This window comes from Heterocephalus glaber, unplaced genomic scaffold (assembly GCF_053883595.1).
Source record: "Heterocephalus glaber isolate CG9 unplaced genomic scaffold, H.glaber_assembly_v1.0 deba00001457, whole genome shotgun sequence".
NCBI lineage: Eukaryota > Metazoa > Chordata > Mammalia > Rodentia > Bathyergidae > Heterocephalus > Heterocephalus glaber.
The window spans coordinates 45,726,934-45,799,022 of NW_028258305.1; the positions used below are offsets into that span (position 1 = coordinate 45,726,934).

General features: G+C 39.0%; 1 long non-coding RNA gene across 3 annotated transcripts; it reads right to left on the reverse strand.

Moving 5' to 3' along the window:
• Positions 1 to 30,906: 30,906 nt before the first annotated feature.
• Positions 30,907 to 45,905, reverse strand: LOC147827079 (uncharacterized). Of its 3 annotated transcripts, none has more exons than XR_015453243.1 (4): positions 45,588 to 45,905; positions 40,333 to 41,565; positions 37,928 to 40,160; positions 30,907 to 32,346 (listed from the first exon to the last, which is right to left on the reverse strand). It is a non-coding gene; the product is annotated as an uncharacterized LOC147827079 (long non-coding RNA). The 3 variants fall into 3 exon arrangements; XR_015453244.1 differs by having other exon boundaries at positions 30,907 to 38,515; positions 40,081 to 40,160; positions 45,588 to 45,902; XR_015453242.1 differs by having other exon boundaries at positions 30,907 to 40,160; positions 45,588 to 45,901.
• Between the last annotated feature and the right edge of the window lie 26,184 nt (positions 45,906 to 72,089).

Consider the following 72,089-nt stretch of genomic DNA (forward strand, 5'->3'; position numbering starts at 1 on the left):
ACATCCTCCAAGTGGAAATGAACTGTATCAGTGAGACTCTGAACTTCAATATCCCAAACTCTCCATCTCAGACATCTATCCAGCCACTAGGTGCTCTTCTCTCTCATTCCAAGCTCACTTTTCTTTTCTCTCTTCAAAAGAGACCATTATTTATCTATTTCTCATGTCTCTACAAGAGAAGCATTCCTCCTAGGAGTAGTTTTTAATGTCCCTTTTAGGTTTGGGCTTTTTTCCTCTACCATTTGTTCCTGTACCATGATATTCATTTATTTATTCAAAGATTCTTTTTCCTTCCATTTGGCAAATACTTATGGAAACACACTATGTTCCTGGGCCTGAACTACTTCCAGAGCTATGGAGAGAAGAGCTTCATTCATGAGATAATAGAGCCTAAAGAAGACAAATAATTTAAAAAATACTTATGCAAAGACACATTTAATTTCATGTCCATGATGAAAAAGCAAAATAGAAGAAGAGAATCTGATAGAAGGAACAAAATCCTACAGTCATAACTGGTGGCCAACAGACATCTATTCTAGGCCACCTGGGTGTTGGGCTGACTGAGGCTGCCTTGGTGTCTCCTGTCCTCAGCAGCACCCTTTTCATGGCCCGGAGAGTAGGAGGAAGCGGAGAGCTCTTGTCTTTTCTGGTACTTCCCAGTCTCCCCCCTTCTCTTCTGCTCAGACACCACCACAGGCTCCTAGCTGATCTCGGAAAGACCCCTTCCTTCCCAGCCCTCAAACCTCTGAAAGTGGGAAGACTGGAATGACATAAGCTCCCCGTGGTCCTCCAGGCTCTGACATTTCGTGCGTCTCGTGGCAGATGCCTTACCTTACAGTGAGCAGCAGGCATGCGTGACTGTGCTGCTATTTAGGCCTAAAGTCGCTTAATTAGGCAAAGAACACTACGTACATTTTACTTACACTGAACTTTAGAGAGCTCTTGCTGTACAGTTTACTGTTTCCTCTGTACAATTTCCTTATCTATTTTAAAACTGATTCACAAATGGTGGCAAGAATTTGGGGACTTACATTGGCTGTTTTGCAATTCAGGCAAGTGATTAGAATATTCCCAGCACATACACTTAATCAAAACAAGCCCAATTAAGCTCACTACTCCAGATTCCACCTCATTAGCTTTCTGTTCCTAAAATATAACAGATGTCATTGCTGCAGGCCCGGAGGTACAGACACATTTTTCAGCTAAGCACTTACAATGCAACCTAAGTTAGAGGAAGATTTAATTATTACTTTCATTGTCATGGCTTCCTGTGGAAGCTCATTTTTCACTTAATAGCAATCTCTTTCTACCTAGTTGCCCACTGCCACCAATGTGTCTTTCTCCTAAAGTACTGAGTTCATAAAAAGTATCATTCCTATCCTCTCCTTTTTCACCTGGTAAATTGATTTTGGTTGCTCCTGGACTTAATCCAACCCACACCTCTTATTAAGTGAGCAAAGAGGAAGAAATGGAATGTAATGATTTTCACACCTCTTTTAGTAATAGTTGGGCTTCTTTACTGAATACCCAAGGAAAGGCTGAAGTCTCCATTGTCTCCTCACTTTGGACAATATTGTGTTCTAGCCTTGGGTTAGTCTGCATTTCCTCTTGTGTTATCTTTCCCTTAAAATCATCTTTCCTAAGCTTGGCCCCTAATATTTTTCTTCATTTTCCCAGCTCCAATCACAGACTGGCACACACTGAGCAATTTTTTTTTTTTTTTTTTGGCTTTGGAAGATGAAAGGAACATAAGTAAAAGAAAGAATTGAAATCAAATTCTGCTGTACGTAGCAAAATAAACAAAAATGCTTTGTGTAAATAGGAGAGTTGGTAAGTGATTATTCTACGTGGAAGTGTTTTAGCCACTTTCCTGTGGCTCGGACAAAAATACCCTATATCTCCAACCTAAAGGAAGAGCAGTTTATTTTGGTTCACGGCTTCAGTCTGTGGTTGGCTGGCTCTGAGGCAGAAGCAGGAGGGCAGACGGCTCGGTAGAGGAAGTCAGGATGCAGAGGGAGAGGAGAGGAGCTGGGAACTAGAATAAGCCATCCCAGTCACTCCCGGAGGGCCTCTACCCAGCCCACCTCCCAAGAGCACATTCAGCTACTAAACCCGTCGGTGGGTGAGTCCACAGCCTGGCACCCCAAGACCCCACTGCCTTTCAAAACCCCCCTCTGATCACCTGAGCCTTTTGGAGGACATTCTAGATCCAATTTATAACACACAGTAAATGCCTATTTGTGTAAAGAGCAAACAACTATAAATCCCAGCTTTACAGGACTCCATAAATTTTTTTGGTCAGATTCACATTAGTTCACGAAGACTTAGCTGATTTTTCTTATCACACATGTTCTTAATTATTGCAAGAATGTCATATTTTGGAATTCTAACACTCAGAGAAGTAGTAAATATTCTAGATTGTCATACACACAAGAAGTCCCTGTGTCTTCTCCTGAAACTCAAGGACAAGCTGTCAGACAGAGTCTGCTATTCGAGGTAAATCTCATTGCTCAGGTGGTTCAGAATGGAATTGCACTCACAAATATCTCTCTTTCTACTTTTTTCACTTTGTATTTCAGATTAGCGGTCATTTCTAAAGAGATTTTAGATAGTTTTCTTCTTGACCCTTTAAATAGTAAAAAGGCTCTAATATAGCTGCAACCCATAAATGTATCCTTCACTCTTCTTTAGTTTCATGAATGGCTATAGACTTAGAATTTACAATCAGTGCGGAGTAAAGTCAGACGCGTACCATATGCACTCACAGAGGTTCACACAATGAAGTCACCAAAAACCATTTATAATTTTAAACACTAACAATAACTCATACATGCATATATGCGCTTTCCTCTTTGTTGTGGCTTGGTTCTAGACATCTGATAAAGCCGCATGCAGTCATAGGTGGGGCTTTTTGGAGGTGGCTGAATCTCCAGTTTGTGATGCTGGGATTGAGGGTGTGTGACTACTAAAGCAGTCCACTGATTGGCTTGGCACTGCCTACTCCCCATAGCCTAGACACAGCATAAGGGACAGAAAGAGGTTTGTCTTCTCCCTGGATGCTTCTACTACCCTGCGAGCACCACGGACTGTCTCTCCTCTGCGATGCCCCTCTGCCACACCACCCTGCCTCAGAGCCAGCTGATTACGGACTGAAACCTCCACAAACTGTGAGCTAAATAAACCTTTCCCCTTTTATGGATGTTGGGTATTGTGTCTCAGCAATGAAAGAAAATTAACTAAAACACTCTTCAATAGAGACTCTGGATGAGGAGAAAACGGTTCTGAAAACATCGCCACGGCTGAAGTTTCTAGAGCCTCCCTGTGACATTTCTGAAGAGCCAGCAAGGTGTTAGCCAGCCAGAATACCACAACAGAACACTGTCCACTGAGAGGCTTAACCACAAGAAATCCCTTTCACACCGTTCTGGAAGCTGGGTTCATGACTAAAGCAGCAGCTGACTCTGGCCCTTATGAGACTCTCCTCCTAGCTGCAGACAGTGGCCAGGCCACTGTGCTCACATGCCCCGGCTTGGAAAGAACTAGAACGCTCGGGTGTCTCAGCTTACCTGGGTGGCAGTTCCTCGGGCCAGGGCCCCACCCTTGTGGCCTCCTTTAGCCTAGTTACCTCATTGAGGCCCTGTCCCCAAATACAGTCACTCCGGGCTTGAGGCTTCACCATGTGAGTGTGATAGAGACACAACCTTCAGTCCATCGAAGACCACTTTAAGAATCACGACATCCTTTGTCCTTTGGATTGCCTGGAAACTAGAGACCTCGTGTTTCAAGAGATCTCTTTTTCTTCTTATCTGACTTATTCATGTGAATTTGTTTCAGGTAATTTTTGCAGTTTCCTATATTTAAATTCACCATCAACATGTAAACAGTTGTCACTCTTGAGGAAGCTTAAAGAGCATGCTACCAAACCTGGAGATAATTTTCAAGGAGGAATTCGGTATTTAATTTGAATGATTGCAGTAATATTACAATTTGAATATAGTCACCCAGCTTGACTCCTGCATAAGGAAAAGCATTTAATCAGATTAAAAATCTGGGGTACCTTTATCAAGCAGCCAGTGGCCTACATGCAGCAGTCATAACACATCTCCAACATACATGCATTAATAGCATCATGCCATGCATGAATCAGAAGAAAAGAGTGAAGCTGATGCATTTTTTAAAATTCCTTATAAGTAGGTAAATGTTTGTCTTATTCATGACTTTTTCACAAAGATGTAGAATAATGCTGGGCATAGAGTAGGCACTTAATTTATGATTATTCAATTCAATCGATAGGCAATTCCCTGAAAAGTAAACTAATCATGTCCTGCTAAACCCGAAGTGCCTTTATTGTAGAGCAAGGGTTGGTAAACTGTGGCCCTGGGCCAAAACTGACCTACCCTCTTGTTTGTCTATGATCTGTGAGCTAAGAACGATTTTTACATTTTAAAAAGATTGAAAAGAGTAAAATGTTGTGCTGTTTGAAAAGTATATAAAATTCAAATTGTACTGTTCTTTATTAGAGCACAGTATCAATGTGACATTTTTATTAAAAATATAGACAGAAAAGAGGGAATATTGGAAGAATTCTTTGAGGGGTGGAAGGAGGAAGGAACCATTACAAGATGGAGGGGAGATGCACTTAACACACCAACCCTACTGAACATTATCATTATGGTTTAGCAACAGAATCCACTAGAGGACAGGTTGCTTTCTCTTGTGAATGTGTAGCTGAAAAGGAACTGTGGCTTGTTGTTCCTATGTAGCACTGAGAGAGAAGATTGTGCCATACATTGCTAGCTTAAGGAAAACAGCCAAATCCAAAATTTGAAGTATGGTTCTACTGAAGGCTCATCACTTTCACACAGTTTTAAATCAAAACATTGTCAGTCAAAGCACCATCGGTCAGGAACCGTCTACAGAAAGAAGGCTGTGGTAACAGAATCAGCAAGCATCTCAAAGGGCAGCCACAAAGCGATTTTCATTTCTAGCAAGGAGTGAGCATGGCTAGAAAGAATATTGTGTGGGGAAGTGGTATGGAAGGATAGTGCAAGTGAAAATAAGACGGGAGAACAGAACGGTTTTCTTGCGGTATAGCAGGCCAAAGTTGGGGGCCATGGGGGGAGAGGAGAATTAACTAAAGTTTGGTTAAAAAGCATTTAATTCTCATTCTTCAGTGGGACAAAATAGTTCCTAATTAATTATGAAGCAAAGCAAAAATGAGAGAGAGAGAGACAAAGACAGAGAGAGACAGAGAGACAGATAGGCAGACAGAATTTGCAGGGCTTATACCTGGCCTTGAAAAAACAAGGTGACATATAATACACACGTCTCACCTAAGTCACATGAGATATGGTGAGTTTGAGGGTTCGCACTGTGGCTATTTTCCAGAACCAAGGGGGTGCTGCCAACTTTTTCTGCCTTTCAGGATCCTGGGGCTCAGTGAAACCCAGCATGGTTAGGTGTTTCTATGCCGTCTACAGCTGTGTCTCCGGTACAAAGGCCAACTAAGTAGGCTTCACATAGACTCCAGGGCAGCAGTGCTAAAAATACCTTCTGCCCCACTGCAGAGCTAAAGGGTTGATTTCAGACATAAAGATTAGGAAGAAAAATTATGGTTGAAATAGGAAGAACTCCTGGTGATTTACCATACTACAGGAAAACGGAGCATAGCAAAGGCCACGATTTGACGAAGTGCAGAAAGGTCGTCCTTTCCGGTTCCTTTGCCCGCCCCCGTGCCCTCCCAGGCCTCCTCCATGCCTTCTCTCATTGTCTTATAAACTCTCCTCTCTGCCTAGCACTCGATGTCTGTTTGTTAGGGCTTTATTTTTTCATTTTTTATTTTTTATTAGTGCATGTTTGCGGTACGTAATGATTAAATTTCTCATGGGGAGACCCAGCTTATTCTTTCTCCATCCCCTCCCCTCTCCTGCACCCTTTCCTTCCATGTCTTGACTCCCTCTCCACTTGCAAAAGATCCACCTCCTCATTTCCCATAATCTGTCTTCTCTTTTGCTCGTCATATTTTTGGGTTTCTCATATAAGAGAAATCATGTAGTATTTAAGCTTGTAGGTCTGATTTATTTCACTTAACACTGTGATCTCAGGATACATCCATTTCCTTACAAATGACTCAAGTTTATTGCACTTAATTGCTTGAGGCAAGAAATGACTTTGCCTTCTTTGAATTCCTATCACCTAGAACAGTACCTGGAAAGCTGGAAAATGGAGGAAACAACACATGAACAAACAAACTTTGATATTCAAAATCATTACTGAGGGTGCATTGCCAAAGCCAAGCCTGACTCCCGGGAGAGGGCAAGAGCAGTCTTTAATCGCACCGCGCCTGTGCAAACAGCAGCTGTTGGAGTGAGAGGAACACTTTGTTCTCCTTAGCAGGTTAAACACGCCTCTCCACAAGTGTGTTAACATCTTTTCTGAGCATAGAAAACCCTCTTTTCATGAGCTGTTCAAAGACAGACTTTATCCCCAGGTTGGATTATCAGAACTTCCAAATCTGTGTGCCTATATTAAGCTTTCTCCACCTTAAAAAGAAATTGTTTCAGTCACCACATTGACATCAAATATCAGCTAACTTTTCTCTTCCTTTTCATAATCAAATATCTCTAACTCATCATTGACATTCTCTCACTAAAACTAAGTTTGGCCTCGAACTATTTTCTTGACACCGAGTCTCTTTGGGGCATTCTTTCTGTGCTCAACCTGTCACTAGAGTGTTTTCTCCAAACTTCCACGTAGATTATTTTCTAAAACACTATGTTCTCCAATGAGCGCACTGACTTTCATACCATCTGTAACTTCATCATAGACAATCAGCTCGTCTAGCTCAAGGTCACTGGTGAGTTCCAGGACTGTAATTAGGCATTGTCTGATAGACACAATTACCTCAGTGGCCCTCATGATAGTTAACTGCTTCTGTGTACTTGAGTAAGAAATGTCCAAATAAATTGGATCGGCACAGTTCTGGATGTTACTGGAAGGATTTACTGAAGACAGAGGATCCACCCTGGGTAAGCTCGTCACCCGAATGGAATAAGAGAAAACCAAAGAAGGAAGGCTGCTTTTGTTCCTTCGGAGGAGCTCCAGTCTTCACCTCCACGGTGGACAATGTCTCCCGGCTGCAGTGTAGACTCTTCAGCCTCCCAACCACAGACCCTTCAGGGTCCTGATGCAGATTGCACAAGACTCTGCGGTGACCTCCAGGCCTCCAACCTTCCACTGGGTCCTTCGGATCTCCAGCACTCAGACAGCCTAGTGCTTTCATCCACACCTGACAAAGCTTACTTTGTAAATCCTTACATATTTATATATCTTCCATCAAATCTCTTTCTCTACTGAGCACTGACTGATACACCTCACAAGCATTCACAGCTTAATGCCCCTAAAATAGAACAGAAGTCCTCTTCAGCCCCCCGTCCCTCGTACTGGATTTTCTGTCTCCGAAAACAGCCCCGTTATTTAACATGGTCCTGGATTATCCGAAAGGTTCCTCATAGATTGGTCATTAATGCCCATTGATTTTGCTTCCTAAATAGCTCCCTAAGATCTGCACATTACACAGTTCCGCCCTCCTCTGCCCTTCATTCCCTCACCATGCTTCCACCTAGTTCTACTCCCGGATCAATTTCTTTGTTGGTTTCTTAGGCCTGTTTTACCTACTGTAGACAGATCACCCCTCCTTCATTCTAAAATGCAAATTTGCTCAAAATACACACCTGTTTAGAAGTGCTTTAGGATAAATCCAAATTCCTTTATACTGTTTACAGGAGTTTTTGTGATGCAAACCTCCAGATGCACATGTAGATCCCACCCCCCTTCTGCAGCAAATCCTTCTGCCTTCCACTGGCCCCTCACACATAGTGGCCTCACCATGCAAAAGAATTTTGTTTTCTCATATTAATTCCATTCCCTGGAATTAATAGAAGAAAATGGAAAAATGGAAACAAAGTCTTTGTAAATAGGGAGGGATGGAGGGCTTGAAAGGAAGGCTGGGCAAGGGTGAAAAATAAGAACCAAGAGAGATTCTGTAAAGGTGCAAATTTCCAATGATGAATGTCATTATAATGTATATCTAAAATGTACCAATGGTTAGAATGAATAATCGATAATGCAAAATAGGAAGAAAAGGTCCAAAGGGGTAGGGGTAGTGGGAGGGGCAGGGGAAAGGAAAGAAGGGAAAGGAAAAATGCTGAGAAATGGAAAAAATGGAAATAAAGTCTTTGTAAATAGGGAAGGGTGGAGGGGGTGAAGGGAGGGCTAGGAATGGGAAAAAATAAGAACCAAGATGCATCATGTACAGGTACAAGATCCAATGAGAAACGTAAATGTGTTGTATACCTACAATGTACCAGTAAAAGAATTAAAACAAAAAAGAATTTTGTTTTCTGAGTATCTTTTTTTAAAATCTCTAGCTTCTAACATTTTCATGGGCTGTTTTATGTTCCAGAATACCCTTTCCCTATGCAAACCTTACCCTTGTTCCCAGATAGCTTCTGCTCATTATTCAGATCCCAGTTTGGCATCCCACTCTCTAAAAAACTTTCTAGTGTCGCCAACTTTTCTTCATCACCACCATCAGCTCTTGGTTAAGGATTTTCCTATCTTTTCCTTCTCATTCTGTGTTCTCCCCTCCCAATGTGGATAGCAATAATTTAATTACCTTTTTCCTCATCTAAATCACACATAATTTCTTTGTCTTATGAAGTCAGAACACATGTTAATACTGGTTTATCACATATTTATAAAACCTATCACACCATGTAGTACTTGGTTGGCAATCAGTAAATACAGAGGAATAAGTAGAAGAATGAGATGTTTTCTGTATTTCAACGGAGGTTGGCAAAAGAAATCCCTCCTTTGTTTTCTTCAAAATGGTTGCCACAGATTAATGGATGTCATAGTTTAATAAGTAATTGGTTGATTTATAAGCCCACATCTATTTAAGTAATTTGAAAAACTGAAAGACTTGATGTGTGTTGAAGATTTTACAAGAAAATCACAATTGTATAGTTGTCATCGTTTTTAGACTAGTCCAATGGCTTCATAATACATTTGTTTGGTCAGATTTGTGGTTGAGAACACGCCGACAAATGTTACCACATTGTTCACCTTGAGGAGTGATCTGAGATGCCCATAAGCAACTGACAAGCTCCAGTACACTTCATAGCTGTAGCCCGCTTTGAACTAACTCTTCGTCTAACCAGGTATCTGCCTCTTTTCTCTCCTGCTCTACTCAGCGGTTTCTGAGGCCCACCTTGAATGTGGTCATCATGCCTTCTCCCCTCTAAACTCACATGCATGTCAAAGACATGCTCATCTGTCCTAGCAAATCTCTGGAAAGTTGGAAGAGAGGTTTGAGAAAGAAACAAATCATTGCAGGTCTGGCATTCCCTGCAACATCCATCTCACTGCATTTGCTATTAGCATCTACGATGAGCCTAGGGGTGGCTGCCAAGCCTTGAATGTCACTGAGATGAAATTTTGCTGGTGGGGCTGAGGCCAAGCTTATTGCTGTTCAGTGTGAGCCTCACAATTGTCCTCTCTTGTTATCAAGCCTCCATTTAGCACAAAAAGCATCGATTGCTTTGCAAAATCTATCTTAATTAATCACAAATAGTGCCTGATGGGAAGATTGCTGCTTTCGTCTTCGTTAAATGAAACACAATCACTAAAGCCTTTGTTGGCTCCCGGGTTTGGTTTTCGAAGTGTGGTACAGGCTGCTTCCTTACCTATCTGAGCTGCCCTGAGGGCTAATTACACCCGCCTGCTGCTGGCAGCCGCATTAGGCTGTGCCACCAGGAGCCAGCCCTTGCCCCTGTCCACCAGCACAGCCAAGTTCGAATGGCTTACATGGGGCACTGGGGTGGCAAAACAATTCCACTCCTTCCGGGCAGCCAATTAAGAAGGAAGCTAAAGCATTGTGCTAAAGACTTCAGTGAGTTTGCCTTGCTGCTCTTCAAGGGTGACCTTGTAGTGCGTGGTAAGTGATCATCAAGAAAGTTCAAACGCTATCAAACTGGTGGCTAAGTACGCTGACACATGCTAGCTTTGTTCTCTGCCCCTCTGAGCTCACAGAATTTCCTTTCTGTACAAATATAGAAAGCAAATCATGAAGAACTTCAGCCTCCTCTTCAGTGAACAATACCTAATCAGCCTATTGCCCCAGTTACATAAGTACTGCCTGCAGGGCCCTGAATGCAGCAGCTTACCCTGTGGCACCCCTCTGAAGTAATGGCCCCTGTGTCTGCACAGTAAATGAGTACTTGCCCTTCTCTCTTGCCAGCCTCTACTTCTAGAGCTAAACAACATCGGAAAATGCAATCTCCCATCTTCTTTTGAAGCTTCCGGTGAAGCAGGGTGGTACAGCTCTGAGCAATGAACCAGGTAAATCTGCTGGTACTCCCACCTGCTTCCTGTCTGGAAGGAAGATATGTAGCAGTACTTTGGACCAGGAAGACAAAAGCCACATGGCAAGGACTGGGGCCAGGAAGACAGAAGAGCTGCATTTCTTTACTCTCCCTCCATCAGCCATGCAAACTCCATATTGCCCCAGAACTGGCTCCCTGGATGCCTCTTGTGGCCCACTGCTCAGGTCCTCTGCTCCTCACAGCAGGACCCAGTCCCCTCTGACAACAGACACCAGCACAGAAGGCTTTCAATTACTTCCTGCCTTTTCTATGAAGAACTTCAGACCTCTAACTCCCTGAGTCCAGACTGCATCCCTGACATAGATAAGAAAGAGAGTGCTGTGTGAAAAAGAGATCAGACCAAATTCATCTTCTTTAGAAATATTCAACAGGTTCTTCACATTCAGGAGTTAATCATTTCTCCAATTCATAAATATTACTTATATCAGCCAGTGTTCAATCAGGAAAAAAAGAAAGACATTATGTGTTTCATTACAGGGAATTCAATATAGGAAATTTAATATAGGAAAATGAAGAGACACTGATAATGCAAAGATAAAAACAGCAGGAACAGTTACTCCTCCTGGAACTGGGGGTCAAAAGGAGGAAGGAGGCCTGAGGGGAGCCCAGGAGCTCAGGGGAGGTGCCTCAGAGTGGCTATCAGGCCTCACAAAGAGACGCCCCGGCTGAGTAGTGGCCATGCTGGGAGCAGACTCCAAGGAAGTGGTGTTGCCAGGCTGTGGCTGGCATCCAGGAGGAGATAACAAAGCTCCTCCCATGAGTAGATTAGAAGGCAGGCGTGCCAACATGAGCAAATAAAAACTACCTGTGAACTTATCATCTGCACATAGATATTGTCAGAAAGTAAGGTTCACATCTTTAATAAATGAAGATAATGCTTTCTGTAATCATCTAGGTACCATGTTAAAGGCTTTAAATGCATGTATCTTTAAATCCTCAAGTCCACTCTATTAGTTAGACATGAAATAGGATCCAAATTTGTATATGTGGAAACCAAAGCCCAGAGAAGTTCAGAAGACCCCAGTGTCACACCGCTGGCCTGTAGTGGAACTGGACTCAAATGCAGGCAATCCAGCCCCAGAGACTGCACCGCTGGCCACTGTGCTACCCTTCTGCTTCCCCTCTGTCATCTTTGTGATTGAGATTTGTCTTCTGCACTCACGTATAATATTTACTATTGCTCAAAAGCAATGGCGACAACTAGTCATGGACTAGAGCCTTCAACACAGCTAAAACAAACCTTTTCTCTTTATAAACAAGTTGATTATCTCAGAAATCTGACTAAAATGCATTATTGTAATTCTGTGGTGTTTAAAATTAAATTAGCCACATGTGACCAGAGAACCAAGGATTGATATCTTTTCAACCTAAGTTGTGGTGTCTTAAAATCAATAAATATGAAGTGCTCTTTGTTTTTCAGTACTGGGGATTGAACCCAGGGCCTTCATGCTGAGCTACATCCCTAGCTCTATATTTTATTTTGAGACAGAGTCTCACTAAGTCCCTAAGTTGCCAATGCTCCTGCCTCAGCTTACCAGAGTGCTGGGATTACAGGCATGCACCACCACATCCTGCTGAGAGCTCTTCTTTAGCTGGCCTAACTGCCCACATTATAATAAACCAGGTCACAATAGCAGGAGAATGAATCTTTAACTAAAGGATACACCTTAAACTAGCACCGTAACCGGAGTCCCGATGTCTGCAACTCTCCCCAAGGGCAATCGTAGCATTTGCTTCTCTTCCTTTTCTCCCTTACCCATAACCATCCCATTTTCCTTCTTGTTTCCAGCAAATGGTGACTAGCAGAGTTCCGTCGGGGGCCTCTTTCACATCCCTTCTCAGGAAGGCTTCTCCTTGTCAGAAAAGGAGTTGCCAGCTGGCCAGGCTTCCTCAGACTGACTTCACCCTACCATACATTTCATGAAACTTCTCACTTGTGTATGAAGTTCATTCTGGCATCATGGCCTGACATAAATCTCTCTCCCTGCATTTTAAAGATCATCTGTCATTCCAATGGAAATGCAGAAACAAACATCGTCAAGCCTGTATAAACAAAGGGCCACATTTAACAAAATAAAGAGATTAGTTAATATGAACTCTTTGACGTATCTTTACTCCCCACTCTGAAGTTCACTCTGGACATTTTACACAAATACATAATCTGAATGGCTCTTTTGGAATTAACATTTGCATAAAGATGTATATCTCCATATTCTAGCAGAAAGTGTGTGATTCAGAAACATCCAAACATTATTTGTCACATTATTCACTAATACCAAAGCTGTGAAAATAAGTACAGAATGCATTTCTAAGCACATTCTGGTGGGTGGCAGATTGGTCACACCTGAGAACGTTAAAGTTCTATAAAGGAAAGTAGATACATCAATAGTTTGGACTAGAAAATATCTTTGATTGTATTAGACTCAAATTTTTGACCTACAAGTTTAGATTGATACGTAGGTCAAGGGCTGAATGCAATTTTTAGAGTCATATAAGTAGGCTTAAAGCAAAGAGGAAAAAATGTAAATGTCTACACTAATTTCACTCAAAATTGAAAACAGTGCAACGTCCACCAGAAGAGTGCAATTTATATGTTGGGAAACAGTAAAGAACTGATTTGAAGACACCAAGACGTCCACTGCGGCTCCTCGAGAACAACCTGGCGGCATCTGTAGCTACACTCCATGCCTCAGACCTCTTTGCTCAAGGTCAGAGACAAGCGTAACAGATCTGGGTTGGCAGCCTTGGAGATAAGCGGCCTTGTCTGACTTGGAATTGTCGATGTGCGTTAACAACATGAATTCTGAAGGTCCTCTCCCTGCCACTAAAGAGTAAGTTTGTTCGTCGTCACTCGCGGGTGCCACAAATCACTATGTCATTATTTAGGAACCAGAGAAAAATAAATTTCTTTAAAAGGAATTAATGGAAAGAAAAGGAAAGAACCTTCGAGGATTTAGGTTAAGGGGACATCGTGATGGCAGCTTGCCAGTTAAGCAGAAGATCCTTCCCTTCTTATCTCCCAAGTTAGGGCACATTCTCAACAACAGAAAATATGTTTGTCACTAGAATTATAATAAGAACACATCAACATAACAAGCTTAATAAGTGTTGGAGGTTCAGCCGAAGATGCAAAAGATGAGGAAACAGTGATAACATAAACAGTACAGTAAGAAAGGGGGACAAACTTCAACAAACAAAGACTCAAACCAGAACGTCACCTCCTGCTGTCCATACTAAAAATGGGCCCATCAAAGAATATGCCAAGGCCAAATGAGAGGCCGGATGATGGGCAGATGATGGGCATATCCATCTCCATCACCTCCGAGATGTCTATGAAAGTGACTTGGAAGAATTTCTAATCTGCATAGGTCAATAAAAGATTACTAAATAACTGGTTATGACATCAAGAAGGGGACCTTGTCAGGGTTGATGCGAATTCAAATCTTTTCTCAACCTCCAGCCTGGGATTTGAGTTAGAGACCAGGAAGAAAATATTCTTTATTATTGTTATTATTCCTCAGTTGATTCTCAGCACAACTTTGACACTCCAGGAGGGTAATTGCCGAGCAATTGCATCAGCATTTTCAACAGACACCCTTCATTCTCTGAATGGATTTGGGTCTCAGTGTGTCCTTGGGTCCCTACCACTAACACTCTAAGTGGTAGAAGTGAGGAAGAGAGGGACTAGCAAGGTATAAGGCATGATTCTATTGAATTGATGTGACTATGTTAGAATCAGAAACAATAATCATATCAAGTTGGGTTGTAAACTTTATCCACTTGTCCAATGCTCCAAAAAATCCACTCAATACGATTCCATTTGGAGAACAAATTATGTGTTAAATTGAACAAAATTTGCTTTGCATTTAATATGGGTGATGGTATCCCACATTCGGATCATATGGGTCACCTTCTTTGAAAGTAATTGCTTGGTAGGTTGGGTTTACACAGAATAATCCTGCGTATCCAAGACCACTTAACTTTAATTCTAAGTCAGCATGTTACAAAGTATGTACATGGGCTGTACCAGTCAAAAAACATTGTGTCCTTTTTCCCAAGAGTTTGCACTCAAAGACATTCAGACAGACAGACATAGACAGGTCTTGGGAAGGCTAGAGTCTAATCGCATAAGAGAAAAGATCATTAGGAGAAAATAAATCATTATAATTCACTTCTTAACTTTGAAGTACACACTGCACATCTTTAAGAGTTTAGGGAAGGGGGTTACAATATAGGCTTAAATAACCAGGACAACCTGAATTGAGGTGATGAAAACTGAATGAAGCCTTGATCAATAAGATTTGATGAACCAGAAGGAGGAAGATATTTCAGGCAAGTTAAACAACACAAACAAAGACAATCAGAGAGAGCTGGGTAGAGCAGTAGTTTTAACCACAGTGAATATGCCTCCTTTCCCTCTTGACTTTTCAGTGTTGTTTTAACAGCTACCTCTGAACTGGCTGATGATGAGGGATCCAGAAACAAAGTTGGAGCATACAAATGAGTGATAGTAGAATTTTTTCTTAAAGAAAATCATAAGGAATTGAAAACATAAAAGAAAAATTAAGTTGCTAGAACTATATAATGGACTCAGATTTACAATCATAAACTGATACATGTACAAACATGTAACTTATTTTTCTATAGTCAAATATAATTTCTATCATTAAGCTCCCATTTCTGCTCAGTAGCAGAAAACTGATATCAAGTTGCATTCAGGCAAATTTCTTCCCATTTAGGCACTTCTCAGCCAATTCAGGTTTGTCATGTAGCTGCATTCAGATTTCTAAAATCACTCCTAGATTTTATTCTTTCTCTCCTTTTTCCACGTATTGATTCAAATCTTTAGAAAATTAAACAACTGCCGTTACAAAAGCAACAATGGAGAAACCGAATCTCAGAGCCCTGTCTCTGCCAAGTTGGTTTGACCTAGTGGTCTCTGAGGTGGAACTGGCTGCACATCTGCCCCCTTCAAGCTGACACCCCAATTTCTGGTCAGAAATTTTGGTTGAAGATCTGTTCTAGTTTCTTTTCTTTTTTATATTTTATTGGTACAATTCAAATACACAGAACATTCACAGTTCTTCAAAGAGAGTCTGTAACAGTACATGACATATCTTGGTTCCTCTTTTTCTCCCAACCCTCTCTGCTCTTGTTTCTTTATTGAAGGGCCTGAAGTCCTGCCTTAGACTTCAGTTCATAGTACAGTCAGACTAATTGGGTTCTGCCTTGTTCACATACTCAGGTTTTCAAAGCATGTTCAGCCGTTGTCCACCTTTCCTTTCTTTGCCACTAATTTTTTTAGTTCACGTTCTTGGGTGCATTAGAAGGCTAAGTCATCTGCTACCTCCTCGTGAGGCCCTCCAGGCTCTGAGTCTCCGGTGGACACTCACTTGCCCATAACCCACCTAAGAGTGTCTCTGCTTCAGAGTTCCTTCGCCACTGTACCCTAGAGACACTGCACCATCACCCACCTGTCATCAGGACTCCGAGCTGGACAGCAAAGCTCAGCTACCCTGAGCTCCTGCTCACATCTGTCCACTCCATTCCCACCCTTAGAACTGAACTCCACAGGGGTTATCCAAGCAGTTACAAATCCAACAGTGTTTTTTCCCTTTCTTTCTCACTTTCTCTCATCAGAAGGTTTTGTTCTGGAGCTGGATAGGGAAAGGAAATTGAAACAACCACATCTATTCCTATTTTCAATTTTTTCTCCTTATTTCTAGAAGTGCCTTTTGAACTTAAACAATAAGACTGTAGAATATTATCCTCCTCTAGACAGTTCAAGGAGGGTGAGAAGATTATAATATACATCAAAATTATAATTCGCCCATCAGTGTACCTCAACTAGAGCTTTTGATGTCAAGAAGCAAAATAAATAAACTGAAATGTAACGTTAAATTTAAGATGCAAGCAAGCTTTGACTATAATTTCTATTACTCCAGGAAAGAAACCCCACTCACTTACTCATTTGTTCATTTAAAAATATCCACTGAGCCCCTACAAGTGGCAAGGCACCGAGATATACAGTGGGTAAGGATCCTGCCCCCACTGAAAGCACATTATATGAGGAGATATACAACAAACAAGTCAACAAATAATTCCTAACAGTTTCTAAAAGAATCGGGAAGGTGGGCGAAAACCTCCAGGCCCAGGGACTCTTTCAGTCTGGTGGCTGCAGTGACAAGAATTCTGTTCCTTTATAATTTTCACTCAAATCTGATCCTCCCCGCCCCCAAATAGTGCCTGAGAAGGGTGTTTACTGCCTTAGTGAGCTGGAAATACAACAACTAATGGAAACCAGCTCTGCAGGTTTTCCTTGCCTGAAATGGAGCTCTAAAAAGCTTAAAAACAAGATAGCTCCAGACTCCCTTGTTGTGCAGCTTTTGTGAGAGTTTAATTGCTTTTGAATGTGTGTGAATGTCAATTAGAGCCAAGCTAAATATGTCTTCTTGGAGACAGAGCATTTGGTCTTTCTTTCAAGTTCTTTTGTTTGCTTGAATAGGCTTTGTAGTTTAACAGATGTTTTTGGAGGAAATGGAGACATAAGCTTTTATAATGCTGAACATTAAATGAGAAACAATGCTCTTCTCATCACCTTTCCCTGAAATTCACCACACTACAAAGCTGGCAACCGTACCTACCTTCTTCCACAGGAAATCTTTACTTCTAGGGGGCACATGTTGCTAAAATGAAAGAGATATTTTTGAGCACCTGGAGTTCATTAAGTATTGTTCATTCTTTGGGGAGATGCATAATTGAAGGCTTAAGTGATTATCCTCTTAGCCTTGGGAAAGGATAGTGTTTTCTAGACTCATAAACTATCCTCCCTTTAATTAAAACTAAAGTAAAAAACTTAACTTAAGAGAACGAATGCTGTCACTGTCTGGGTCACGCTTCTCCCACCAACCTTCTGCTCTGCTACATAACCCGGCCCCTGCTCACACCCGGGGAACTCACACACATGTTCCCCACACTTCTGCCGTCTTTCCTGGGATGACGATTTCACTCATCTGGGACTGCTGTCCCCTAACAATTAATGTTGGTTGCTTGGTATTCTTGCTTTTGTGGCATTTTTTATTGCAATGTCTTTCTTGGAAGAAAATAGAATACATACAGCATCAGCTTTGGAATCAAACAAATGAATATTAATTTTAGCTCTACAACTTGCTATACAAGTGATCTTCTACTGGTCAGTTAAGGTCCCTCAACCTCAGTTCTCTATTCTGTAAAACGGGAACTCTCTACCTAAAAGTAGTTGGTGACCATTACATTACATAATGTATTTAAAATGGCAGGTGCAAGGCAGTAAGTGAAAAAAAATTGTTCCTCTTGAAAATGGAGGAATAGATTTCTGGTATTTGGCCTAACGTGTAAAGAACATGAAAGTTACCACTCCCATCATCGTCATAATAAAAAAGCTGAGCACACTGAAAATCAGCAATTCTTGCTAGATCCATCAGAGGGCTGAGGTTACAGGGCAAACTGCTACCCTGAAAACAAGAGAGACAGGCTGACACAGAGAAATAGCTTACTAGCAGAAGAAGCCTGCAGAGGAAGCCAGATGAGCAAGGCCACCTTACACCGGATTTGATGATTCATTGAAGGTTTAGTGTGGATGAGCATTAGCGTTAAAGTCCTGGGAGGACCCATACTTGGGGAATTTTATCCCCAGGAACCCTGCCAAGTTTTTACCACAAAGATTGGAGAAAAGTCCCAGCAGAGGGAGAGGAATATGCCATTTAAAAATATGCTGAGAACTCTGTTTCTCTAACAAGTTCTGCACTCAAGGGAAAGTATTTTACCAGAGTCCAAACGACTGGGGTTTTACCAGGGCCTAACTGTCATCAAGAGAGTAATACTCTCTAGCCTGCTCTGGCATTTGGCATGGGAAAAGAAACTGATTCAGCTAACTGAAAGACCTACCCCTAACCATAGGACTATACAATGCTCCCCTCCTATATAATAGCAGAAGACTACAGCTAAAGGAATTGTAAAGTTTCAGGGTCTATTTAAGGAAGAATCTCCAGGGAAACCCAAAGACAATGTGGGACAGAAAAGCAAAGGCACCAGTGGACATTTTAGCTACTAACAGTACAGCTACAGCAAAAAGTACAAGCAGCCTAACCTCTAACTGGATAAACATAAAATCTCACACAAAAGACCAATCTACTTCATTTCCTTTTATCCAATATGTCATCTCTGACTTCCAGCACAAAATTACAAGATATACTAAAACATGAAAAATAATAATTATAATTATAAGAAAGAATGAGCATCAGAACCAGAGGGAGATATGTCATAGATGTTGGAATGATCACATTGGGAATTTGAAGAAACTTTGTTATGTAATACACTCTGCGTGCTAATATAAGAACTGGACCACATGGAATGATACATGCATAAATAAATAGACATATGAAGACTCTTCAAATGAGTCAAAAGGAAAAGCTAGAAATAAAAAACACTGTGACTTAAGTGAAGACTGTTGGATGATTTCATCAGACTGGCTAAACCCTAAGGAAAAAAATCAGCAAGCTTGAAGGTAAGTCAATATAAACCTCTCAAACTGACATGCAAAGAGAAAAAGAGTAATAATAAACACATAATAGAACATACAAGACCTGTGCAGCAATTACAGAGTATGTACTACATGTATTACAGACATGTAATACCATTTAACATATTCGGGAAATGCAGAGAACACTAAACTAAATACTAAAAAGAAAAATCTGGAGCTAGACATACCATGTTCCAGTTGTATAAATGGAAGATAAAGTCGAGGACAGGCACAAGGAGTCACCTTACCTACAGAGGAACAAAGATTGGGATTACATAGGACTTCTCCTCAGAAGACATTGAAGAAGAAAGTGGAATAAAATATTTTAAATGTTGAAAGAAAAATAAAACCTCACCAACTTAGAATTCCATATCCAAGAAAATTATCTTTCAAAAGTAAGGACAAAGATTTTCTCAAAAAAGTATTCAGGAAATTTGTCACCGGGATACCTGCCTTGCAAGAAATATTAAAACTAAGTGCGTCAAAAGAGAAAGAAAATTATGTATGTCAGAAACTTAGATCTGCATAGGAAAAAAAGAAAAGAATATTAGAGGAAAAAATAAAGGAAGATAAAATAAAATATTTTCTTGTCTTTAATTGGGCTAACAATGTTTGCTCAAAATAACAGTAGTAATAGTTCATTTGATGATGAGAGCTAATGGAGAAGTGAAATGAATAGAAATCATTTGAGTCAGGGTCAAGTGATGGCTCTAGAGCCAAGTTCCTCCACATCCCTTGGTTTGAAATCACTGCAGTCACCCAGACTCTATCCTTGGCAGCTGAAGTGGAGTCCGCCTACAAGGGTTAGGGTTGTCCTAAGTCCATTACACAGCAGAGCCTATTCCATCCACCCAGGGAACGTGATGTGTTGTAGTTATTTCATGTGCTCCACAGTTAGACCTAGAAGTTGTGCAAATTCCATACCAAGTGTGTGTACTGAGCATAAAGGAAAGAGTGCCTCCATAGAGTGATTTTTTTAAACAATGGAACGCACAGTTAGTAAATTATGAAATCAATTTAGCGAGTTGCAACCAAGTGCTCTTTTCATTTGTGTTTCTATTTTTGCCTTCACTCTTATAGATGAGCTACAGGGGAAAGAGCAAATGTGATGAGAAGAGAAGCAACATATCAGAAGATATCACAGGTAATAAAAACAAATATTACTTTATAAAAATTTCATTTCATATCCCAGTCTTGACTAGATTGTAGCGCTAAACACATTCTCATAGTAAGTTGTATTAAAATATTTTGAAAACCAGTATCCTACTACAAAATTAAAATATGATTATCAAGGCAGATATGGATGCCGAACTATCAAAAATGTATAAATATTCACTATTATCTAAGATTATTTAGTGAGTAATCAACTGATAGTCATCGAATAATTTTTAGAGCTGGTTTTTTTTCCCCAGTGCTGGGGATTGACCCCATGGCCTTTACACTTGGCTACATCCCCTTCCCTTTTTATATTTTGAGACTGGTTTCCTAGACTGGGAAATGTGCCCTGCCTTGGCCTTCCAGAGGGCTAAAATTACAGGCATGCTGCCACCATACCAGCGAGAACAATTTTTTTTTTTTTTTTTGGTACCGAGGATTGAACTCAGGACCTTGCGCTTGCAAGGCAGGCAGAAGAACCACTGAGGTAAATCCCTGGCCCGAGAACATGTATTTTTACTGGCATCCAGCCTCTTATCTCTGAACAGAGTTTAATCACATACTCAGGAAGGAAACTGCTTACACCTCCATGGGCTAGACTTCATGGAGGGATTGCGATGGTACTTAGCTAGGTATTGAAGTGGTCCCAGTTCTTGAATAACCTGGTCTGAGATTTCTGTGATCAGGTTTTCCAAAACCAGGTGGCTAGAACTAAAGACAAAGGTAGGACGGGGCAGACAGGAGCGAATTCAGGGAAGTTTGTCTTTGGCACCATCTTTGTCCTCCGTGGCCATCTACTGCCCCTATCAACTTGGGCCAAGCCCTGCTCTTCAGGGTTACATGCATTACCTTATGTCCACACAGATGTCTGCAGAGTTCAAGTTGACTCAGAAGCAGAAGCATTTCCTGGGTTACAAATGCAAAAATGATGGTGGAAGAGATAAGTGACCGAATAAAAACGGAAGAGATAGAACATTTTGTAAATTGTTCCAGATCATACATGCCTAGAATAGGAAAGTGAGGCTTGAAAGAAACCATCTTAACAACATTAGGCACAAAGCTAGAATTTTCATGTTAGGTGAGGACCCAGGCACAAGGTCCAAAGGAAAAATAATAGAAGTCAATATTGGCCACGATAGCCTTGTAAAAATATGGTAAAAATTTAGCTATTGAACAAAATAAACCCAGTGACACTCATTCTAATTTTGCAGTAGTATCCGATATCTTTTTCTTCTTCCATTCCCCCTTACCACCAGTGAAGGGTTACAGGAAAAATCATACAAATCTCCTAAATGTTTCATAGAACATAGAGCTATGAACATAGAACAATAGAATCATAGAGCTAGATTATATAAGATCACTCCTCTGTCACCCCTGCCTCCCAGCAGCAGAAAATATAGTGTTTAAAATTCTGGCATAATACATGATTTTGAAGGTCAACAGGTGTAAAATCACTTTTTAATCATCTTCATCTGCATCATAGTCTTATATTCTCATAATACTTAATGGGTATTATTCCATTTGATCATATAGAATTGTAGACTCTCAGAGCTGGAAGCTGTATTAGAAAGCACCCTGTCAAGCCCTTGTATTTTATAAATAAGAAAAATGAAGCCCTGAGCAATTAACAACTTAGTATCACAAATTAATGAATCTTAGAACCCGTGCCCAAACTGAGTTTGAAATAGTGGCTAACTTTGTTGAAAAGGGCAATGCCGAAAAACTGACTTGAGATTGCCCCAGTGACTAAGAGTGGTTCACTAGCAGAAGCTCCTGCCACAGCAGAAAGGGAACAAAAGGACCACAAATCAATCAGAAGGAAACACTGTAGAATAAGGCTTATGATCAGTGCACTGAATCTCACAGCAATGCACAAGGCCACAGGTGAAGCTCATGTTAGGACTCCAATGCCCACCGGTTAGTCACGAGTTTTTCCTACAGTAAAGAAAGAAACATGGTCACTTCCCACACACCAGCATGGCTTTCTCCGTCCCCTAAATTGCATTGTTTGCGGCTCAGCAGATTAAAGGAAAATTTGCAAAAGCATTAAATTTTAAAACAAAGCCATGGAAATTATATAATGTAGAGAAGATACCATTCTTATGGTGTCATTAATGTTTGTATTTCATCTTGAAATACATACCAAGAAGCGACCGTGTCTGATTTGAGATTTTTAAGGTTGGTGATCTTGTAGTCCTCCGTGCCTGGTCTGACACCACATGGTAGGCCATGAGGAGGCATAACTCAGTGTTATTGAAAGGGGCCCTTGACCTTTCATGGGGATGAAAAATATTCACAGAGTAGAGTTGGAGAGAGAAACAAAAATATATCAACACCAAACATCTACCAAGCAAATCCCCACAAATTTTAGAAAAGTGACCCCACACATTTTATGAAAGGATCCTGTGTGAACAAAATGCCAAAGGCTAACCAGCAGCTTAATGTATAACAGCCAGATTAATTTGTTAAGAAGCATTCACTGTTTTCCAAAAAGGAAGCAAGTATCAAAAATTCAAAGAGTTGCCACTGCAAATGTGCTCTTTTTCTTCCAATTTTTTCTTTTTTCAAGTTGGAAACCCAATGGTATTAAATATTTAGGGATGACATTTCTTATAGACATTCAAGAAACCACATTTCATGAACACAATGGAAAAGAATAATTCTTAGAAATAAATATAGATGGTCATTTTTTTGTCTCTGTTGGTGGTGGTAAAATTATTCAAGGCACAATGATCCTTTGCTGAATGTGTCTCTTCCTGTATGGGAAGTCTTTCAAACACTAAATGCACATCTGAACTCTCTCGCAGAGAAGAAAAAGCTTCCCTTGGAAAACCCAGTCATCATTATCCCATTGTCTTGATTCTGTGACTCTGTAAGGCTCCACAAGAGAGACTTTAGGGAACTGGCCATGACAGGATGCTTTTTCACTGTCTGTTTATAATTTGAAAACTTTGGGAATAATCCAAGCCCATAGAAGTGTTTGCTTTTATTTTCCTTTGAGGAACAAATTCAGCACATTCTGTTTGCCCTGTTAGAAAGCGTCTGCCTTTGTCCCTCAGTGAGCATGCTGTGTGGGTGAATATGGCCCATGTGGGCTCCCATAAGTGGCCTCTCCCCCTTGAGAGTTCAGGAAGGTTCTATGTGGCAGCTCCTGTCTAGACATTTTGCAGGCAACACATAAATATAAGCCACTCCTTTGGCCCTTTGCTTGCAGAATGTAACTCAAAGTGCACAAGGCAAAGATAATATTGATATGAAATAGCTCATTCTAGTATCCATTGAGCCCTATAAGCAGTTAATGTTAAAACATACAAAACACAAGGATCAATGCATACAAAAGGGATAGGAGCAAGGAGAGGGGCTGAACTTGCACCTTTAAATTTGGAAATGTTATCTTTTGATTCTTTATGGGATTATCTGAATGTGCCTATATCCACTCTCCTTCCCCTGACATGTATGCATATACAGCACCAGGCTCATAAGGTAGATTTATATTGATATCATAGATATAAGAGTAAAGGCTAAGTCAAATGAATTAAGAAAGCTCTAGAGTTCTATTGTATCTCCATGATATTTCAGACCTTAGCAACCCCTGAACATTAGGACAGCTCAAACTCAAATATGATTAAGTGGTTTTCACATACTAAGATCTAAACAAATGTTCACTACAACAAATATTTGTTCCTGAACTCCTATGTATGTAAGACATAACCATATTTAAAGTATTTCTCCTTACTCAGGGACCTTACTTAAAGAGAAAACAGTTAATTTAAACATTATGTGTGATGGTGGAGCTATGGTAGGAAGAGAACATCCATCAGCAGAGTACCAAGGGGGCCACTTATTCCAGTGTGTCAAGCACAATATGGGTGGATATTTGGGAGCTCTCTAGAGAATGGAAAAGATAAGGGAGCTCAGCAGGAAGGAAAAGCATGAGCAAAGACACAATGCTTACTAAATGAGTATCTAAATGGATGGATGGATGATGGATGGATGGATGATGGATGGACAAACAGGTGGGACTGGAAAAAGGGAGACTGATCTATAAGAAGAGCATAATTTAAAGAAAAAGCATGGAGACACATTTTACCAAATTAGAAATTTGAGGAAGAAGAGCTTTGGGAAGAAATGCAGACAAGCTGATTGGGATAAATTCTGTAGAGTTCTGGCTCCCTCGTCAGAATCCTCTTTCTACAGAAATAGTGTTACACTCCTTCTTCCTTTCTACTCTTGATTTAAACAGCCAATGTAACACCACCCACCACTGAGAAGCCTGGAATTAATCAAGCCTTCTCTCTCTCAAGGCCAGTACTCTCAGCAGAGCTCTGATGTCCATCAGGAGCTGATCCATTACCTGACAAGGTATTTGAAACTGTGCTGAGCAAAATGATTGACAGTCTTAGGACAGAGAAGTGTCAGCTGCATATGAATGCACGCTACTAAATGCACTCATAGTGGTGCCTCCCCAACATATACTACCTCCTCCTGAGTCATCCATGACAGAGGAATTCTACTTGGAACAGAGGATGCAAATGTCATGAAATCCAGTGAGTTTGGCTTCCTTCCTAACATTATCCAGGAAGCCAGGAGAATGGAGATTTCAGATCTGTATTGCAGCCATAAGGGACGTTCCAGTGGACTCTAAGTCCTGTCTCACTAGGACGTCATTATAATGGATTAGACCTCCAGGGGTAATATGGAGAGCAATTTGCCATGAAAACAACAATGCTGCTGATTGATCAGCATTCCACAATGGCCAGAATCAAATCTTTAGAGTCTGACAACCAGGATCTGGTTCTTCATTCAGCTTCTTATCCGCTCTGATTATGGGGCACGTTACCTAACATTTGAGCTACTCTATTCATCTGATGAAGGTTGCCAATTATGTCTTTACAAAAAATTTCAAAAGAACCTGTAAGCCCTTGTCCAGTGGATATCCTCTAAATACTTCCTTTCCTTTCCTCTTATTTCTAAAATCACCTTGTGTGTTGCCAAATGTCCTCTCATGCCACTTTTGGTGTCTTTCCTTTGCTTCCCTTTCTCTGCCCACTCATTACACTTTTTACTCATTCACTATGCAGCTGTGACCTTCTTTCTGAAGTCTCCCTGGAGAACCTCATTGTTTTTTATGGCTCTTCTAGTACTTGGAGGAAGTAATTCATGAACTTTGATTTCCCAACTCCTGACTCCAGATTCATACACCTGACCGTCTGCAGAACATCAGCAGGATCATAACTGACATATAGCAGTTTACATTTACATCTCATTCTTCCTTCAGATGTCATAGCAGCAGGGCAGAAGCAAAAGCTATTTGAATGGTGCTGGGTTCATGTACTACATTTTGTACATAGAGTAGATGGAAAGGCATGGAACAAATCAAGAAATTAAAAAATAACAGAAAGAAAATAAGTAAATGTGAGTAACACTGAGGATAATAAGGACAATTGATGGAAGGATTTCAAATACGTTTAAATATAAAAATACATCATTATATTTATTTTTAAAAACTCATGTGTTAACTTTAAAGGATGCTCAAGAACCTAACAATTGTATAAAATGTTGATAGATAAAGAAGGAAAATCCAGTGTTTCTTTCGCCTTTTCCAAAAAGAATATGCCACAAGGAAAATAAGGAGTTGATGAATAAAGAGGGAGTGGAAAAAGTTGTAATGTCATCATATCACACATAACATACCCTAATGAAGCAATGGATTGAAAGGTTGAAAGAGCACCTTAGGAACTTCAGGAATACCAAACCAGCACTCAAAAAATTTTAGACAATATGCTAGGAAAAGACAACGAAGATTACAACCCCAGAAAGCCCAGCAGAATGAATCCATTGGGTGGGACAAGAAATTAAACGCAGAGGGGGAGAATCCAACAAAAAGAAGAAGTCATTATGAAAAATAGCAGGATTAGCTATCCTTTTTGCAGATCAAGTGGATTTCAAACCAAAATCTGAAACACTTCTGGTCCCACGAATTTTAGATAAGATTTGTATGTACAAATCTATTGTGAACATGTGTTTTCATTCCTCTTAAGTAAAAAAGAACAGAACTGCTGGCTCTTAGCAGTAATACAAGAAATTTCTCTGTTTTACTCCAAAATGGTTTTATCATTTTACATTCACATTAGCAGTATTAGAAAGTTCTAACTGGTTCATACCTAAATTGACATTTGTTCTTTTAAAACTTTTAACTTCATTTCCCAAATGAGTATATAATACTATCTTGTTATTGTACTGATTAGTATTTTTCTGATTCTAGTGTTGCACACCTTTCCTTGTGCCGTACTGGCTATTTATCTTCTTGTGTCTACTTTTTAATTGTCTACTATTAATTGTCTACTATTAATGAACTGTAAGAATTCCTTATATATTCTGGTCATAGGTTATATGTATTATAAATATGTTCTGGTTAAGCACTACTTTTCAATTTCTTAATAATGTCACTTAAAGTTCTAAATCCTGATGGAATCTCATTTATCAATTTCTGTCTTTTATACATCATGTTTTTTGTATCTTAGGAAATTCTTGCCTACCCTAAATTGTGAACATTTTCCCTTATAATTTCTTCTTAAAGTTTTATAGTTTTAGTCTTTCATATTTAGCTTCATAGATCCTTTCAAGTTATATTTATGTATGGAAATAAAGGGTTGAGGTTAATTTTTTACATACAGATAACAGGTGTTCTAGTACCATTTGTTGAAAACAGTATCTTTTCCTCTGCTCTTGAGTTGAGTTTATGTTCTATAAAATGTTAATGTTAAATAACCTTTCAAAACTTAGTGGACCATATATGTGTGGTTCTATTTCTAGATTCTCTGTTTTATTCCAATGATCTCTATGTCTTTCCTTGCACCAACACTGCCTTGATTACTGTAGCTTTAGAGGAAGTCTTAAAAGTAGGTAATAAATGTCTTCCAACACTGATTTTTTTTTCTTTTTACTTTTCTAGGTCCTTTGTACTCCTACATAAATTTCAAATTTCAATATCCAATTCTTCATTTATAGCAAGTATACATAGACCTGAATTTTTATTTATACCTTGTGTTTTCTAATCCTGCTAAATTCAGATACAAGTTCTAGGGGATCCTAGAGATTTATTAATATTTTATCTATAGATGAACATTTCATCTACATATAAAGACTTTACTTCTACCTTGCCAATCCTATGCTAATATTTTCTTTTTATTGCCAGACTATTTTGGTTTGGGCCTATGTTTCAAAGTTTAATGGACAGATGAAGAGTAGGCATATCTGCCCTTGTTCCCCACCTTAGGGAGGAAGCATTCATATAAGGTGTTTTTGCCGGAAGTATGGAGTACGTGTCTTTGATCTGTTGAGAAGTTTCTGTTCTACTTCTAGTCTCTTGATAGCTTTGACCATGAACAGCTGTAGAATTTAGTTCAATACTTTTTCTGCAACTAGTGACAGGATCTTATGGCTTTTTCCTTTCCTCTGTTAAAATGATGACTTTTGGGGGTGGATCTTCCAATGCTGAACCAACACTGCCATCCCTATAATAAAACCACTTTCTACATACTGCCAGATGTGACTTCTACTAGTTTGTTTTGTTAAACAAATTTTTACCTATGTTCATACTTTTTTTCTTCTATTATTTTTATCCAGTTTTAGTATTAGCACAATGTTGATTTCCTAAAATGAGGGTGAAGTGCTCCTTCTTTTTTCTGCTTTAAATATTTGATATAATTCATCAGGTAAAATGTATATGAGCCTGTTGTTGTCATATAGGTAGGTTTTCAAGCTAAGAATATACTTTCTTTAATAGGTGCTATTCAAGTTTTATATTTCCTCCAGAGTCAGTTTCATTAATTTGTCTTCCAAGGTACTTCTTAGAAGTTGTCAAATTTATTTCAAAAAAGATTTTTGTAATATGCTCTCTATATCCTTTTAAATTCTATAAAACCTGTGGTAATGTTCTCTAAATTTTGATATTATAATTTAAATATATATAATTGATATTGTGTAATAGGAAGAAAGGTCTAAAGGAGCAGGGGAAGTGGGAGGGGTAAGGGAAAGGAAAGGAAAGAAGGTAAAAGAAAAAATATGAGAAAAGGGAAAAAAATGGAAACAAGGTCTTTGCAAATAGGGAAGGGTGGAGGGGTGAAGGGATGGCAGGGGAAGGGGAAAAATAAGAACCAAGATACATCATGTAAAGGTACAAGATCCCAACGATGAATGTAACTGTATTTTATACCTAAAATGTACCCATAAACTCATTGAAAAAAAATAAATGTTGATAACCAGTAGTTGCTAACATCAGAGCAAGTAAAACAAAAGTAGATATACGTATATTGTGTCTCCTAGTGGAAGTAAACAATTCTACCTCTGAAGTGTTCTTACTCATGACTGGGAATGAAAGCTCACCTACTAACTCTGACTTCAATTTATAGGCGTATTAATCTCTTCCCCATTCTTGGGACAAAATATTCAATGTCACCAAATTAATGAAGATATTTCTTTTTGGCTCATGGTTTCAAAGGGTTCAGTCAATCATGGTTGGGTGGCCTTATGAAAGAAACAGCATGTCCTCCTCCAGATGAACTATTCTGCTGCCCTCAATCTCCAACAAAGTTTTAGGATATGGGCCAAATGTAGACAATTTTCTGCCAGAGCATAACACAGATGGCCTCTAGTCCATCTGCCAATGGAGTTCTTGTTCCCAATTGAACCCTTCTAAGCTTGGCCTTTACTTGCCACATTCCTATCAGAATTCTAGCCTTTTGAGTACTGATCAGTATGATGCAGCAAGCACTGCTCACAACATTCTACAGTTTTTTAGCATCTCCAAACTCTTCCAAACTCTGCCTACAAATAAGTTCCAAAGGTTTCTTAACAACATGGCCAGGCACAGTCAGAACAACAAACCCATTTATTTGGTGGCAATTTTATGTATCACTCGCTTTTGCATCACTAGGACAAAATATCTGATATCCACAAATTAAAGAAGAGAGATTTCTTTTAGCTCAGATTTTCAGATGATTCAGTCTATTATCATCTGGCTCCAGGGCAGAAAAGGCATGGTGGGAAGGCATGGCAAAGGAAAGCTGCTTAACTGGGGCAGCCAGGAACCAGAGAAAGACAGTAGGAAAAGGAGGAGTCAGGAGCAGAAGTACACCCTTCCAGGTCATGCCCTCAGAGCTGAACCCCTTCCAGGTGAGGCGAGCTGCTTACCACGTAACAGCACATTCAGCTATGAACTCATAAAGGGCTTAGTCCAAAGATAAGCACAATGCCCCATGATACAATCACCTTCCAAAAGCCCCACCTCCGAATACATGAGAGTTTTGAGGAACATTTTAGACCTAAATTATAACAGCAGAGAATAAAAGGAACAGAGGAAGTGCAATCTCAACAACTGTGATAAAAGTTACAGAAAACATCTTGTTTCTTTAATAAATAAATGGCGAAGAGAATATAAGATTAAGGCATTAAGCAGACCTAAGAGATAAATCAATCAATGCACAGTCTTCATTTGGAACACGATTATTGTACGTGAGATAGATAGATAGATGGATTGATAAAGATAGGTGATAGTTAACACCTACTGGCTAGATATTTAGTAGTAGCAAGGAATGGTTCTTTATTTTATATATGTAGTGATAGTATTTTTAAGTGACTTCTTATATTTTCAGCAGTCATGATGAAATGTTTATGAATAAAGTGATACAATGTCTGAGATGTGCTTCAAAAGAATCACAAGTGAGAGAAAATGAATAAAGTACAGATGAAACAAAATCAGCTATGAATGGTTAAGTTGTTGACAGTAGGAATGGATATTTGCAGTTCTATGAAAACATAATTCCTTATTCTGTTTATGTTTCTAATTTTCCATGTAAGAATGTTTTAAAATATGGAAAATGTTGGATTGAAGCAAGATTTTGATACATGCGGAAGCTTGTTGTAAAGTCAGGGTCCGAGGCGGGAGCAGTTCTAGAGAATAACATCCTTGATACCAGAGAGGGCTGGGGTGGAGGTGCAGCAGAAAAAATTCTGGGTCATTATGGAGAGAGAAGAGATGGCCAAGGAGTAACAGGGTGCATTTAGCCCCTCTAGTTAACCACACTTGATGAAACATTCTTGTTGCATAAGAATCACCTTGAGCACTGACTGAAACTACAAGTCTGTGGTCGCATCAAGATCTTCTGGCAGGGGCTGGGGATTTAGCTCAGTGGTTCTGCCACCTGCCTCACAGGCACCGATGTCTGGAGTTCAATCCCTGGTACCAAAAAACCAAAAAAGATCAACTGGCAAAGGGGTTTGGAAGTTACGAAGTGTAACAAGTTCTGGACATGACATTCGTCATTACCTTTTAGGAGTCAAAGTTTTTAATTCCAATGTATAACAGGGCATTCAATTTAAGAATACCTTGTGAACAGTTTGCAGTTGGGGGCAGTTGTTCTAAAATTAGAAGAACAAGAAGCAATACGAAGTTATTGTCATATGACTTCCAGAAGAATTCAGTGCAGGACTCTCCAAGGGGGAAACAAGAAAGCACTCCTGAGAGAAGAGGCACTGCTCCGGGTGACCGCCACTCATTGCTCTTGCTTTGTACTTCCCGACTGAGAGGGGACTGGTTAACACTGTGCATAGAGGCCCATGGGGCTTGAACTATCAATTCTTTTGATGGAAATAAGTACAACAATGTAGCTTAGCCCTGATGTCAAAATGGAATTTCTGCTCCTTCCCATTAGAATATAAATTAGTCACCAAGGTAAGGGACTCATTTCCTGTATGTTCCTGCTCATCTGGACTTTCAAAAAGTTGCCTGACCTAGTGTTTTTCTCACTACTCAGAAGTGATGGGTTAAAGAAAGCACTGGCCCTTCGAATCAATCAATAAGTGAGCTGTATGTAGACAGGCACTGGGTCTGTTTTTGCTGGCATCATGAGTCCACTTGCTGCTAGAATGACACTCTGCATTTTGGGTTCTCCCCTAGGAAATAGCAAGCAGTCAATGGCAGAGTTCAGAAAAATCCCTGCTCTTTTCCCAGGGACCAAGCAGGATTCAGAGATTCATACTACTTGCTGCTGGCACTATCCATACAATCCCTCTGTGCTTCTTTGAAGTTTATTCAATTTCTATAGAGGGTTGTCCTCAGCTCTTAGCATAATGAAGAGAAACAAGGTTTCCAGGTTTATTCAGTCACTTTCTGAGACTAAGGAAAGCTACACAAAGATGACAATTTTACTGAAAATGACTGTCAAACTTACCACTTTCTACATTTTAATTGTGATAGATATGTTAGATATTCAGAAGACCACTTGGCCCTTTGATAAATATTGTTGTTTTGAGTCAAAGTTGTTAAGGGATGTAGCATTTGTGATATTGTTAGAGGAATAGGTTTAGTTTATTAAACCTAGAAGTGCAACATATTACTATTTTAAAATGTTCAGCTTGCCTGGCTGACCTCTAAAAAGATATGGACACAGGTATAGGCTCATAGGTGTGTTTTTAACATACCTCATTTCATTTAGCCACTGATGGAAATGCTGATGATTTGGAACTCAATATTTGTGAGTTTATGGATCTCCATGTTTATATCCCACCTTGTTTTACGCTGTTGTGATTGACTTCTCTGATGTTTAGATTTTTTATCTGTAAAAATAGTTACAGTAGCTCACACTGGTGTAATACGGGGGTGATAATATTGTATCCTTAGCTGGGTCACGGGAGTAATACATGATTACCTCACGTTTGTAAAGTGTTTCCTTAAAATACAATGCTTGTGTGGTGTTATAAAGTGGTCTTGTGCTTTATTATCTTCCCATTTTAACTCTAACCTTGCCAAACCTCATGGCTAAACATATTTCTATTTATATTCTACAACTGTGGAGACTAACATCCAGCGAAATGCTTACTATATTGTTTTTCTATTGATGTGTAACAATACTCCTGCACATGTAGCAGTTCCAAACAACACACATTTGTTTACTCACAGCTTCTGGGTCAAAGATCCGAGCAGTTTATCTGCCTCCTCCTTAGGGCCTTGCAAGGCTGCATCCAAGATGTCTGCCAGGGCTGCTGCTGCACTGGAAGCTAAGCAGGGAAGGGTCCGCTTTCGAAGTTCTTCTGCACTGGAAGAAATCAGTGCCTTGTGCTTGTAGGATGGAGTGTGTCTGTTTCCTGAGGGCTTTTGGTCAGAGGTCACCCTCCATGCTTGTTCTCAAAGAAGAAGGAATAGAAAAGATGCCCAAGTAATTATGCAACAAGGGTAAAAACATTAGGAAAACAGGGAAAATAAATTATGATTGATGTACTTAGAAGGGCGAAAACTAGAAAAGTAGTTTCACTGAATTAAAAAATACTAGGTTTGTAAAGATGCAGAGGACTGGGGTAAGTGTAAAACACTTGACTTTGTTTTATAAGCAATGAATAACAGAAACATTTTTATTTATTTTTCAATATTTGTGTTTGAAAGAAAGTAATATGCTCAATGTGCTGTTCTGGTTATTCTGAAAGTAATACTGCTGAAAATATACTGGAAGCAAGTCAAGTTAACTTGGCTACAATTGTCATTTCTTGTTCAAAGACATTTTCTAAGTATGAAAACAGAATTTGGTAAATGGCGGTTGTTTTACTTCTCTGCAATGTCCTCAAAACACTCTGATAAACATGGCATCAATACGACATGTCTAAGAACAAGAATGTCTTAAGCTGTTATAAGGCTAAGTCTTATCAGTGGAGGTATAGAACTGAAAGGCTAAGCTGAGGAAAGAAAAATGATTGAAGGGTTTGAATGAATTGCACAGGCCTGTAGAATGGTATTAAATCAGTTCTGAAAAGATCTGAAGAGGACCCCACACCCTGTAAGTGTGTTACACTTTGGTATCATTAGCAAATGATTGCAGAACATAGAAGAGGGAAATGTGAGATGGAATATCAGAATCACACAGGACACTTAAAGTCTTAAGAGGCATCTGAACCGTGATAGTTGACAACTAAGTTGTTGCTCCTAATCACATCAACACTGATCACTGTTAAAAAGAAAATGAAAGGGTGCTCTCAAAGCAGAATTACCAAAGTCAGGGACTGTTAGAGACACAGGCTGTATTTTGTTTTTATGTCTTGGGTCAAATCAAGAATGTTGTGACCGTGTGTAAGTGTGACCCTGGGGGGAAAACAAACTGAAAATCTTAGGAAAGTTAGTTTATCACCAAAAAGAATATTGAGTAAGACTCGTTAGGCACTTTCTATTTTAATTTCCGTGCCCAACGCTCTCCTGTGGCCTCCTGGCCCCTAGGGTTCCCACGAGTGGGATTATTGTTATCCAAAGTCACAAAAGTTTATATATATAAAGAATAAACAACTTATTATTCAAGTTCAAAGAACAAGCAAAGTTTGAGCTAGAACTGAAATCCAGCCATCGGGCCCAGCCCCCTGCTTTTCTCCACCTTGCTCCAAGGACAGTGATGCCTCCCAAGTCCATTATTATGAGCACTTAGGGAATAATACATCACATGTTCAAACTCTCTATAAATACATGCACAGAAATATCTTCGGTATTTGAATTTTAGATCAAAACTTTGATATATTAAAATACTTATGCCACCTAGTTCAGTTTTATAGTGCAATAAGAAGAGAAGGAAAGAAAGCATCTACTTCCAGTCCGAGCTAAAATGAATGGAAAGAGGACCCCAACACGATGGACTCTCTCAGGGTGACCCTTCCTGTCCTGATCTTTCCCTTAATATAGACTTGCATACCAGTTGACTAATCTATGGCTCATTTACCAAAGGTTCCAATTCAGTACCTGAGTTAATATGACATTTTTATGAAGTAAGATGTTAATATCTACACAGCACCTGGAATGTTTCTTCTGAAGTGCATTTACTGTACAAGAGCTGACATCTGTTTGTGGCTCCAGTATATCATGTGAAAAGAGCCAAAACCCGGCTAGATATGAGGCAAAGCAGGCATGTCTAAGTTAACATAGTTGCAACCACGTAAGAGTACAGTCAAGTTAGGAGAATGTGTGCAGACTTACTGAGAGGAAGAAGATTCTGGCTGGGGAAAAAAAAACAGGTATCAAGGCACTGTAGTTCAGGAAGCAAGTCTCAGTGTCTATCAGTCCTGCTGATTGTCACCCCTCAAAATTTAATATACTTGAGTCAACAGGAGGTGCTGTTAAGGTGCAGATTTTGGTTCAGTAGCTTTGGAGGGGGGCCCATGAGTCTATAATTCTAACAACTACCGAGAAAAACCTAGGCTATTAGTTTGTAGATCATACTTTGAGCAGCAAAGCTCTAATACACACAGAAGACAGGTGTTTTTTGGCATTGGATCGGAGAGAGCAGAGCCATGCCAATCCCCTAGCCATAACCCAAAGGACTACTAACCAGCTCTTGACGGGGCACAACCATAGGATTTTATTCTCTAAGCCAATGTATATTTAGCTGGTTAAATCTATCTCCTTACTGGGTGCTAAAGGGTATCAGAAATTTTGTTCTGGAACTTATCTTTGCCTTATGGGGCAAAAAGTGAACTCTGTCCTCTAAGCAGAGGAGATATTATGAAGAATGGTAATAATCAGAGCTCTAGAATTAATTATATAACCTGAGGTGAAGTGACATTTCCATCATTAGCCATTTCGCCTTAGTCTAGCTTTCTTTTCTATGAATAATTGTTTCTTTAGTTGTAAACCTGGGAAGATAAAACCTCTTATGCTATATTAATGATGGCAGGACAATGACTTTAAGTAATAACTACCAAAATATAATGGCTTAATGCTTGCATAACAGTTCAACGATGATGTTTGGCAGCTAGATTCTTATGTTATCATTTGGGGATTCAGGTTCCTTCTACCTTTTGCCTCTGCGCTTCTTTATATTTCCAGAGTTCTCCCAGTTCAGTCCATGGATGGAGAAAGCATGGAGAGAAGCATGGAAGAAGGTTTGTGTTAGTCAGTTTGAGAAGTGGTACCCAGCCAGCAATCCTATGAGTATCCTATTGAGTAGAACTGCACACTTGGTCCTATCTTGTTCCTACAAAGACTAGGGAAGAAATGTTTGATGAATGTCTATCTTAGCTTTTCACAGCTAGAGAATTAAGTCTTAATGCACTAAGACAGCCATAGCTTATGATAAATTGTCTGCTTACACCTGTGTACTCTACTAGGAAAAATTGAAAAGCAATCATCTATCAAATAATTTCCTGTACTGCTTGCCCAATTATTCCTAACCCTACATACTACAGAAGATAGCCCAAAGATCTCATAAGATAATATGTATAAATATTCTGAAAACTGGTAGAACTACATGAATGGACAGAAAACAGATGAAGCAGAGTGGGGGATGGGAAGTAACTGTAGGAGGAGTGCCAGGCTGTGTGAGGTATTTCCTCTTTCTGTATCCCTTTCACAGAACTGCAAACTCTCTGGTCTACCTGCTAACCTCTTATTACTTCTAGCTAGAAGTCTTACTCGGAAATTACTTTCTCCATATAGTTTTACTGATCTCTTCCTTCAAACCTACTGCATCACTGCTTTCTATATAAACCTCAAGCAACATAATGTGTTCCTTAATTGGCATAGTGCATGTGTGCGGATATTTATTTATACACATGCATCCCACTAAGAACAGAAGTCACTTTGTATTTTTCCCTCTTTCTTTGGCACATAGGAATAAGCACATGTGCTCTGAAAGCTTCGGGTTTCTTTTTGTTAATTGTTTGTTTGTTTTGTGGCCTTTGTTTTGTTGTTAGAGAGGCGAGTACTGTTGTCTTTCTGGACTAACTGGAGGCCCCACAATCATGTTTAGATCTTCCAAGTTTCCAATAGCTACGTGATATTTGTTTCCCTGTTACAGTTTATTTCAGGCATTCATCTTCAAGCTGCTCTTTGACACATCCTTAAATAGGGCCAGGGATAAAAGAAGTAACATAAAGGACTTTTGTCCTCAGGACTGACTGGCATGGTGATGATGATGCAGAAGCTGCAGTAAGCAGATGGAAAGGATGCTGGGCCTACACAGGTTTCTTCAGTGCTCCCCAAAGTATTCTTCATAGTCCTCTCATTCAGAGCTAAATTTGGGAGTAAGGTGGCTTGTTATGATGGAGGAGTACCTTCCCTCGTCTTTCTTCCTGCCTGAGGAATCAATCGCCCGGCTTTCCAGAATGGCTCAGTGCACTGTTCTATGCCTCTAAAGAGTACTGTTGACAGATGAAGGCAGAACTGCTTTCTCCAGCACTCACTGCTGAACAGAAGAGAGGAGAGATCTGTCTTGCACAAATACCTCTTCCCAATTTAGTTACACTGGAAAATCAAATGAGTATGCTTGGCTTAGTTAACTTCATGAATTCTATGCAAGCTTGGTCCAGTGGCTGACTGTGACAAGCTATCAGAAGTTTCTTCTCAATTTTATATGTCCACAATTCACAACAGCTTAATAAGTGGTTATTTCTGACAGCCTCTAATCCATGTAAAAATGATCATTGGCAATGAGGGCTTTGAAAGAATTGTGAACATGTTGTCCTTCCGGAACATTCTGTTACCTGCTTTTTAATCAACAGATATGCCACACACTGATTTCATTATTTGCTCTATTCAGAGCTCTGGTATTTTTTTTTTTTACTGCCGATACGTGATAAACAGTAAAGATGCACCCCCTACTAGAAAAACAGATTTATTAATAATTAGCTGACACTTTGTACTTTTACAGAATACCAAAGCAATTAGTGACAACAGTAGAAAGATCTTCAATACCTACAAAGCTAAATATCACGTTGATTTGAGCACAAAGCTTTTTCAAAATAACAGCCAAGGAATTATCCACTGTATTTGGTCAATTCTTTTAAATAACAGGTAGAAAAAAATACATTAGTAAAACTACCTTGAACATCTTTCCCCTTGGTTCAATTGTATATATGAGCCACCTTGTCAATGTAGAATACCTAGTAGACTGGCAAGGTCAACAACTCTCTTTTTGTTTTATATATCCATACATGCATGCATGAGTGTGGGTATGTGACCATCAAAAAGGTTCATTGTCTCTAGATTTTGTGTAAAATTGAGATGCACACTTGATTTGAAAGCAGAGTGTACACTGTGGGTGAAAATGCAACATTTAGATCCTAAAATCCTAGAATTACATAGTCATTGGACAATAGACCAGAAGAAATAGAGATGGGCTAGTCCAATTTCTTCCCCAGGAAAATACGACATCATTTCTACTCCTGACCTCTCCTAACTCCCTGCAATAGGATAGATAACATATAGAAGCCAGTGAAGAGAGCCAGATTATCCAGCAAATATGAATTTGTTTTCAGTCAAGAATTCTGCACTCTCCAGTTCTCAGTGCACTTGCCTCAGGGAGTATGGCTTTGTTTGCTTGTTTATTAGTGGCCTACTGAGTCTTGGGCACTGTTGTGGGCACAGCACAAGTAGCAGGGCCCAAACATACAGAAGATAAGATTCTTGCCTTCCTTCATATACCTTACATTATACATGAAAGTGATCATGAATAGAAGGGTAAACACGCAGGTGCCATAAATGCTGTGAAGCAAAGCAGGGGAAGCAGAGTGGATTGGGGGTGCAGAGGGGTGGGAAGCGAGTTGCTCTGCATTGGGTATGATGGTGAAGGAAAACCACACTGAGGAGATGACGAATGAGCCTGAACCTGAGGAAAGAAAAGCAGGCGGTCATGCAGCTTCTTAGCAGGAGAGCACTTTAAGTAGCATCCCAAAGTGGAAGCACACTTAACCCACCAACATTGCCTGCCCCTGGCAGTTTTCCCTTCCTGTGACTTACTTGATTGTATTCTACCAGTTTCAACTCCTTCACAGAAACTGCCAATCTTGCTTCTGCTGGAGACTGAGAGAGCTCCACAAATCACCTCCACTTCTGCCGTGGCCTCCAGATCTTGGGTGCCTGCGTTTCTGTCCAGCCTTTCAGCAGAATTGTCAGCCTCTCCCTCCTGGCCAGGCCCTTGGAGGACACCTCATCTCTCTGGGCTGGGGGAGCCAGGTGCTCTGCTCCCTCCTGTCACAGTCAACTCCAGAGCTTGTTGACCCCATTTCTTCTCTGGAATTTTAGCTCCAGCATAAGCCTGGAGAGCACAGTGAGCTACAGGGACACAGTCCACATCACAGGTCTGTCCTTCACATCCAATCCACACACAAAACGCCTGTTATTTTGCCAGTTATTTGGTACCCCCTGTGTTAGGCTTCCTGCTAGCTGCCAACCATACTGTGCAGCCCCAGCTCCTGGTGTGTTCACAAGAGGACGCTCTTATCCACGCGCAGGCCTCATGCCTCGGGGCAGCACCTAGCTCCAATCCAGTGCCCTCTCTATGAGCATTGTTTGTCTGTGTGTGAGTGCCTTTCAGTGTGGCCAGCACTGCGTTAGATGCCATACGTTCCAATAAAAAGAAAAACATACAGTCAGCAATAAACATGATTGCACCAACAAGTTGACTATGTAGTTTTTATGACAGTATGAATATGTAAGTGGAAAGTTACATAATACACACCATGAAAACAACAGCTCAAATCTATGACAATAAAATTATAAAACACAAATCTCCCATTCTTGTTTTCCACCCATTTCCCAACATGATAGTTACCGATACTATGGTAAATCACTAACACACAAAGAAAAATCAACATCACTGCTCACATGGATTCAGACATCCTCTAAGCAATTTCACGTTTTGTCATAAATAGCAAAAATGAATTTTCCCATGTATTGAAACACTGCATGGTACCTCATAGATAACAATTTCTGTATTAGTTTAATTTTCAATAAGATTGATTAATTTCAAGGCAGTACAAAATTCAAAAGTATTCTATGAATTCTTCTTGTTGGAAATAGCAAGGCATTTCATTCTTCAAAAGCCTGCAGTGTGATCTAGGCCCTGAGATATATCAGAACCTATCAGTCAATGTCCATCTCTACTAATAACTTACCAAGACTTGTGTCTGTGTCTCTTTAAGAAATAACATTGCGTGCTTACTGTCTGGCACAAGTGAGAAGTGTCTACGTAAGGATTCACTCTATGTTTTCCATCTGTCTTTCCATCTTAGAATCTTGCTGAACCTTTTACAAAGTCTTATGCAGGGCACACTGTCAAGTCTCCAACTTGCTATGGTTTCTTTCCACCTCCTCTGTGCTGACCCCTGCTAGCATTTCATGCATGTAAGCAGCTCTGTGGAGCTTCAGTCCTGCTAAGTTGGAAGTAAATATGTACAATAACATACTCAGATATTAGCTTTTCTGGTTGAAGGTTCTAGTGAAAAAGGAATAGCTATGCCAGTGCAAGAGTAATAAAGTTAGAATGGGGAGCAGCCTCGCCTATATGGTGGGCCCAATTTTCCACAAAAAGATAGGATTTCAATAGGTACAGTTTTCAGGAGTCATCATTTATTTGCTGGTTAACTAGCAAATGTATTATTTATTTATCCTCATGTCAAATTATCCTCTGTGATGCAATTTTTGAGCATCTTGGGCAATATTAAGTCTGAATTCTTATCTTCTAAAACCCAGGATGCTGCGTGCATAGTCATCATTAGTCAGTGGAAAAGCAGAGGAGATGGTTCGGGATCTTCAGGACATGGAGCCTGCTAATGATCTTCCACCCAACTCCACAACTCTGAATGACTGGCCCCGCATGACCAGTGAGAGCCGTGAGAGCCGAAGGGGCAGGTGACTGACTCATCAACATGTGAAAACACTGAGTGCATAAATTAAATGCACACATTTGCTCCTTTTGTTTCCCTTTTTGTGTGCCTTCCCTGATTTGTTCTGTGGTTTGTTTGTTTTTTTCAAATATATCCTCCACTAGATGCATTCAAAACTTTAGCAAAGAGCAAGGAAAGCACAGAGTTCCTCTTGGGTGCCCAGGCCCGGGTCCTGCCCCGCCTCAGCGTGCACGGATGCTGTTCACCAGTTATGCAAACTGTTACCTGTTTCCAGGGCTCTTGTCCACACCATCAGGAGAACACTTTCCTCAGCTCCAAAGCAGCAGGCATGTTCTCCTGGACCTCTGAAGAATGAAGAACGGCTACTCATTGTTTGGCTCATTCTTCTGTAGGGCATTACCTGTCTTAACTTTCCACAATTTTATCTTCACTGAGCTTTCTTTCTATAGGCTGGAGGCAGCTGGCTAACTAAACAGTACATTGGAAAGGAGTCAGGGATACAGAAATATTCCCTACCTGTCTGTAATTCTCTTCTCTTCATTAGATTGATGAATAATAACGTGCTTGTGTCCTTCATCATACATGGTGCTAACTCTCACGGCAATGTAGAAAAACTCGCGGTCCTTTGCATTCATATCCACGTGATGATGCCGTGGAAACTCATCCTCGCCTGCTGTCCTTTCAGGGAATTTCTTCAAGCTGTCGCTTCTCACCCATTTTGTCATCACTGCTGCTTCCTTCGCATCCCCTCCTGCCTTCCACACTGAGGTGGCTCAACTTGACATAGTGTGCTACAGAAGGCTGACAAACTCAACAGAAGGCCTTTTGTTCATTTTGACTCTATTATTAATCTAAAAATTTTGTAGTATTTAATACCCATTTGGTCTTGAGGGACAGAAAGGAGCTCAGGAACTGGTCCCTCACTTCAGGCGCCCCAATCTGGCTGTAGGGACAAAGGACACACAGGAAACAATAGACAAACACGTGGGACGCAGAATAATGCTAGGTGTGAGTCTCGAAGAGACTGGACAAGGTCAGCAGGTGGAGCTGGAGAGGTAGACAAGGCTATAGGTAATGGAAGTGTCCTTTGAAGAAGCTGCCTGAGTAGAAGCCAGTCTGTGAACTCTGCATCAATTAAACACTAAGCCTGCCTGTGGTCAGATGTCATGCTACTGTTTAATGAGATAAATATCCATGATACCCCATAATTTCCCGCATCCAATCAAAATGTGTTACATGTAACATGATAGAAATATAATCGCTGCATTAAAAGTATTTAAAATAACAATCTTATTTTCTAAGTCATAGTTCGTTCTTTCCTCATTTTGGAAGATTTTATACTTGGAATAGCAGTTGATACCAATAAATATAATTGCTTTGGGGACATTTTGTAATCTCTAAGAGAGAAACGGTCATTCTTCTAATAGGTATTGACTTGGAATCTGTGTTTTATCCGAAGTTATGCTAGTTGTTACTGGATGCACAGGAAATGAAGATGCCAGCCTTTCAGTGCCAGAATGAGCACCAAACAACAAGTCTCTAAGGTAAGACTCAGCCCTGTTTCTTACAGTGAGCCTTGAACAGATATTTAAACCCTCCCAGGCATAGCTTTCTTATTGATAAGTCAGGGACCATCATATAGCCTCACCTTAGGACAAGGTTACTCAAGGATAAGATATATCAAGTTACAAAGTGCTCTTGTAGGTGTCAGCGTGCTCACAAAAGTCCTTCCGATTTCAAAAACCAAGCCTATGAGAGAGAGAGAAAAAAATTTACTATTATTGTGGATGATAATAAATTGGAATGCAAACACATCCATGCATACATACAGAGAGAGAGAGAGGGAGGGAGGGAGAGAGAGACTGAATAAAGTGAATAAAAGATGAAAATGGGGGAGTGAAGCCTAGAATCCTTCTTGGCGAAGATAAATCCACATGGGCTGTGGAACAAGTCAGGGAAATAGCTTGGGTCGCCCATCTGAGGATACATCCCACCTGGGCCCTGACTCACTCAACTGTGGCTATAAGCCCTGGGCATAGTTTTGCGATGCTCTTTGAAAGATTGATTTTTCACCTTCCTTTTGAACAGAGAACTCAGCTCCCATCTGAGAGGCACCCATTTTATTTGTTCCAGACAGCTGTATTCTTAGATAAACAGGGGCACAAAGGTGTCCTACAAACTTATTTTATAAGGGCAGGCCCACCTCAATCTTAGAGGCCTAAAATTTAACTATCTGAGGTGAATTCATTATAACTCTATTCACTTAGAAACAAAATGTCATTTCTCATGACCCAATAAATGAAGTGTAATTACCGAAAGTACATAGATGATTGAACTAAAATTTTTCTCCTCTTGATCATGCTCATGACAAGACGTAATTTCACATATTTAAATAACCAAGAACAGGGTAGAAACACTCCAAGACAGACCAAGCTCTTTGGACACAGAGTTGACATTAAAGATTATTTTAAATGATCAGTCTTTTGAAAGATGTTGCTCATTTTGACAGCTGCTAAAATACAAATGGGGGTTTTGTTCTCCCTTAGGAAATATTTAACTCACATTGAAATTTATTCAAAGAGACAGACACCTGGGGAATATGACTGCAAATGCCTAGCGTGCACTTTGCCTTCTAAACTACGAGTTTTGGCCCTTTCAACTGTACCAGTGACTTCCTATCTCTCTTTTTGTTCAGAGCTTTTAATCCTCTCACATAGAAAGATCATAAACAAATAGTCCTCTGATTGCTTGTAATGAAACACTTATAAAATTCTCTATGTAATCATCAGTAGAAGTAGAGTATACAATTCTATGTTTCTCCAGAAACGACCAAGTAAGTCCTTTATCCCCTTCTGCTTTGGATTATTGAATGTTCAATTTTTAAGCATTATTATTAGGAAGAAATATCATTCTGTCAAGCACTCCTCCCAGAGAAAATCTGCCTAAATAACTTCATATTCTTGAAATGATGCCGATTCCTTTTCTAAAACTGTATACACCACTCAATGATATATGATTAGAAATTATGAGGCCAATTTTCCAAAGGTGTTTCTTAATTTGCATCAGCAAAAAAAGGAGTACTCATAATTGTCCATGCAAATCAAGGACTTTCATATGCAAATGCTTATGTGTGGATGTAATTATACTGCTCTTATACATGGATTGAGGTTTTAATCTGGGTTACAAATAAGTGTGTAAATATGCATTTGTATTTTTAGTTGCACTTAAAAATACTGTCCATATGTGTAGCTACTGATAGGAATAGAAATGATAGAACCAGCAAGGGTCACTTGTCATGAACCAGATGACGTCCTCCTCACCAACTCTAAATGGAACTGGCACTCCCATCTCACGCTTCAGCCCCGTTGTAGACCTTGATCTTGACCGTAGAGCTAACTTCATGTTCTACTGTGACGGAAGACTAAGCACCTTCCTTTTCGCCATCTTGGTTATCAGTGAGTCTCCCACCCGCCAGCTCTGCAGACATGCCTGATCTCCATGACGATTTGAGTTAGTTTCTCAGTGTTTGAACCCCATATAAATCACACTCGGCAACAGACGGTAGGGTGTGTCAGTCGCTCTTTCTAACAAAAGCTCAGTTTTACCCAGCTGGAATATCTGCTACACAGAAAATATTTACCCCCAACTCTCTCATCTGCCAGATACTTTCTGAGAAATCACTTATTACAGGGAAAGTTTTAGAAATTGTTTCCAAATAGTTTTAGAAATTTAAACTATTATCTCAATTGAAAACTAAATACACATATACCACAATGAGCTGGTAAACTCTACTTTGAAGAAATTCTTTCTCTACACAGTAAAGCAGTAGAAAGACACAGATCTCTTTATCAAAGATGTTGGTGCTAATTAACAAGTGGCTCATCTAGTTTTACTCAGAGTGGAGATTTGACTGGATGGGTAAATGCTACAGTTTTGATAAGTCCTGAGCATTTTTCCTACCTTCCCTGACTCCCTAGATGGACAGTGAAAACTAATGACTGGAATATATTTTCTGTTTGACTACAGATCATATTCTATTTTATTCAAAATTTGAAAAAGAGAAAGATGTAACAGCTAGTGATCCTCTTACTAGAAAATGCGATAGTATAAGCTGTGACAATATTTTGATTATAGCTCATGAGCTGAGTAATTATGCTTATCATTCTTCTAAGGGCAAGAAAAACTGGGATTATGCAGCCAGGATGAAAGCTACTAAATTTTCTAAAACATTTAAACAGTTTAATGGAGATAGCAAGACAAGATATGAAATTAATAGACATTGTTAAAACAAGAAACAACCTAAAAGAAAATGGCTAGCTTTCTTGAAGTTGCTAAGGATATCAGCTGATCTATGGATCACATAAGAGATTCTAGGGTCTCCCAGAATTATCTAGGGTAAATGAAAAGGACTGGTGAATGTACAACTGTTTTTATAATTGTTATTGAAATGCCATTTTTATCTCTATATTGGTGTTAGGTGAAGAATGTGAATTACAACAATAACAATATTGCCAACTTCCACTCAGTCACTACAATTAATCTTCTAAAGTACTTTCATGGATAAAACAACATTATTAATTTTGCTGAAATGTAAAATGGTCATTGGACATTCAGACCCGGTTCTGTTTCAGTCAGATTTAACCCTGAGCAACAAGACGAAGCATTGTAATTCATTATTGCTGAAACAGCTACAGGATTTCATGAAACCCTTTACAGAGTAAAGTTCATTTAAAAAGTTCATGTAAAAGTTCATAAACATATCAGAAAACTAAGAACAAAAAGTATATTTAAAATTTTCATTGGACTCAAATGTTACATTGTTGCATCTTATTCTGCAGCAATAGCAAAGCCTGTTATCTCATAAATCTCAGCTGGAAGCTACAAGGTCCTGTATTATGGTAAGGAGAGGTTTAGGATAAAATCAAGATCAGAATGCAAGAGAAATGCATGTGTTTGTCCTCTCGGGGGCTGTACACTGCACACATACAAATACAGGGTTGAATCAGAAGCCACTCTCCTTAGAAATGTACGTTTTCATCACAGCGATGGTGTTTGTGTGTGTGGTAACTTGCAGGTAATACAGTCAAAATAGGCTGGGAGACTTATGTCCCAATTGTGTGATATGCTTGCTTTCCATGGAATGAGGGAAAAGCATCAGTTCCACTTTATTAATTAAAGGTAGTAAAATAATATAACTGTAAAAATATAGGCAAAGACTAATCACCAGTGTCTAACTAAAAATGCACCCCCTTTATGGATGGTCTTGGAGATATAATTCATCATCCATTCTTGCCACTTAAGTAAATGCATTTAGATAATTTCCAAGGTTGTGCTTAATAGAACAATATGAGTATCACTCAAAAATAGCATGAAATCCAGTGTTAATCCCTTGTCTGGTATAAGTTAAAAGAGAGTTTGATCTTGAATGCTGCCAACCAGCCCCCAGTGCCCTCCCTCTGATTTCCATCACAGACAATTTTATCTCTGAGGAGAGCCTGAAGCATAATCACATTGTAACACAACAGGGGTTGTGTGTACTTGTAAGCAAACGCTTCACTTTGGGAAAAACCTCTCTTGGTCTTATATCCTACTGGGACTGGCAGGCCCACCAGCTCCTGCCAATCAGCACAAATACATCTCAGCATCAAGCAGTTAATAGATACTGACACACGAAGCGCTCTGCCTTAATAGATCTGTATTTATATCTAGCTTGTTTCAAGTTCAATTTGCAAGGGAGCTTTATCTCGGTTGCTATCAAATATGCTACTTACCCTGCCATTTCCACCTGACAGCATCTGATGGTACAGATCTCACTGCAGCGAAACCCACAACTGCCTTTGCCGCTCGCACACACTTTCTGGGCTCTCGCGTCACCCTGTCTGTACTCACAGTGCTTCCTCTGCCTGCCCCTCAACACTTACCCACAGTTCCTCTATCAAGCTTTTCTTGGCCTTGCAGCTGACCACATCCTCCTTTGGAGCACTGCCTCTCAGCTCATGTACATCCTCGAAGATATTTCAAACATAGCACTATGACACTTTTTTGCTCGTATTTATTTATAGCCTTGTCTCTTCTCTAATTAAATGTTAAGACCTTTGAGGACAGGAGCCGACTGTGTCCTATTTGTATTTTTAGCTCATAACACTATGCCCAGCACACAGGAAGTGTGCAGGGTATAATTCCACTAGAAATGAAGTGCAATTACACGGTACCTCTGGCCAGAAATGACTTTTTGCAGAAATATGATATCTTTGCTTACATCATAATTAAATTTTAAAATAAACAGCTAGATGAAAATCTGTCTGACAATTTTTACCTAAGTTTTCTACCTGCATTTTTGGTAGTCTCCATTTTCAAAATACTTGTTCTCAAGATTTCTCCAGATCCTCATTTGTTTTTGTGCAGCTTAGCAAGGCAAGACAGTAAACTCTGGAATCATAGAATCCAAACAAGCTTGTACTGAACATCACCCATCACATATCCCAAAGGAGAGCTTACCACTCCTTCACCCACAGAGTGAGCATTACCCTGAGCCAAGGAGTAACACATGCTTCCACTCCCTTTCATCTTCCCCTGTGTTCTTTCATGCAGTCAATAAACATTTGAGAATCTACTGTTTCAGACACTATGAGAGGCACTGCAGTTCAAAGACTCAACACAGCCCCTATCTTTAAAAAGTGCTCATTGTTAGAAGAGCTTATTAACATCAAAATCTATGATGTGTATGACAGAAATTATAATGAAGATAACACAGAAACCAAAAGGCAAGAAGCAAGGAGCTTCAGTTAGTCTTCAATATATAATGCCATGCAGAGTAACTATGATGGCATCTGGGTGAATAGCAGAATCTATTTCTTTGGAGCCTTAAATCTACTTTAAAACAGAAAACAAAAGTGCTCTTATCTTCACTAAAATCCTAATGGACCATCCACATTAGGAAATAATAAGTTTCATACTATTGGACGGTGAGACATATTCTCTGCTTTGTTTCACTTTATGTGATTTCTCAGACCGTTATTTTAGCTGATCGATGAGATACTCTTACACCATTTGCATTGACTGCCACATTGGCTTGATCATGAAACCAGATAATCTTACTGCATTTGATTTCATTGTTAGATTGGATTGATCATGAAACGCTTCAGCTGAATGTTTGATGAACAGCCACAACGTGAATGATTTTTTTTCCAATATCTGTCTTGGGAAGCTCCATGAGAAGGGAACTGTTACTGTACCAGAGGCATTTCAGCTCACTGCAGATGCATGTTCTCTGCGGTGAGTCTCAGAAGCCAACTCCACCAGTCAGTTATGCAGGGGTGAAATTTGAGTATGAAGAAATCTTGCCTGTTCACTTATCCTAAGAAAATAAATGAATGCTGTGATAAATGAAAGGGTGTGTGTGTGTGTGTGTGTGTGTGTGTGTGTGTGTGTGTGTGTATGCATACGGCTGCGGATGTGTTTAAATAAGAGAGAAGGTAGTCAGAGGTAATCTAAAATCAGAACTTTGAAGAGTCTGGAAAGACAGTGGAGTGATTTAAATGATGATTTAAATGGACCACTGATATGGCTGGACTTTATGTCCTTTCTGTGTATTTGGAAATGCAAGGAAAACCACTGAGTGGAAGCTTCTGAAATTGGTAAATCAGATTTTGTCCCATGCTTTCTTGCAAACCTTAATAATTTTTTGGATAAAGTTACATAACATTGAAATTGACAGTATGGGTAAGTTAAAACTAAATGCAACTATTTTATTTCTTTCATTTGACCTTTTATGGTAGAAGTTACTTATTTCAACAATCTTTCATGTTTATAGACATAACAGAAGTATATTAAAATGGTTGGGGTAGATTTAAGTTCATGGTGTAAAATAACAGATTTGTGGAATGCTATAAACATTCCGAATTAGTAATCCTTCTTCATCTACCAACTAGCTCTGGGGGCTGAACTCTAAACAGAAATGCTGCCTAAATCATTAACCATAATTCGCCTACTTTGGGTAACAGCTGCAGTCTGTCTTAAGAAACACGAAGTCTATAGATGTGTCTAGAACTGTCAAAAATTGACATGTAAAACAACTTGTTCTGTATCTCTAGGGACCATTAGTCTTGTTGGTTGACCATTCTGAGTGAAAACTAATTTTCTCCAGATTATATCTCTTGTACACTTTAAAAAAACATAATAAAGCCATCTACTTATATTTGGGTATCCTTGAGTTGCATAAGATAGCACTTCTTTACTTATTCCTTTAGTTTAATTCAATAGAATGGAAGAGTCCACTATGAATCAGTGGCACAATGAAAACCAAAATGAATAAAAATCCAGCATTCTAGAATCAGAACAGAGCTTACCAAATTTCTTCTCCAATAAGCAACTACGAAGTTGTACAAAGCATAATCTCAGCACTCTATAAGTTGACTAAAAATTGAGAAGTATTTATCCACCACTATTCTCTTGGTGGCTATTCTGTAAAGCGGGTACAACAAGGATAGGCTGATTGTGGCTGGCACTTTTGATGTCTGGTTTTCGAGGCTGATTATTTTCCAACTAGGTCTTATTTTGGAGCAACATGGTCATAATAATAAGAAGAGTCTCTGCTGTTCTAATTCTAGTCCTGTTTCCCTATATGTAATGGGTCAACCAGGTGGAAGTGGGCCATGCAAATCAGCAAGCTCATTTCCACTGCTGAAGGGAAAGAAACCATCACTTGGTTTGGAGCAGTGCCAATTAGTGTTATGATCTTTATATAAACTAAATGTGAAGGCCAATAGATTCACAAAGCTAAGGTTGCTTTTGTTCAGTTTCAGAAGAACATGGATTCACAAAGAAACTTGGGGGCATTAACAGCTAGATGTGCTCCAGCCACTCACATATCCCTGGCTGATGGAACCTGAGTCCATGCCCACAGGAGACATGAGACAGGCTATCAGAAAATTAAAGCAAGGAAGAGTTGAAATCAGTCTAAATTATTAACATGGCCTCTAGCCCACACATAGATCCATTAGCAAAGAATGAAAAACAGAAGCATCTGAGCACATCCTCTTAAAATCTGTTTGTAAAGATACAGGCCAATACTGATGACTCCAAACTGAGAAATTAGAAGAGTAAAATTAAAATTGAGCAGAAACATCAGAAGCTTCGCAGAGTGGGGAGACAGATTTCCCAAATTAAGCCAGGGTAAGTTTAATGTTTAGCCATATAAGGTAAAGAAAAATTTAAAAAAGACTCTTGGGGAGGGGATACATCAGAACTCAGTTGCAGTATGACATCTAACATGTCCATTGTTCAACAAAGTACTGAGATATAGCCAAAGAAAAGAAGTATAGCCTATGTTTCATAAGTAAAATCTGTCAATTTAAACTGTTTCTGTCTCCAGATCTTGGATTTTAAATATGAAAATTTTATTCAAAAACAATGAGAATCACCCTGAAAGAACTGGATAAAATATGACAAATAGAGAATCTCTGCAAGAAAAAGTATTATTCAGATGGACAGTCTGTAATCTCAGCACTCTTGGAGACTGAAGAAGGAGGATCACAAGTTTGACCCCAGTCTGGAAGAAAAGGGGTGAACTTCATGGGATAGAGGTAAAGATTATCCACTGTGAAGGACAAAGAAAGAAGCTAAAGAAAAGTAAACAGAGTCTTAGAGAACTGAGACCTGTAGCACAGTATAATACTTGTTAGCACTTACACAGTGGTCACCAAGAGAGTAGTGGTGGATAAACACTTCTCAATTTTTGGTCAACTTACAGAGTGCTGAGGTTATGGGAGTCCCAGAAGGAACAAAGACAGAAAAGGAACACAAACACTGACAGAATACTGGCCACACATAGCATAGATTCAATGAAAATTATTTGTCTAAAACTCTGTGTAGCTCAGCAAAACTCAAGTGATACAAACAAAACAGAGACACACCAATGGCAAATGAGATAAAGACAGAGACAAAGAAAAGTCTTGAAGATAACAAAAGAAAAGCAACTCATCCCTTACAGAGGAGCAGCAGTACGTAAGCAGCAAACTTCTTATCCAAAACAATGCACAGACGGAGGCACTGGAACTACACATTCCAAATGCTGACAACCATTATGATAGATAACTCTCGGAAGTGATCCATATCAGCGAATGAATGGATGAAGAAAATGTGGCATTGAAACACAATGGAATTGTGGGCCATACTGAAGGATAAACCTAGTCATTTGTAGAAAAATAGATGGAACTTGAGAGGACAATGTTAAGTGAAATAACAGACACACAAGTTTAATATCACATGATTTCTCTTAAGTGAGAACTCCAAAGCATAAATGATTAGAGAACACAATTTTAAAAAGATGGCAGGAGACAGGGAGATAGATCTTTTGCAGAAGTGAAAAGGACCAATAGATGGAGGGAGAGGGGAGGGGAAGAGCGAGGTGAAGGCAAGGAAATGAAAGAGAGAATTAAGACGTGCACATGTATGAGCATGTATGTGCACATGCACCAACTCCCCGGCAGGAATGTAATCACTATGCCCTACAAACATGTGCTGATAAAAATTTAAATCAATGACCTAAGCTTCCAGCTTAATAAATTATAAAAAGGAGAACAAAACAAACCTAAAGCAATGAAAACTAAATAAATAAAGTCAATGTGATAGAAAATAGAAATACTAGAAGAAAAAACAATAGTCTATTCTTTCATAATGACAAAAGAATTCTCAAAGTCTTATCAGGAATAACTAATAAACCAAAAGTAACACATTACCAAAATGATAATAAAAAAGGGGAATCATTACCTTTCCCATGGTACTTAAAAGGATTATAAGGAAATATTAGCTTAACTTCATCCAACAAGTGTAATTAGACAAGTTAGAGTATACAAACAATTCCTGGAAAGTTACACTTTACCATAATCTACCTAAGAGAAAGAAAAATGGAATCAGAATGGACTTATAAGTACAGAAATTTAATAAGTAATTTAAAATATTCACATATAGAAAATTATAAGCACAAATGGTTTCATTGGTGAATATACCAAATATTTAGAGAAGAAATAGTACTGTTCCTTTACAAGTTCTTCTAGAAAATATAAGTGAATACTTTAAAAGGCACCATAGGATACCAGTATTACCCTGATACAAAAACTGTATTAAAAAATCTCAGTGAGAATACTATTGACCAGCAATTATCATGACTACATGTTAAAAAATCTTTAACAAAATATTGGCAAACTAAATTCAGCAATAGGTAATAAGGATTATTCACCATGACCAAGTGGAATTTATATCAGGAATGAAAGGTTCATTGAATATCTGAAGTCAAGTATTACAATAAGTTATCTATATTAATAAAGAGGAAAATCCACATGATTATTGCCATAGAAGCAGATTAGCTTGTAGGATGTAACATACTTTCAAAATAAAATCCTGCTACAACCTAGGAAATGTTGTGATCTTCCTTAACAATAATAAAATAACCTAGTATCTAATAGCACACTCAATGGTAAAAGACTTAACACTCCCCTAGAAGATTAGAAACAATACAAGGATGACACACTTCTAGTCAACATGGCATTGGTGACTCTAACCAGCACCTCAAGGCAAAGAAAAATAAGAAAGAAAAGAAGGAAAAGGGAAAAGGAGGGGAAACAGATAGAAAGAAGAACAGGAAAAGCTATGAGTTAAATTAAAGGAATTCCAATCAGAAGAAATAAAACTTTAACATTTTACAGATGGCATAATCCTGTATTTTAGGAATCCTGAGAAAAGCACACATACAATCTACTACACTAAATAACTGAGTTTAACAAATACAAGACCAATACTCAAAAATAAATTGTAATTCTACCAGAAAATAAAATCAAGAAAACAATTCTGCTTAGAATACTGCCAAATGGATAGCCCTCACCAGCATGCCGAAGAGCAATGCAGCCCTGGGAGTGGTGTGCTCTTCCCCCAGCCAACTGCATGCCTATGGGTTAGGAGCCCTGGACACAGCCTTTCCCAACACCGAGCCCACTCTGTGTTTGGTTTCCCCTTAGCCTGGGGCAGCAGAGGTGCTGGCCAGTTCACTGAGCAGGTAGTGGATGCGGCCAATGTGCTGACAGAGAAGATAAACCCCAAAGAATCAGTACCTCCGGGGAAGACAGACGGAGCGGGCATCTCTAGCCCCAAGAAGAGCTCACCACTATGGCAAGCTACACAAACAGCATGGAGTTTTGCTCGGAACGTGACTCCTCCACTGCAAGCTACAGCCGGAGAAGAAACCCAGCACAGCGTCCACCTTGTGGCCATTGCGTGTGAAAGCAGGCTCTGTTTTAGGAAGGCTGTGTTTCCGATCTTCCTTCCCTCGGTGACTGCGTGCGAGACAGCCGCAGGAGACAGCTATGGAGAGGGTGCAGACTGAACAACCCCACCCCCAAACTCAAGCTCAGGCCGGGAAGGACACCAGGTCCGAAACCAGGACTGGCAAGTGGGGCCTTCGGAGGCAGCTGGATGTGAAAGTGCTCGCTTAAGTCCAGCCACGTGCACACACCCGGCCTGCTGCCTGCATCCAGCGCCCCCCGGCGAGCTGTTGAGTCGCCTTCCGCATTAGCCGAGGTGAGAAGAACCAAAGTGCGAAGAGGAGTTGCCACCGACCGTGGTATAGAGACAGCCAGGCCTCTGGGCTAAGGGAAAACCTCAGAAACCCTCAGACCACAAACAAGAGGGGAAAACCGTGACGTGTTGGACTGCAAGGTCGCAGGTCACGGAAGGAAACCACGCATTCAGAAAGACAGAACTTTTGGATCCATTTTTTCCTTTTCTTCTTTCTTCATTGGTTTTTTTCTTCTTTCTTTCCCTTTTCTGTGTTTCTTTTCTTTTTTCCTTTTAATTCTTTTTCTCTTCTTAGTTTTCTTTATTTTGTTCTCCATCTTTTCTTTTTTCTTCTTTCACCTGTTTGTTCTTTTCTGCTACTCTTATCTATTACTATGAATTTCCTTCTACTCCTCAATAAGATCCTTTGCACTTTTCTATCTCCTTCTCATCTACACTGATTAATTTTTCAAATTCTACTTGTTATTCATTCTCTGATTCCCCACCTCCTTCTATACTTACTAGTATAACCAGTAAGTTGTATGCATCTTTAGATAGTTAACTCTGTGTTATTACAGCTGAACACTGTTCACTTGTTAGTGGAGGTATAATTGCTGCATTGAGTAGATATTTGGTGTATGTCAATATTTGGTTTGCTTTAGTGCTTATGCTATAATTATATCTCTCTTTTCTATGATTAATGGTGCTATATTACTGATTGTTAGGGCAAGTCAATATCCAGTTTGTCTTTGGTGTTCTTACAGTACTGTGGCTGATCCTATTGCTTTTACCAGTGTGTCATAGTTGTTGCTATTCATTGGTTTTCTGTGATTGCCAATGTCTTGATTGCCTTTGTGTCATTAGCAATACGGTGGCTCATTCCAAGAATGGGGTCCTGGGCCAAATATACCTCAACTTCCCCTCTCAAGTAAATGGAGAGGATCTTGGGGCAGAAGCAAAGGCTAATAGCAAGCCATCCCCAGAGTGCATCACTGAAAAGCAGACACTAATTAATGAGGTCTCAATAGGAGCAACAAAATCTTCCACTATAATCAGCCTGCAAACACCCAGTACAGAAATTTTAAAAATAAATAAATTAAAACAACAACAACAACAAAATCCCAATAGAAACATAAGATAAGGCAACAAAATTTCTCCAAAACCTCCCAACTCTCCTAAAGCTAATCTATGAGGCATTGAGAAAAAAATAAATAAAAGGCACATATGAATTATTTGAAAGGATAAGAGAGGAGATTCTAAAAAGCAGATCAATAAGGTGTTCAGCAAGCTCAAAAAGATATAACTAATCAGATAATGGGCTTAATAAAAGAAACTAGCAAGCTCCATGAAATGATATCAAACAAAATTTTATTGAAAGTATGGGCTGCAGAAGCAAACAAAGTGAAGACAGAGTACAAGAAATAAAAGATAAGGCTACTGCCAGATATCAATTATCCAAAGATACCTTAAAAACAACATGATAATATGAAAAATGGATCCAACAGCTGTTAGATAATGCAAAGAAGACCAATCTAAGATTAATTGGAATTAGTGATAAATCAGGAGACAGCACAAACGGCATAAAAATCTAGTTACAGAAATAATGGCTGAAATTTTTCCAAATATAGGAAAATAACAATATACAGATAAATGAGGAATATAGAACCCCATTAGCCACAATCAGAAAAGAAACTCCCCACAGCACATCATAATCAAAACCCTAGAAATCCAACACAAGAACTAAATATTAAGAGCTGTTAGAGAAAAGCAACTTATAAATGTAAGCCAATTAAAATTACAGCAGACTTTTCAACAGAAACCTTAAAGGACAGGAGACCTTAGAGCAAAGTGTTTCAAGTTCTAAAAGAAAACAATTTTCAATGGAGATGGATACATCCTACAAAATTCTCTTTCAAATTTGGTGGAGATATGGTCATTTCCATGATAAAGAGCACTTCAAGAAATTTATGACCATGAAAGCAGCACTCCAAAAAAATTTCAAGCATATACTAGGAAGAGACAGTGAAGTTAACAATACCAAAATGTGTAATAGAATAAATACACCAGATTGAGTGAACAATTAAATAGAAGGAGGAATAAAATGGAATTGGCAACAGGAAAATAATGTAATGACAGGAATAAGTCAATACCTTTCAGTAATAACTCTTAATATGAATGTCACAATTCCCCAATCAAAAGATACAGACTGGCAGAGTTGATGAAGAAACAAATATCCAACAGTATGCGATGTACAATAGACATATTTAATTCAAAATGAAAATTCACAAATTAAAAACCAAGAAATGCAAAACAATATTCCATACAATGGGAACCCAAGAACAATAGGATTAGTTCTCCTATTTTCAGAAAAACCAAACTTCAAGCCAAGGTGGATCAGAAGAGACAAAGATCATTACATATTAGTTAATGGAAAATCAATAGGAAGAGATAATAATTATAAACATATATCCACTGAACACTGGCACACCCAACTTCCCAAAATAAACACTACTGGACATAAAATTTTACATAAATATCAAAAACAATTATAATGGGGAACCTTAATATACCACTATCACAAATACACAGATAAAGAAGACAAAAAAATTCAACAAAAGAAATAGCAGAGTTAAACCAAACCTTTGAACAAATAGACTTGCTAGACTTAATAGATAGATATGGAGCATTCAACCCAACAACAACAGAATATACATTCTTCTCAGCAACATATAGAACTTTCTGCAAAATAGAACACATTCTACTCAATAAAGCAGGCCTGAGTAAATGCAAAAGAAGTGAAGTGCTCCCAAATTCATTTATGGAACCTAGACTCACCTTGATTCCCAAATCAACTAAAAAGGAGAACTGTAGGCCAATCTCCTTAATGAACATATATGCACAAATCCTCAACAAGATATTAGCAAATAGAATGCAGCACATCATTGATCATACATCACAATTGAGTAGGTATCATCCCAGAGATGCAAGGATGGTTCAACATAGCTAAATCAATAAATGGAATACATCACATAAACAGAAGCAAGGTCAAAAATCACATGATCATATCAATAGATCCAGAAAAGACTTTCAACAAAATCCAACAGCCCTTCATGATAAAAATTCTGAAGAAAATGAGTATAGAAGTATTATACTTGACTATGATAAAGGCTATTGATGACAAACCAATAGCCAGCATCTTAAGAAATGGGAAAAAAAAAGCATTCCTCCTAAGATTAGGAACAAGACAAGAATGTCCATATCACTTCTCCTATTCACCATAGTACTTGAAACAATGGCCAGAGAAATTAGGCAAGAGAAAGAAATAAAACAGACACACATAGGAAAGGAAGAACTCAAATTATCATTATTTACAGATGACATAATGCTCTACATAGATGACCCAAAAAAAATCCACCAGAAAAACTCTTAGAATAACCAATTTCAGCAACATAGCAGGATACAAGGTCACTGCACAAAAATCATTAGCATTTGTGCATACTAACAAGGAACAAGATAAGAAGGAAATTATGAAAACACTACCATTCACGGTAGCTTCAAGAAAAATGAAATCCCTAGGAATTAACCTAACCAAGTGAATGAAAGAACTCTACAAAGAAAACTTCAGTACCCTGAAGAAGGAGATTGAAAAGGACATAAAAAATGGAAAGATGTCCCCTGCTCCTGGATATGCAGAACCGATATTGCCAAAATGACCATACTTCCAAAACTGTTTTACAGATTCAACGCAGTCCCAATCAAAATACTAACAGCATACTTTATAGATCTGGAGGAAACAACCCTAAAATTCATATAGAATCATAGGAGATCCAGATTAGCAAAAGTAATTCTGAGCAACAAGAGCAAAGCAGGCAGCATAGCAATACCTGACTTCAAGCTGTACTACAAAGAAATAGTGATTAAAATGGCATGGTACTGAAACAAAAGCAAATACAAGGATCAATGGAACAGAACTGAGGATACAGAAACTTCCCCAGACATATTCAGCTATTTAACCTTTGACAAAGGGGCTAAAGCATGTGTTGGAGGAAAGCCAGCCTATTCAAGAAGTGAAGTTGTGAAAACTGGTTTTCTCTTTGCAGAAGACTAAAACTGGACCCTGATCTCTAATCATATAATAATTTAAAGTCAAAATAGAGCAAAGATCTAAAGATTAAAACAAAAGCATTAAACCTTCTGGAAGATAAAATAGGTAAAACACTCGAAGACCTAAGGTGTAGAAAAGGATTTGCTAAACAGAACCTCAATCCCACAAGACATAGCAGGAAGAATCGACAAATGGGATCATATCAGACTAAAAAGCTTCTGGAAAGAAAAAGAAACAGTAGACAGAAGAGACAACATACGGAATGGGAAAACTTTTTGCCAGGTGCTCCTCAGAGAGAAGACTAATTGCTAGAATATACAAAGAACGCAAAAAATTAAACCTCCTAAAATTAATGACCTAGTCAAGAAATGGGTAAGAGAAATGAACAGACTCTTCACACAGGAAGAAATACAGTCAACAGGTATATGAAGAAATGTTCAACATCTCTGACCATCACAGAACTGCAAATTAAAACAACATTAAGATTCCACCTTCCTCTGGAAAGAATGATAATCATTAAGAAATCAAACAATAACAAATGCTGGCATGGCTGTAGTGAAAAAGGAAATCAGTATGGAGATTTCTCAAAGAGCTGAAATTAGAAATTCCATATGACTCTCTGCTAGGTATCTTCCTCAAAGAGCTTAAGTCATCATACTACAGTAATACTTGCATATCAATGTTTATAGCATCACAATTGGTAATAGTTAAATCCTGGAAGCAGCCTGTATACCCATCAATAGATGACTGGATAACAAACAAACAAACAAAATATATATATATATATATATATATATGAATGCCACACAGCTATAAGGAATGATAAATTGGAGACATTTGTAGGAAAATAGATGCACCTGAAAAATATAATATTGAATGAAATAAATCAGACACACAAGCTTAAATATCATATGGTATCTCTTATCTGAGTGAGGCTCAGTACAAAGGAAATCACATAGGACTGATAGAAAGGGACAAGTGGATGAATCTGTGGCAATAGGGAAGTGGTCCAAGGGAACTAGGACGAGGCATGAGGAGGAGGGGAAGGGAAACTAAAAAGAATAAAAATACGCCACTTACACAAACCTAACAACCCCAATTAATGTAAACATTATTTGGCATTACATGAGCTAAGACAAATAATATCAACAAGTACGAAAAAGGGGATAGGTAACCAGTGGGGGAGGCAGAAGGTGCAGGGAAGGGGAGGCAGGAAAAGGAAGCAATATTTAATATGCACACATAACCACTCCCAAGATGACTGCAAGCTGCATAAACCGCAAACATGTACTAATCAAATTTTTTAAAATTAAGATATGTTATGTACATGTACCAACACCCAACAAGAATTGTTATTATGATGTACTGTAAACATTTACTAATAAAAAATAAAACTTGGAAAATGAAATGTCCAGTGTACAGATGTAGCTCCTCTACGTGATGCAACGCTGAACCCGATCTCCTTGGACTGTGGGTGGCACATGATTTCTCTAACAGTTATTTTCCTACCATCTGGAGGTCACACCCCATGTCAGTTGATTCCTGAGCTGTGGGCAGTGAATTTCCCTTCTCTGCTTCCCCTTTGCTTACCATGGGATTCGGTATACTCAGCAGTTACCCAGGCACAATTGCCAGTCCTGATACAGCCTCAGCTCTAGGATATCACGCTCGAGAGCATGTCCTTGATCGCATTGGAACAGGAGCATGACCTGGCTGCTTTTTACAGCTCATTACTTCTTTAGAAGCATTGTAAGAATTTCCTTTTGAGATTTTTTAATGTAAATTTTTGTTCTCTTGTGCAGAAGTAACAACTATTTTCAAAAATTTGGAGTAAATAGAAAACTATACAGAAAAAAATACTGCAACAAAGAATATTTAAGAATAAATTTAACAAAAGTATAAGATTTATACATGAAGTGCCATAACTCACTGCTGAACTAAATTAAGTTTAGATAAATCAGTAGACATTCTGTGTTTGTGGACTAGATCACTCAATAATGCTGAGGCAATTTTCCGAAAATTGATCTATATATTTGATCCAGTGTTTGTCAAAAACCCTCTAGGACTTTTTGTAGAAAATAGCATGTTAAATTTTTAGGAAAATACAAAGTCCTATTATAGCAAAAGCAATTTTGCGAAAGAAAACCAAATCTGGCATACAAACACTACCAGGTATCACAATTTGCTGTAAAGGAACATTAGAGTGTAGAAGACAATGTGGTGTTGGCATGAGGGTAAACACACACCTCATTGAAGCTCACTTGAATTCAGATATAAGCCCTTTCTATTTATGATTAGTCATTTTTTACAATGCCAATGCAATTGTCTTGCCAATGAATACTAGTAGTATTCTATAATTAAATAGCCACATACAAAAGATGAGTTTTGATGCCCACCCATCATCATACACAAAAATTAACACAAAATCAACCATTCACCTAAAAGTCAAGACTATAGAACATCTCGAGTAAAATTTCCAATCATTGAGGTAGGCAAAAAGTTCTTAGATACAACACAAAAGCTTAAGTCATGAAAGAGATAAAGTGAAAATAGTATAAAAATATTTGCACTTCAAAAGATACCATTAAGAAAGTGAAAAGATGAGGCATAGACAAGGAAAAAAGTGTTCAAAAAACACATGTGATGTAGGACTTTCCTCTGTACTATACATTATCTAATAGTGTATAATATATAATTTAATAATAGCATACAGTGATATGATCATGCATACAATAATACAAAAATAAGAAGACAAATGCCCAATTGAAAAAATTGGCCAAAGCTTGTACATATCGAGAATCAGGCACACAAGGGTTCACCAAAGAAAGCATGCAAGCAGCTAATAAGGACAAGAAAATTGCTGTATAAACCATTAAGAAAGTTAAATAAAACCCACTATGAGATACCATTAAAAGCCTACAAGAATTATTCCAACAAAAAGTCTGAGCATTCTAAATTTTGGGAAAAATTGTAGAAAAATAGAACCATCAATACACTGTAAAGTGGTACAGGCACTTTGGAAAACTGTTTGACAATACTTTAAAAAAGAAAAACACAAACTGACCATATGATCCAACAATTCCAATCTTAGTAATCCATCCAAGAGAAATAAAAATGTGCCCAGAGAATGATTTACAAATAAATGCCCATAAAAGTATTTTATAATAGCCAAAAACTAAACAAACCAATTATTTATCAAATGGTAGAGGGACTATATAATAAAATGTGGTGTATATGCATACAATAAACTATTCAGCAATGCAAAGGAATGACATATTGATCCATGCTATAATATTTATGAGCTTCAAAAATAGTACACAAGTGAAAGAAGCCAGACCAAAGACGACATACTGGATGATTTCATTTGTATAAAATGTCCAGAGGAAAACACATACAGAGGTAGAAAGCAGACCAATGGGTGCCTCTGGGCAGGGTGGGTTTGCAGCGGAGCATAACTGCAAGTGAGCTCCAGGAAAGTTTTTGGAGTGATAAAAACCATAATGGGATCATGATGACAGCTGCACAAATTTATACATTCAATAAATATCATTCATTTGTGTACTTACAAAAATAAGTAAGAAGCAGTTCTGTCCTCCAGTGGCTCTATCAACCCATTTTGATTGGTTTAAATTGAGGTGCCCAGACATGATACAAAGGCACATTTGTCTGTTACAAAGGCAAAGGTGTAAAGTCATAAAAGAATATGGGCTATGCTGGAAGTCCAGTCCAGTGTTTACAAAAAAAAAAGACAGACTAGAACATGAAAATGCATCAACTTTATTTAAAACCATGCAAATACGAGTTTTACAGATGCTCCCAAATACTTAAATGGCACTGTACTTCTTCCTGAAAGAAAATGGAAGATAGCTGGATTGTGAAGTGAGGTTCACTCATTTTGGCACCATTTACTGAGAACCTGGTGAATGGTGAGGACTGTGGGAATTCCAAAGATTAAAACGTGGCAAAATCCAGCCTCTTCCACAAGTCCTGCTGTCTAAGAGTCACTTATGGATCTTGCTCCAAATACCTGATGACTATGAGGACCAGGTCCCCTTTCAGTAAGAGAAGTATTAAATTGAGAAAACATACGTGAGCTACATAATAAGCACTTAAGGATCCTTTCCTCCCAGCTACAATCCCAAACTAAATGGAAAGTGGAGGAGGTATAGACTTGTGGTTTTAATAATTGTGGGGCTTTTTCATGGAGTTGCAACTGAATGCTGACTTCAGTACAGGGATTTGGAAAAGGTAACAGATGTTCTTTGACTAGAAACCTGCTGAGATAAATCACCCAAAGTATCCAACGAGGTAAATGGACTCAGTCAGGACTGACATTATTTCTTACCTGTGGACTTCCACTGTTGCTTTCCAAATTTGAGGCTCCTTTTTCCCTCTGAAAAGAGGGAAAACAAAGTGTCAAGAAGCTGCTCTTCCCAAAGACATAAACCTGTCTGGGACCCTAAAGTTCCAGAGTTAGAGCTCCCAGGATGAGAATCACAATCATGGGCAAGAACTTCAATGGGCACAGAGGAAATAAAAGAACTTAAAAGGGGAGAAAGAGAAAAGCTGTGTGATTCAGCTGAGACACAGTGGAATTAAACCCAAATGAATGAGGAGTTTTGGAAGTTTGTATTGTTCCCCAAAGTCTTTCAGGATCCAGAGATAGGACCGGCCTTTAAGGAGCTCACAGGTGTGTAGGGGACACAGATGTTGACAAGTAAGGCAGGGTGTGAAAAATGCAATCCTGAGAATATTTACCAAAAAAAAAAGTCACTTCTGCTTTAGCTACCTAGTTTTTACAAATTCCAGCAATCTGAAAGGATTTTTGTGCATCAGGGAAATTTTTCCAAACTTTGGAATATGGCAAAACGTTACAGGTAATTTCGGAACGTGGTTTCTAGGAAAACGGAAAGCAAACCAGTTTCTGACCTAGTGGATGGGCTCTGGGACAGTCAGCCGTGCTCCTGGGACTCTGAAATGAGCAGGTGATTGTGTAATCCCAAACACTACCCTGGCCCCTCTCTGTATTCCAGTGTCTTTCATGGAACTGACCTGTGTAAAACAGTGTGGACTCCCACCTATGGGCCTCGGTGGCTCCAAAACCGTCTATCAGAAGCTTCAAGGTTTTATACAGTCCAGGGTCTCCAGAGAGAATAGACTGATATTGTGCTCTAAACTTGATTCAAAACATGGAGAAACAGAATTAACTATGTGGGTGGTGTCTCTTCCTGGGTCAGTCAAGCAGGGCCAAAGTGAGAGACCATGAAAAATTCAAAATCCTCCAAACAGCACCAAACCACGGGTCTGGAAGAGGAGGGGAGCACATTGCTCAAAAGAAGGGCTAATTCTGTTGTAGGAGGAAAGTGACACTTTCCCACTACCTTACTTTGTTTGCATTTCTGATCTAACCTTTCACATTTCTTGAATTCTGCCTTCACTCCCTCTCCATTCAATGCTACAACAAGCCTCCTCACTCTCCACCTACATTACAAGAACCTGTTCTGTAAAACCAGGCTGTGAGCTGTGCATGGTGGCACGAGCTTGTCATCCTTGAGACAGGAGGATCCCAAGCAGAACCCTCAGCTGGGTAACCTAACAATTTAGGAAACAAAGCGCTGAGGATGTAGCACAGTGTGAAGGCGCTGGATTCAATTTCCACTGTCATATACATACATACACGCATACATACGTACATACGTACATACATACGTACGTACATACACATTCCACCAGGTTATAGGCTGATACCACACGCTGTCTAGAGCTCTGCATCTTTGGGAGTGTGCACTCAGAGAGAGGTCACCAGGATGCTGGACTACTCATGGAAGTGAGAGACTCAGAATTCAATTCCAGAACACCCAGTGAAACAGGAAACAAGTGGAGTAAAAAGACACTTTCCATAATTAGAGAACATTTTAAGTGACCTAGAGAACACAAAACTCTCTTGACAGATATTTTGAGTAATCAACTTTCTTTACCAAGTATAGGCTCTGAGTGCTTCTGATAATACACTGCATTTAATCATTTTTCCCTTTTCACACATAATGGCACATTAACCACAAATAAAGAATAGTAGTAATTATCTTCCCAATGAAATATGGAGTGAAACCATTTCTGCAATCCCAATGCCTTGTTTGTCTATAACAAGATGAGCTCATGCGGATACATGCGTGTTGAGGAGGGGCAATAGGTAATGTCAATCAATCGTATTCACAAACACAATTTAGAGGGAGACCTTGCATAATTTAGAGTCCCCTCTGGGCTGCTGCTTTGCAAGCGGGCATGCTTTATGTAGCATTATCATTTTGATTGAATGAACAGGGTCAATAACGTCACTTTTTCTCATCCAAGGAAAGAAAATTATTCTGAATCCGATCATCAATCAATGCATGTAATCAGTCTGTTTAAAACACCTTGAGTTCTCATACAAGAGGCTGCTGCTAGGAGCACAATTGAAAAAGACACAGTTTGGGCTAACTTGGTAATTCTACTGCATCCCACTAACATGTCAAGAGGCCAGCTAGGACTCAACATGTGTTCTGCTATTAACAAGATTATGGGAAGCGAATCACTGGAGAAGTTAGCGTCTGCACTCTGAGACCTCTAGTATCTGCATTCATTTGCATATAATTGTTTGCCCATTACTCCGCCATACTACACTGCTACACCACTTTTGTATAATTTCTAGAGGTTAATGGCTTTTTTCCCCTCTAAATTCAAAGTCAACACAAACTGACACTAAAGTCAAGAAATTGTGCTTTTCGGTGTACTGTAACAACAATTGGCAGTCTGTGCATTGTGAAAAATGTATTTGATCAAGGAGCTTTTGCTAGCAGCATGCCAATGGATCCACACTGCTTTACTGGGGAAATAAAAGAATTAATCCTCATTCCATGTAAGGGTAGAAAACAGTCTGAGACATCTTGAACCACACAAATCTCCGACTTAGCCTTCACTCAGCCTTTTGTGCAAGCAAATATCATTACTGAGCACAAAAGTGGAACAAAAGAACTGATTTGGAACCTCTCCCCGAATGGCCAGAATAATCAGCAGGCAGCTGGCAATGAGAGGGCTTCAAGTGCTGCTCTCACGTTCCTGAGCCCTGTAACTGGGCTCCCGGTGCTGAGAGAGTAGGGCTGTGGGGCAGGACTGAGCGATCTGGCCCGGAAAACTCACCCAGCATCATTGTCTGGATGTGAGCTCCTCACATAATGGATCCCTCTTCCCCGCGCTCACAACCACCATGCACCACTTTCTGCTCTGTACATTTCTCCAGAGAAGCACTGTTTCTAAAATGTCTCATCTGAGCACATCAACCATGGATAGAACAGACATATGAAAACTGTTTTTAAAGTGCAGTTGAGGCAGAGGTAAACAAAGAGCAAGATTCTGAAGTAGGAATACTGGAAGGCACAATGAAGAGTGCAGAGTGAGCCAGAGACCATTCTGACAGCGTCTGCTACTACGTGGGGGCTGAGGTGCAGCTTTATTTTAATTGATTGAAGTTATGCTTAAAATACATATAACACGAAATGTGTCATTTTAAGCACTTAAAAGTATGATTCATGGTATTAACTGCATTCACCCTGTTGTGCAACTATCAACCCTGCTTTCAAAATGTTCTATTATTCCAAACATAAATTTTAAACTTATTAAGTAATTATTCTCCATTTCCTTCTTTTCTGGGCCCTGATAACCTCTAACATAATTTCTTTTTGAGAATTACTTATTTGGAATGTTTCATATAAATGGAATCATAATTGTCTTTTTGTGATTGACTCATTTAGCCTTGTTTTCAAGACACATCCATGCTGTAGCAGATATCAGCATCATTCTTTTTTAAGGCTAAATAGTATTCCATAAGGATGTATGAACTACATTTTATTTATTTGCCTATCAATGGATATTTAGGTTGCTTCCACCTTTTGGGTGTTGTGAATAATGCTCCCATGAGCACTGCTGTATAAATATCTGTTCAATTCCCTTATTCATTTCCTTGGGATATACTTAGGGCAGATTCAAAGTTTTAATGGACCATTTCAAATGAAGAGAAAGCAGGGATGGCCAGGAACCCCATGATCTGAAGGGAACATGGGTGAGAGAATCCATAATAAACCTGAGACCACCAAGGGCAACACTTCTGAGTTAAATGCAAAAAATTCCTATCCTCAAAAGCCTGACTTGCAGATCTTGGCTATAAATAAAACAAACAAAACAACAACAAAAACAGGAAATATTATTCAGAAAACTCCTAAACCAGAACCCTAAATTACATGAGCGTATGGCTACAATGCAGATGACCTATATGGTTAAAAAACATTCACTACAGGGTTCACTCATAATTGAGCCTCTCAGTAACTAGTAAAAAGAAATTTTCTTTCTTTCTCAAAAGTTCATTTTTAAGCAACAGGTATTAACAATAAGAAATCACCAAATGAGAATAGAGACAGTTCATATACAAATAAAATCAGCAGGGAAAATATTATAAGATCTGTTGCAAAGGCTGCAAACATCAGAATCTCCAGCTATTTTTCAGGTCACTAGGACAAAGAAACAACAGAGAAAAAATGAAGAAGAAGCATAAAATTGAGGTAAAGTTGTAGAGAATTAGGAGCACATATTAAAAACAAAACAAAAAAGCAAGTAGAAAATAGTTGGAGATATAATAAAAAATTGTAATATTACCAAAAATTTTCTTAGTAGATGAAAGACAACAATCCTTAAATTTTAGGAAATCAGCAAATTCCAAACAGAATAGAGCATAAAAAATCATTATCAAATGGAACAGGACATTGATTAATAATGCTATTGAATGTCTAAGTAAATGAAGCATTCAAATGAACAGAAAATATACCTGTTACTTTTAAACAAAAGTTAATAAGAATAACTGCCAGATTTTCAATAGCAAAAAGGATGTCAGAATTGCTGTTTGAAAGTAACTTTCAGTACAAACATATATACAGTGATGTCATATAAAAATTAGGGTAAAATAAAAATGTTTCTATATAAAGCTTTAAAAAGGTCATTAACAATAGGCCCTCACCAGTGGAACACAGAAGTGAAAAAAGGAAAGAAGGAAAAGAAATCTTCCATCATGACAATCTTTTTTAAAATTAATTTTACTGGTACATTATAGGTATACAATATGAGGACATTCATCAGTAGAGATTTACACCTTTATATAATCTATCTTGGTTCTTATTTTTCTCCCTTCCCCTGCCCTCCCTTCACCCTCTCCACCCTTCCCTATTTACAGAGACTTTGTTTCCATTTTTTCTTTTTTCATATTTTTTCCTTTTCCTTCTTTTTTTCCCCTACCCCCTCCCCTTCCCCTTTCCCCCTTTTCTTCCTATTTCATATTATCTACTATACATTCTGGTCCTCATTTACACCTTCAGTTTCTCACACCAGAGAAACTATTTGGTATTTACACACATGTGTCCTATTTATTTCACTTAAGAGGCTGGCCTCAATGTGCATCTGTTTAGCTATAAATGACTAATTTCTCATTCTTTTTTTTTTTTTTTTTGGTACCAGGGATCAAACTCAGGTCCTTGTGGTTGCAAGGCAGGTGGCGGAACCACTAAGCTAAATCCCCAGCCCCAATTTCTCATTTTTTATGGCTGAGTAGTACTCCATTTCATAAAAAAACACATTTTCTTTAACCAGTCTCCAGTTGATGGGCAATTGGGTTGTCTCCAAGTTTTAACCATTACAAAGTGTGCTGCTATGAACATGGGTGCACATATATCACTGTAATATGATTCTTTTAATTCTTTTGGGAAGATACCCAGCAGGAGAATAGCTGGGTCAAATGGGACCTCAAATCTTAGGTTTTTTTAGTTATCTCCATATTGATTTCCACAGTGGTTGTACCAGTCTGAACACCCATGGGGAGTGTGGGACACTGGCTGGGTCCTGCCTGTAACCACACCGCTCTGGTCTCCTTGGGCTTCTCAATCCATCTTGTCAATCTTACAATGAAAAGATTTGTATGAAGAAGCTAGTGTTGCTAAAGGTGCTACTTAAATTAGAAAGTCACCAACAGTGTTAGACAAGGTAGAAAGGCTATTGTTAGTGTAGATAAACAAAAGACAGATGGCAGGTTATAGCCTGTGTTTATAATTTATGAAAAAGCTAACACTATAAATGCAGATCTCCAAAAGGATAATCCATCAACAAGTGATAATAGTGAAACATTTCATGCTGGTAGGGGATAGTTTCGAAATTTTAAAGTGAGAACTGGGGTTCATATCATAACTAAGCATGGTGAAGCAGCCAGTGCTGATAAAAGGGCTGCTGAAAATTACATACAAAACTTCAAAATGATGACAAGGAGAAATGTCTTTTGCTCTCATCAAGTTTTCAACTGAGATGAAACTGGCCTTTTCTGGAAGAAAATGCCCAGGAGAAGAGTATACATTACCCAGGAAGAGAAAATGCCAGGCCACAAGCCTATGAAGCATAGGCTAACCTTATTGCTATACGCCAATGTGAGTGGTGGCCTCTAGATAAAGCCTCTCTTGGTTTATCACTCTGAGAGCCCCAGAGTGTTCAGAAAACATGAAGTCATGAAGAACAGGCTAGGGGTCATGTGGAGATCTAACACAAAATCCTGGGTAACAAGAGTACTTTTTCTTGAATTGATCAGGAGGCTTTCTGACCTACTGCTAAGAAATATCTAGAGGTCAAAGGTTTACTGCTCAAAGCTCGCCTCTTCATGGACAATGCTCCTGCTCACCCACAAGGTTTGGAAGAGGAAATGGCTGAGAAATTCCCATGGCTCTCAGTTGAGTGCCTCCCACCTAGTACAACTCCTCTACTACAGCCTATAGACCAGCAGGTTATAGCTAACTTTAAGAAGCTATACACCAAGAAACTGTTCCTGAAATGCTTCCAGATGGTCTCAGATACAGATTTAACCCTTAAAGAGTTCTAGAAGGAACATTACAACTTCCTTTCCACTATGGGGTTAATTGAGAAATCCTCAGCCAATGTCCTTCTAAGGACACAGAGATTTTCCTGGAAGAAAGTGTGGCCTAAAGTTATACAGAAGAGGGACTTTGAAGGCTGTGTAGAGGAGTCTGAGCCTTCAGTAGACCCTGTGGTTGATGACATTGTCACTATAGCAGAGTCCATAGTCTTGCAGATAGTCAGTGGTGATGTTGAGGAACTAGTGGAGGAACACTCAGAGGAATTGACTACAGAGGAACTTTAGTCACTTCTGGCTGACCAACAGTGAATGGCAGCTGAAGAGCTTTCTGAAGAGGAGGGGGAGTATCAACAATCAGTGCAGCAAAGCTCTTCTTCTGAAATAAAGAAAGTCTTGAAAACATGGACAGAGCTACAAACATTTGTAGAGAAGAGCCAGGCAGTCAGAGAAAAAGCCAACCATTGCATTCACTTGCTTAATGACAATGCCATGTCATACTACAGAATGATGGTAAAGAAAAGACAAAAAAAACAACCTTAGATGGGTTTTTAGATCTGAAAAGGTTGAGACCTAGTGAGCCAGAAGCAGGTCCTACAGGGCTACAGACTCTCCTAAGGAAAGAACACCAGAGAGCCAGATTCCTGATGTTCTTATGGGAGGGGATTCTTCTTCCTAACAATAACCACCTATTTCATCCTCCCCAAAATGACATCTTGAATGGTGAGTACAGTATGAAATTGTTCTTTCTGGTAAACTAGGTACATTTTATAATTTTTTACTGAATACACTAGGGAAAATATTGGTGTTTCTGGTAAATTATACATATACAACCCTTTTTATTATGAAAAGGTTAGTTTAGGGGTGTTTTGGGAAGTTTAGAATGCATTATGGGTATTTTCATTATTTATGGGAAAAAAGTCTTGACTTACAACCAACTTGAGTTACAACTAGCCTTCATGAATGAATTGAGTTCATAAGTTAAGGGTCCACTGTATCTTCACAAATTTTCAAAGAACACAAAAAGATTGCTCTCCAACTCTTCTTATGAGAGCAGTAGAACTTCAACATTAAAACTGGACAAAAGACATCACAAAAACGAAAATACACAGGTCAATCTTATTCATGTAATCACATGCAAATTCCTTTTTAAAAAGGAACATACATATCAAATTCAGCAATTAATTAAAAATAATACATCATAACCAATTTACAATCATCTGAGAATATAATTTTTAAAGGTAATTATCACATACTCTTTTAAAGGAAATGTATATCTGATTGTCTAAATAGTTGTTGAAAATATATTCAGAAAAATTTAACAACCAGTCTTCAATGAAGAAAAAACTCTTACCAAACTAAGCATCTTCTCATAAAATGTAGGTAGAAAAGTCTTTGAATAGACACAATTATTGACAGTGAAACCTTGTGGCATTCTCTTCTAACACACAAGAAAAAACAAAGGCTGGAACGGTGGTACACACCCATAATCCCAGCCCTTGGGAGGCTGAGGCAGGAGGATTGCCAGGTGTCCAAGGCCAGCCTGGCCTACATAGTGAGACCCTGTCTCCAAAACAAACAAGCAAACCAACCAACAAACAAAAAACGATAGTGAACAAGAAAAAACAAAAGCAAGGATACCCAAATACTGCCCTTGCTTCGCAAGACAGTGGTACTGAGAGGGGCAGCAAGACAAGAAGAAACTAAAATTATAAGGACTGGAAAAAAGAATTGCTGCCCATATGGCTGTCTATTTAGAAAACCCAAAAGAATCTGTAAACTACTGATATTAAGAGGGTGCATTAATTAATCATGTTTCCAGACCCAGGAAAAAAAAATAAAAATCAATATATATTTATTAATTAGCAACTAAATTTGTAAGGTATAAATTTTTTAAAACTCCTTTTTAAAATAGCAAGAAAAACAAGACATTTAGAAAAAAATGTAACAGAAGGCTAATGACTCCTTTACCTAGACAATCATAAAACTTAATTTAAAAATTAAATGATACATAGAGATACCTGACATATTCACAAGTAGGATTACTAACTGGTACTCATATTCTACCTAAACTGATCGATATTTTCTTTGCAATTCTAATCAGATTCTCAACAGAGACTGCAGAGAACATACAAACATACATGAAAAGAGGATCTGTTAAAAATGGCATTGTCGGGCTGGGGATTTAGCTCAGTGGTTCCACCGCTAGCTTTGCAAGCGCAAGGACCAGAGTTCAATTCCCGGTACCAAAAAAAAAAAAAATGGCATTGTCATTTAATTGAGCATGGTTAGACTTTACAATTAATTTTGCTAAGAAAATTATATATCCGTATGGAAAGAAAAAATTAATTCCTACATTTTTCAGAAAAAAAAAAACTTGTAGATTGAAAAATTTAAATGTAAAATATGCAAGTTGAAAATACATAGCATCACTAAAAACATCTTTATGATTTCAGGGTAGTAAGAACATCTCAGATGAAATATAGAATATTAGAATATGTTAATGTAAAACTATAATAGTTATTTGATGACTACATGAATATTAGTGATTGGTGAAAGTTTAAATCCACACAAGATGCCATTTCTTTTTTTTTAATTAGTACATATTAGCAGTATGGAATATTTGCATTCCATTATGGAGTTGGCACATGTACGTAACACATGCTATATTACTTTCCTTCCATTCCCTTTCCCTCTCTTCCCTCCCTACTCTGCCTCTTGATGCCTCAGCACTTTCAGATACCTCCTATTCACATGTGCTTCCTCATTGTCTCTTCCCACAAAGGGAATGTGGGCCACATTTATGCACATCATGGTGCTTTCTTGCTACCTCTGGTCTCAAGCTTGAAAGACATGGCAGGGAAGTTGTTCTATGTTACCAGGAAACATTTATAAAGTAGCCTATGATGTAGGAGAAATATAACTCCCAAACTGTTAGATGTCAAATGTGCCAAGGTCATGGTCCCACAACACTGAGGTTGGTCCCACAACCCAAGGAAGAAGTTAGGAGAATTTTATTGGAAATAAGGAGAGAAGAATAGCTCCCAAGTGGATCCTAAATGGGGTGGCCATCAAGGTCCTCTGTCGGAGTAATTTATACAGCAAAGCCACAATGTGGGTACAACTTGGGTTAAACTACAACAACTTATAGGATTACAAGTATAGCTGCTAGCTAACATTGATCCAATAGAGAAAGAAGTCACGTAGGAAGGCTGCATGGAAAGAACAGACAGTTTTGGGAAGGGTGGGGTGCAGATGCTCTGGTCACCTACCCACTCTCTGGGGCAACAGATGGCTAGCTGGACATAATAGTCAGTGATGGGAACCTTTAGAGACCGAGTGTCCAAACTGCAACCCAAGACCCACTTCCTCATGGCAAAGTGCCGGCACTGCACTTAAATCTGAAGATCTGATGCTCGGCTGCCGGGGCGATGCTGGGTTGGCTTGGCTGGCCTGCCCACAGATAGGGCTTTGCATGCTGGCTGTGTCATGAGTGCCATAGGCTTGCCACCACTGATCTACATGGTACTGATTACAACACAATCTCAACTTACTGTTTATCTCTTAGGAAGGTGTATAGGCCTGGCTGCTGCACCTTTATCTTGGGACTGACCTTCAGATGCACCCCCAGCCATGGTTCTCATATGTTTATCTTTTTCTGCTGACTTCCTTGGGAGCCCAGTCCCTCTCTGACTGTATATTTATTTAGATCAAACTTAGCTGCCTATAACATCACCAGGTTCCCTCACATCTGCTTATATGCATGTGTATGTACACAGGTCTGATTCTCACTAACAGTACTTTCTGCCTGCATGAACACATCAAGGGAGACTCAATACTGTACCAGCATCAGCCTTTTTGGGAACGTAAAGGAAGACATTTATATTGTATACATGTAGATACATGTACTCTACACGTTACCTTCACACAGTTCTCCTTCTCAGGTAATCCCCCTTCCTGAGTGTTTTCAGGCCTTGTACAAGATGGCAACTGTGAGCCTCAATGTTGGAGGCCCTGCTTGGATGCAGAAAGCAATGCAATGAAAGACACATTAGACCATTTTCAAACAACAACTCCCACATAGCAGAGGAAAAGGTACCCTATTCTTTACATGAGGCAAAATTACTATTCTGAACCCAGGCACACCTACGGGGAGAGATAAAAAGGTATTTTGTTGTTTTTGTTATTGGTGGTGGAGGTTTATTGGTTGACTTTTTTTTCACCGCCTTTAAGCAATCATCATTGAATTAAATCAGGGTTTGCATTTGACCAGTTGGCCTTATGCAATCTATATACCAGAATGGGAGAGTTCTAGATTTCAGCAAGTAGATCAACTACTGGTAGTAGCTCTTGGTGATTTTGTAATTTCACTTTTTAAGGTCCTTCCTAAATATTTTAGTTCAAAATCAGAGGTCATGCTCCACTTATACTCTTGGAACTGTATTCTCAGAGTCTCTTCGACCATACAGATTACTTCCAGTCTAAACTCTGTTTTATGGAGGAACTCGGCCCAGGCCACCTGCCAGCCTGCCTCTTCCTGCGTTTCCACTGGTAACCACAGGATGTTGTTTACCGGCCTTGTCTGGAGGCCTCAGCAAAGTCCCTGCTAGCGTTGTCCTCACATTCAAAGAACTTTAAATGTTTGACAGACATTGATAAGCAGAGCACCCTGTTCTGTTTTCCTCATCA